The sequence below is a fragment of the Nannospalax galili genome, unplaced genomic scaffold (genome assembly GCF_000622305.1).
Source record: "Nannospalax galili isolate Female #2095 unplaced genomic scaffold, S.galili_v1.0 scaffold228, whole genome shotgun sequence".
Lineage (NCBI taxonomy): Eukaryota > Metazoa > Chordata > Mammalia > Rodentia > Spalacidae > Nannospalax > Nannospalax galili.
The window spans coordinates 433,893-504,781 of record NW_008357924.1 but is presented as its reverse complement, the minus strand read 5'-3'; the positions used below and the strand labels follow the sequence as shown (position 1 = coordinate 504,781).

Genomic DNA, 70,889 nt, shown 5'->3' with positions numbered 1-70,889 from the left:
TGCCCCCAGTTGGGCCAGGCCTGCCTTCCCACTGCACCCCACCTGCCCTCTTCTCACTTGTGAGCCACCCCTCCCTGCAGATAGCCAGCACCTTCCCTCTCTTTGCTTTTGAAGAGGAGCCAGAATTCACTCATTCCCCAACCCCTCTACTGACCTTTTGTTTTTACCTGCTCCTGGCTACTCTTTCCTTTGGTTTCCAGGCCACAGAGAAGTCCAAGGGATGCTGGGATCTGACCCACCACTCCCCAACCCCCACACTTTGGCTGCCTCCTCTGACCTGAGCCACCATGGGGTCCTGAGGAATCTGCCACTAGCCAGATCTTTCTTCTCCCATCCTCCCCCCAGTTGCTAAGACCTCTTACCCCTGCCAGTCCTGGGATGGGTCCTCCCACTTGCCTTTGCTCCTGGTTTCCTCATACCCGCCCTCTGAGGGTTCTCTTACTCACAGTATCTCAGTATCCCTAGAATGGTCCACACTCTGCCCTGACTGCTGTCTCCCTCCCAGGGCCCAGGGTTCATTCATACATTGGCTTCCTGCTCACTATTTAATTACTTAAATGACATGTGACAGCATCATCTTTGTATAAAAAGTAAAGTCCTCCCAGGAGTTCTGAGTCATTCTTCATGTCCTTGGTCCCCCTCAGTTTCTGGTTTCTCCCTGTTCCTTCTAGATGTGGTCATCATTCTTTCTGTCCCAGTGTAGTGTTGGTGGTAATGGTGGTGGTGGTGATTGTGTATATGTGCATGTGTGTGTTAGTTAGGGTCCCAACAGGAAAACAAGGGGACACTCGAACCTAGGAACGTTTGCAAATAATTAATTTACAAAGGTCTAAGTTGCGAGATGTGGGAGCAGAAGAACTGTGAAAGACCATGCAGAACTGTGAGCTAACAGCAGTGAGACTGGGACCACCTCTGCTTGCTGAGGGATGAGGACAGTGATGACCAAGACCTGCAAGAAAACAGAGAGGCTGGCTGGCCTGACACCTACGGTGAGCATGTCTCCAGCAGTCCCATCTCGTTCTTCTGCTCTCCCACTCCTTCCAGGGTACCACTGGCCAGACTCAAGCAGAGCCCATTGATGGCTGTCTATATGATCAGCCTGTTGGAGTGAAGAGAAAGGTGGAGACCAGTAAGTGGAAGTATCCAGAACTTTCTCGGAGCCTTTTGTCAGGTTTTCATCCTTCCATCCATTCACTCACCCACTCACCCACACAGACAGCAGAAACACAGTATGCCCATGCTCCTGGTGCGCCAAGCAGTGTGAGGCACCTGTTAGAGCCTAGCTGGGACTCTGCTGCATCTGTCTGCTTGTGCAACTTACTCCCCTTCTTAACTTTCTTATTGACATATAGCCCCCCTTCTCTTCCTGATCTGACTTCATCTTGCTCATTGCTTTTCTATCCCTCTCTCCAGAGGAGAGTTATTGAATTTTGCTCTGAGGCTGTGCGTCATTCCTGGAGAGAGAGAGAGAGAGAGAGAGAGAGAGAGAGAGAACGGATTACCTGTATGAGAGAGAGAGAGAGAGAGAGAGAGAGAGAGAGAGAGAGAGAGAACTGACTTTGCCTGAATCTCTCTTGGAGCTTGTGAAGTTTTGCTCTGAAGCTCTGAAATTCTTTTTGAGTTCATTCATTCTGGCTCCCGCTCCCTTTCCCGAACAGAAGTCTTGGTTTTACCTCAATGAGCTGCATAAGCTGCCACACTGGAGTCTGGCCTGGAATGTAGCCTGAGATGGCCTCAAACTTGTGGCAATCCCCCTGCACGAGTCTCCTGAGTGTTGAGGCTACAGATGTGTGCAACTACATCTAGCTCTGGTTTCTTTGCACAGTTGTATTTTTACCCCTGATTTACTCTGTTCTTCCATCTACCCTTCTAGCCCTCCTTCCCTCTCTCCATCATCCAACTGTCATCTAGCCACAGAAACATGACAGCTGTGCATCAGGATTCAAGTCCTTTTTGGCTACAGTCTCACTAGGAGCATGCATGACGTTTCTTCTTTCTCTCTGATGTGTGATGCCTGGGGTGCCACCCAACACACTCATTGCCTGTTCATCTTCATGACCTTCTGTAGACCCATAAACTGGTACATTAGCTCAATGCCAGGGACTCCATCCTGCATCTCCTTCCCCAGCTCTTCTTTCTTCTTTCTTAAATTTTACAGCTCTTGAACCTGCTCCAGGTCCTCTGCTTCCTTGCTATGCTTCCCTTGGAAGGGATCTCCCAGGGTCCTCTGTGCTGATATCAACCCAGCCCAGCCCGTCCTGGCGCCTAGACCCCCAGCTCTTTCCTTCAAGCACCTGGTTTGTCTACCCATCACATTATTTCTGTGTCAGTCAGATGTATCTCCACTCTCATTGACACTGGGTGTTGCTGCCACCCAGGGCTCAACAGTCAGGTGCCTGGAATCATTTCTGACTGCCCTTATCCCATATTTCCTCTCAATGCTAAATAGATCCATCATCCATCCATCTATCCATTCACCTATCATCCACTCACCCACACATTGTCTATCCATCCTTTCATTGATCTGCTTATCCATCTATCTGTTCATCCACCCATCACCCATTCATCTGCTCAGCAATCTATCATCCATCTATCCACCCATTTCATCGTCTGTTCTTTCATTCATTCATCTTCTCATGCATTTGTCCACTATTCATCCATCCATTGTTCATATATCCACCTACTGTCCACCTATCCATTCATCTGCTCCTGCATCCAACCATCTATCATCAATCATCTATCCCTTCATCCACCCATCATCTACTCATCTGTTGACCTATCATCCATTTATCCATCTTTTACCCATCTGTCCATCCATTGATCTATCATCCATCCATCCATCCATTCATTCACTCATTCACTCGTTATCTATCCATCCATTTATTCATCTGATCATGCATCCATCCAGCCAGCATACAATGAACACCCACCTATTGGCTGTTTCCCTGAGGACATAGATCCCACAGGCCAGGACACAGCCTGGACTGGAATCCCTGGGGAAGCAGATCCTTTACCTACAGTAAGAATCTAAGGTGATAAGTACAGCCTGTGTTTTTAAGCATTGTTTTCAGCATCACACTGTGTGTGAGAGCAAGTGATACCCCACATCTCTGAGTCCACTGCAGACTTGACTACTGAGGCCCCAGGCATTTGCTCACCACCAGCAGCACAGACTCACTAAGTCCCTGGGAACTCTTTATTTCTCCCATATCTCCAGATCCAGGATGGGAAGCAGCTAAGCGCCTTCTTCTCCACCTGCCTTGACTTCTAACCCATGGTTGATTCTGCTTCTGTGGGAAACTTCATCACCTCATGCTCCCTGACCGTGCTGTTGCCCTGGAAACAGCTGTCTCCTCCTCCCTTCCTCTCTAAGGCTTTCTCAGCAGGTGGACAGTCTCACCTCTCTCCCACCTGAGGAGACCTTGACCTTTTGTTCCCTGTCCTTTCTCCATTCAGAGCAGCTGGAAACAGAACACACCAGCTGGTTCTGTGCTCCCCACCCCTTCAGCTATCATCCCTGTGGCCCACCACAGCGGGTGCTCTGTGCCCTACTGGGAGGTTGGACAAAGCTTCCATACCATCATCTTTCCCCTTCATCACTGACCTTTGATGCTGGAGGTCTATCCCAGCCTTTCTTTGTTGCCTGCCTCTAGGCTATCTCTGTTTCCCTTCCATCCACCCCTGTGTCTGCACTCCTAGGGCCCCAACCTCCCTCTTCACGATGTCTGCTGCCCTAAGCTGGTCCACTAGAGCTGGTATCCACCGTCATGCTGACTGTGCTGCCTATGAAGGACAGCTTCCTCCTTTGTTCTTGCAGGTCCGCTGAGCAAGATTCCTGGGTGTCACGGGGGAGCCCTCTGTCCTCCTTAAACAAAACTTTGCCATGCAGGCACCTAGTAATGTGCGTTTGGGACACACTCTCCATTCTCTGGAGGCTGTGAGCTGTTCCAGTGTAGGGTCATCATCCATGGAGGGTTGAGAACCACTTGTGACGACAGCACAGGGACAGAGTCCAAGGGTCTGAAGGGCTCCCCTTCTCTGCAGTCTCACGCTCCCCCTTTGTCTCTATTTTTCAGTCTGATTTTAAAATTTTAGGTTTTGGGGGCTGGAGAGATGGCTCAGTGGTTAAGAACACTGGCTGTTCTTGCAGAAGGCCCAGGTTCGAATCCCAGAACCCACATGGCAGCTAACAACTGTCCGTAACTCCAGCCCCAGGGGATCTGACAGCCTCTTCTGACCTCCGTGGGCATTGCACGACATGGGTGCACTTACCTACATGCAGGCAATGCACACATACACATAAAATAAATAAAAAAATTTTTAAAGTTTAAAAATTTTAGGTTTTATTTTTTGTTTTTTTTTGAGACAAGGTGTTTCTCCAAAGCTCTGGCTGGCCTCTAACTTGAGATCCTCCTGTTTAGTTTTCTGAGTGCTAAAAAATTAGTTTTTAATCATCTATGAGATTTAAAAATTTATCATTGTAAGACATTTAAACATGATATCCAGGACTGAAGTTTTTTTTACCACCATAAAGGAAGCCACAGTGACCAGTTAGTGAAACACTCACCCTGTAGTATCTTTTCATTATGTGAACCAGGGCTGCTGTTAAGTGAAACAAGGGGAGTCTGTGTGCAGGGTTAGCCAGTGGGGGTGTGTGTGTGTGAGCGCCTGTGTGTGGTCTATAAGCACGTGTGTGTGTGTGTGTGTGTGCATGTGTGCACACCTGTGCTTGTAAAGGACAGAGGAGGACACTGGGTGTCCTGCCCTATAACGCTTTACTTTATTCCCCAGAGACAGGGTCTCTCACTAAACCTGGAGCTAGGCTGGCAACCAGCAAGCCCCAGTGATCCTTCTGTTTGGCCCTGCTACCCATAATGGTTGCCGGCACATGTGCAACCTTTTCTGTGGGTGTTGAGGATTCAAACTCAGGTCCTTCTAGCGCAGCAAGCACTATTATATTATCTGATGGACTATCTCCCCATCCCCACATCTGGTGATATCTTGGAATCTGACCCTGGAGCACAGTGCTGCCTAGCAGCCAGAACACAGGGGCCAACCTTGCACATCTCCCAACTTACTCAGCACTGGTGCATTTGATGGTTTGAACTGACCATGGTGGTGGCAATTACAGCACAGAAATGGGCATAACCTACAAATCAGGGACCCCCGCCCCAACACCAGAGCAGTTTGCAAATACACTGCAGGACACAGAGTGCCTGTCTACACACCTACTGGAGCCCTTCCAAAGGAGAGAGGGCTTGCTTTGCTCTTCTGAAGATGGGCATTGAGTGCTCTTCTCTTTTCTGCAGGGCCCAAGAGGTTGCTCCCATTCTGTGTGTTCATTCTTCTGGGTCTGGGGTGCTGTCCAGAACTTGTCCACCATGTGTGATTTCTTTTCTGTCTGTGGGTCTGTCTGAGAATGCACACATCACCTCCCTCCCATCATTTTGTCTTCTCCCTCACGTTCCTCTCTGCACTTGACCTTGGAGGTCGTACCTGGTGTCTGTTTTGGGTGGATGTATGTATGGGCACACCTTGACCTCCCTTTTTAGGCCTTTTCTTAGTCTACCTCCCCATCCTCTGTGTGTGTGCGCACACGTGTGTCTGCTTCTTAGCGTCTGTCTGCCTCTCGCCTCCCTGAGGGTCCCACTTCCCCTCTTCAATTTCTTTTGTAACTTTATTATTGATGTTCCACCCTGCACACCCCTGCGGCTTCTGCCTTCATCTCGCTCAGCCTCGCTCCCTCCACTCTCCAGAGAGTGTTATTGGATTTGGCTTGGAGTTCGTGCGTCATTCCTGCTTGGTTTGTATGTGTGGATGTGTGTGCAAATGTGTGTCTGCCACTTTCCCCTTTGGCTCCCTTCCTTCCTTTCTTTCCTTCCTTCTCTTTCTTTCTTTCTTTCTTTCTTTCTTTCTTTCTTTCTTTCTTTCTTTCTCTTTCTTTCTTCTCCCCTTCCTTCTCCTCTTCCTTCTCCCCTTCCTTCCTTCCTTCCTTCCTTCCTTCCTTCCTTCCTTCCTTTCTTTTTCTTTCTGGAGTTTGTAGAGCTTTGCCTTTCTCTGCATTTCCCAGCATGCTCCTGTTCACACGAGTGTGTGCCCCTGAATGTGAGACACCTCTCTCAGAGGCATGCTTAGGACTGGGTCCCACCAGAGTGGCTCATGAGCACTAGACCAAGGTCTGTCTATCCTTTGCCCCATTGTCCTTCCCTGGCCCCCTCCTCTCACACTGTACTTGCTCCCTACACAAGCTCACCTGCTGCTGTCTGTGAAGACACCCTCAATCTCTTCCTGTACCTTAAAACCACTTTACCCCTGTTCTCTGATGCACACTACAGATTTGGGGCCTCAGACTCATCTCATCGTCTCTAAACCCCAACAGCTCCTTTCCTGTTATCATGAATGCAGGGCGTGCCTCAGCCAGGAACCCTAAATGGCCTGTGACCACCCCTGCCTAGCCACCCACACTCTGCCTGTGCTCCTTATGCCAGCTCTCCCTCTGAACGCTGCAGGAGTCTCAGCCCCTGCTGCAGCTTCATGTAGCAGGTGAACTGGCCTCTGCTGTCATTCAACCAGCTGTCCACCCATGTCTACTAGGTCCCTGGGAATTCTAAGGACGGGATCTCCAAAGCCTTGGGCCATGTCCTGCAGAGTTCAGGGACAAGAAAGACCAGTTATCATCATGAGAAAATGAGTGACAGGGGCTCCTGGAGTCTCTAAGCCACTCTCAGGTCTATTGTGTGTGCATGCATGTGCATAAGTCACATATCTGCACAAGAGTGTGTCTGTGAGTGAGTGTGTGTGTGTGTGTGTGTGTGTGTGTGTGTGTATGGTGTGTTGCGTGTGCTTTGCCTGGGTCTATCTTGGCCACTCATTCAGCCCTTCCCTTAAACATCTGTTCCCCCATCAGTGCTCTGCAGGGCTGAGTCCTCACTTTTCTCTCTGCCCCCCTTTCATGTGCTTCTGGCCATATTGCCCTGACCAGGAACTCAGTCCACACATGTGCCCCCTCATGCCTGTGCTCATATGCCCTGGGTCCTTCAGTACAGGCCCCAGACCCATAGAGCCATTGTCTCCCTCCTTAGCCCCATCCAGTCCCCCACCCCCATCCTCTCTTCTCTTCCTCTAAGGCTCCCAGTCCTCCTCAGTCATGCACCTCCCTGCCACCTTCCCTCAGGTTGGTGTGGGCCCTCCCTCCAAAACTCTAGTCCGATCCTTCGTTCCTCTCCTCTTGTGGCCAGCACAGCTGCCTGGCCACCACCCACCTTTGCCTTCCTCCCCTGCCCACATCTCTCCAACATGGGAGAGCTGTCCTCTGGAGAACTGTCTTCTGGTGAGCCATTGCTGGTCTTTTGCTGCATTCTCTCTGACCCACAGAAGAGACTGGGAAGGAGCCCTGAGACCTCACTTCTTTTTTTCTCAATCCAAACCCATGCCATCCTTGATAACTGAGCCCAGGGCATCCCCTGACCCAGAGTCCACCCAGGATCTTGAACAAATCCCTGAGACTGGTGGCCAAATCTCATTGGCCTTTCTCATCCTCACCTCCTCTGACCCATCAAGCACTGATGGACTGTGGAAACGCACCTTTGCCCTGTCTCCTCCCAGACACTGAGTGCTCCTGCCTTTTCTCCTGTCCTTTGGGTGTCCCTGATGCCTCCTAAGGGAAGGCGACCTCCCTCCAAGACATCAGTTGCTGTCTCTTGTCCTTTGTGGGTGCCAGACTCTATCTTGCGCCATCAATATCCTTAGCACACCGGGGACAAGGGCACACCTGAGGGTTTTCCCTCTCACCCTTCTCACCTGCCCAACCACCCACTCCAGAGAAAAGACCACAGATACCACCTTGTTTCCTCTAGTCACACCCAGTCCTACCACCACTGCCAGGCCATGTCCTCAATATCCAGGGGTACTGACTTGTCCCTAGCAGACACCACCACACCGTCTGGGTGCTGCCTCTGTCTACACCCACACTTAGGGAAGGTCCACACCAGTTTTCTAACTCTCCCACCTGGGAGCTCACCCTTTGCTGGCCCAACCTTTGCTCAGCTCCCACTGCACCCCTGGGAAAGTTCAAGCTAACTGTTTCTGCTTCATGGATTTCCAGATCAGTCTGAGTTCTTGCATGCTTTGGGACTTCTGCCTTGTCCCCCGCCACCAGGAGCCTCCTGCAGGGGGCAGGGAGGTGCAGGCTATGTACCGCCTTCTGGCTTTTGTCCACAATGGCCTTTGCACTTGGTCCCAGTTCAAGGCCTCACTTGGCTCATCAGTTTACCCTCCAAGATGAAGGCCAGACCACAGGAGCAACATCTCTGACAGCCAGCCCCAGGTGTGCATTTGAGCATCTTTTCTTCCCACCAGACCATGAGCATCTTGAAGGCAGGGTCTGTCCGAGTTGTCCCTCGGTCTTGGCACAGAGGAGAGATGAGCACCTTCAAGGAGGGTGGCAGCATCTGTCTGTGACCAGCTTCTTCCCCTACTGTGTCTTCTCCACCTTTTGCTTCCTCTTTGATTCCTTTCCTTTGAAGAATTAATTGTTATCTCAGTGGTGGTGTGAACATGTTTGCCTTGAAAACAACTTTAAAAACATTATAGAAATACTAAAGTCTGCTTTGAGCTGTGCCCCAAGTATAGGGTTGGAACTGATCGTCCTGTAGGAGTCACAGTTATTAGACTGGTGTGAATTGTCCTGGTACATAAATAGGTGGGTAGATAATGATTGATATGTAGATCTGAAGATAGATACAGAGATGATAGATATATAGCTATAAAGACATATATAGCTTGATAGATAATATATGGATAGAGTTAGAGATAAATAGAAATAGGTACATAGTAATAAATATAGAAATTGATAGATGATAGATATAGATGGATGGAAGGAAGGAAAGGAAGAAGGAAGGAAGGGAGGGGAGGGAGGGCAGGCTAGCAGCACGGCTGTCTTCCTGTTGGTCTGCCCTTGTCATTTCAGTCTAAACATCAATTTGGCAATTGACTTCATTCAGCAGTGCATCATGGGCCTCCTCCTGGTCAGAACTTTGACCCATCTCATTCTTTATCACCTTTCAGCAGCTGCCTCCTGATTAAGCTGACATCCTCCTGGGGACCATTGGGGGCCCTGCCCCACTGATGAGATGACTGCAGCTTTTGTGCACAGTCTCTTTTTGTACTGTGCTTGTCTTGGGTCCCCAGTGTTTGCTGTTGGGTGACATGTTCTCTGCGGTCTACCTGTCTGACTGCCTGTGCACATGTCCGCTTCTCTTCACATGTCTCTCTGCCTTTCCTCACTCTCCCACTGTCGGCCTACCTTGTAGATCTGATCTTTATGCCGGGTCATAGTAGAGCCTATGTTCCCCACCCTGTGCCCCAATTATGAATCTCTCTGCATGGAGTTGTTTTTGTTTTCCTCTCTCATTTCAGTCGTCGTTTGCTGGGGACTTGAAAGCCCTATTCTCCAACTCACCCTGCCATTCATTGGTCTGCCTACCTTGAACCCTGAACATCTTCCAGAACCTGGCATCTGGGACAGCCCACATATGTGGTTCTCTGTGCCAAGGTTTGGATCAGAAGTGGCCCTCAAAAAGCCACTCTCAAAAGGCCACTCTCTCCAGGTGGCAGGTTCAATCAACTGAGCGGTGATTGGAGCATGGGGCTCTGACTTCATCAGTGGCTGATCCACAGACAGGTTCAAAACTCAGTGGTATTATTGGGAGGTGATGGGATCTAGGAGGTGGAATCTATTTGGAGGAAGTAGGTCACTAGGGGTGAACCTTTGAAGGGTACCTTGTTCCTAGTCCCTTACTGTTCTCTCTCTCTGCTTCCTGGCCACCATGGGGTGAGCAGCTTTTCTGTCCACATGCTCTTGCTGCCACAATGCTCAGCATCACTGTAGACCTACATAGCAGAGTAGCTGGCTGTGCACTAAAAACCTCTGAAACCAGGAGCCACGGTAAAACTTAAGCTGCTTCTCTTACTTTTTTCTTACCCCTTCCCTGTGTTACACACCAGGGTGTGCCTGTGATCTGTCTCTTCTTCCCTTCCCTGCCTCATTCAGCCACATACCCCACTGAACCCACTGCTCTCTCCCCAGGAGCCATATTGAACTCTCCTGCTGTGTGTACATGTGTGTCCATGCAAGCTGTATTGTATGCATGTGTGTAATGCAGGGTGTGTGCATGTGTATGTGAATGTGAGGTTTGTTGTATGTGTATGTGCATGTAAGGTATGCTGTGTGTAATGCAGACTGTGCTGTATATATATGTACTGTACTGTGTATGTATATACACTGTGGATACAGGATGTATGTATAAGCAAGGGTATGTGAGCCTATGTGTATAGTTACCATATGTATATATACATGCATAATTCTATGTGCACAGGTATACAAACATGCATATGCAGCTGTGCATGTGTGTGTGCAGGGCATGCAGTGTATGTGCATGACACAGTACATATGTAGGGCACATGCATGGGCACGTGTGTGTATACAGGGTATATGTGCATGTGTGTTCACGGCATTCATATTTGTACATGCATTTGTGCATGCAGGCTCATCTCTCTCTGCCTCATAGTTTGGGTGGCTCTCACCCTCCACCATTCTTATGGGCTTCACCTGGTGGTCTGTCCCTCCAGCTGCCCACAGTGAGTCTGGTTTGCTCTGGGGGAGAGTCTGTTAGTGTGTCCTCTCTTGCCTTTCATGCTCCTGGGATGAGCTCATCCTCCCCTCCCCTCAGGGCTTATACCCCCAACTGTTTCTACAGTCAGCACCCCCATTCTCCTTCTAGGTTGAATCCCTCCACAGGTGCCTCAGACCCACTGGGTCATCTTCACACTCTGAAATGCAATTCTCATTAACACTGCTGCTACCCACCTAAGCCCACAGCAGGCACCCAAGTCATCTTTGACTCTTCCTGCTCCTGCCTCCCAGGGCCCATATGTCCTGACTTTCTATCATGTCTCCCTGCAAGAGGCTACTCCAAGATCCTTCAGCTCCTGCTCCTGGTCAGGTCCCAGCATCTTGTGTCTGGAGAAGGGAAAAGGCTTCCTCCTTGATTTCCCCAACACCTGCTCCTACCCTGTCTTCATTCTCTATTAATGTCCTTTGATCCAGCTCTCCCAGGGCTTCCACATGGCCTCAGGCCTTACACAGTAGTGTCCCTGTTCCCTCCCCTCCCTTCTCCTCCTGGCTGGAGCTGCTCTAGCCACATAGGCCTCCTTGGGGCAGTCAGATCTCAGGGCTGACACCTGGCTGCTCTGGGTATACGCATCTAACAGTGTCTAATGGAAGATGTTCCTGGAGCCAAATTCCAGCCCTGTCTGAGGTTACCCCTGTCTGGAATACAGATTTTCTTTAAGCACACAGAGGTAAAAGTACTTTGACATTCTTGCCTCTTTCCTCTGACCTCTCTGTTTTAATAATCTTTTTCTATTTACTAATTTTTCTCCTAGTTCTGGGCCACATTTATTTTGCTGTTGTTTGTTTCTTGGCCTGTCTAGAAATCTGTGATGGACACTGGACATTAGTGATAGAGTTTTGTTGTCTTCCATTAAAGAGTGGCATGCAAGAAAATGACTTGCTAATTGCTTTGTTTATTTTAACAGTTTTGGGTAAACTGTTTTAGGATAGGTCCCCAGCAGTCTTCATTCATGAGTTAGTTTATCCTGCACTAGGACCTGGCTAAGGGCCCTGGGTGACCATCAAGGACTAGACTAAGGGGGAGTCAAACCTGAGTCTTCCTGCCTGTGAGTTCTGAGAAATGCTCAGGCCAAAATATCCCAGTCCATGTTCTTTAATCCCCAGAACTGTCAGTTAGTAAATTCTTCTAAAGAAATAAATGGGGTTGGGGGGGTGGGGGGCTGGAGATATGGTGCAGCAGTTAAGAGCTGACTGCTCTTCCAGAGGACCCGGGTTTGATTCCTAACACCCACATGGTAGCTATGAACCATCCTTAACTCCAGTTCCAGGGGAATCTGACGCTCTCTTCTGACCTCTGTGGCATTGCACGACACGGGTGAGAGGACCCATGCTCAGTTCCCAGCACCCACATGGCTGCTGACAACCATCTGTAACTTCAGTTCCAGAGTATCTTATACCCTCTTCTGACCTCCAAGGGCACTGCACAACATGAGTACACGTATAATACACTCATACACATAAAATAAAAATAAATAAAATATTTTTTAAAAAAGAAATAACAGGGACTAGAGAGATGACTCAGTAGTTAAGAGCACATATTACTCTTGCAGAGGACCTAAGCTTGGTTCCTAGTACCCACATCAGGCATCTCGTAACTGTCTATAACTCTAGCTCCAGAAAATCCAATGCCCTCTTCTGGCCTCCATAGGCACCACACTTATAAGGACTTATACCTACACATAGACAAGCATGCATACATATAATTTAAAAAATAAAATAAATAAATCTGTCAAAAATATAAAGTACCCAGTCTCAGGGATTTTTTTTATAGTAACACAGACTGGACTGAGATTCTCTGGATTTCATCTTTGCTCAAACACCTTTATTTGCTTGTTTCTTTTCTTTTTCAGTACCGGGCATAAAACCCACCTTCTTGTACAAATTAGTCAAGTGCTCTAACAATGAGCTACACCCCATTTAAATGCTGATTGTTATTTATTTATTTATTTATTATTATTTTTTTTTTTTAGTTTTTGGAGACAGGGTCTCACTATGTAGCCCTGGTTGGCCTGGAAGTTACTGTGTAGACCAAGCTGGTCTCAGACTCACAGAGATCCATGTCTCTGCCTTCTGAGTGCTGTGATTAAAGGCATGCACCACCATGCCTGGCTCAGAAGCTAATTCTTTTTTAAAAAAGAGTATTTTATTTATTGTTTTTGTTCTTATGTATTAGTCTCTTTTCTGTTGCTGTGATAGAAACACCATGATCAAGGCAACTTATAAAAGGAAGGGTTTATTTAGCTTATGGTTCCAAAGGGGCAAGAGTTCGTCATGGTTAAGAGGCATGAAGGCAGAGGTGGCTGAAGGCGGAGCAGCAGATACTGAGTGCTCACATCTTCAAGCAGGCACAGGAAGCAAAGAGTGATTCAATATCTGACAAGGCTTAAGGAACTCTCTAAGCCCACCCCCAGTGAGGTGCTTCCTCCAGCATGGCCACACCTTCCAAGACCTCCCAGAACAGTGGCACCAACTGGGGATGAAATGTCTGAATACTTGGAGCCTATGTGGGCATTCTCATTCAAACCACCACACCGTGTATGAGTGCATGTATGTAAGCGCACTTGTGTCATGCAATGCCCTTGGAGATCAGAAGAGAGCATAGGATTTCCCTGGTTAACCACTGAGTCATCTCTCCAGCCCCAGAAGCTGATTCTTAACCTTAGTGCTTCACCTTCCTTGGAGAGGCTTGGACTCTCAGCCCATCCAGGCCTGGCTTCTCCAGGTTGACAGTTATTTGTTTAGTTCATCTCTTTCATCTCCCATTTTACTATAAACATAAAAAATAAACCAGATGGATCTTCAACACTCTGCCTGGAAACCTCCGTAACTAGATCACCTGGTTCATTAGGCCCATTTCCTGCTGTTCACATTCCTGTGAGCAGTGATGATACAAGACTCCACCATTGCCTGAAAGGATCCTGTCTCCTCTGTTTCCAGTGAGATTTCCCCTTTTGCTTTTAAGCCCCCACCACCAACTCCTCAAAGTAAATATCCTTTGACAGTTTTCTTTAGGACTCTTCAAACGATCCTTTTCCTAAAAATGGTTCCAGTTTCTCTGTGCTGTGGCCCCAAGGCCATTCCCATACTTCAGGTTTACATTATGGTAGCTATCCATCTCCAGATCCAAAATGTGTCATTTGTCTACTGCTGTGCAGCAAATTTCCCTGAAAGCTACCACCTTAGAGGAACAAACAGTGCCTACACGGTGCTGGGAACAGGCCTGGGTGGTTCTGGCTCTGAAGCTGTTGGCTAGGGCCAAAATGACTGACCTCTTGACCAGCACTTGGGGCGCTCCAGTCAGGATGGCTCCCTCATGTGACTGCTCCTTGTCCTGCACTTTTCTTCAAGGGCTCCCTCAGTGTGTCCAGGGCATGAATGTTGGCTGCCCCTAGCGGAAATCCCGACTCCAAATACCATCTTGTCATTTCTGCTTTCCCTAAGTCCTGGTCACAAGAGGCCTCAGAAGGGAGGACTGTCAAATAATTTGTAGATGTATTTTTAAATGACCACACTTGCTGTTCAAAGCCCTGAGTAACCTGGACCACTCACACATCATCACTGAGAGATCTTGGGGAGCAAGCTCTGTCCAGCTGAGCCAAGCCTAGTTCTGGGCTCCCAGGGAGTGGCCTCTGTGTGTGTTTGGGCTAGGGAGCCAGGGACAGCTGTAATACCTTTGCAGCGTGTGCCTCCACAAGGCCCCAGGGCCATAGGGCTTCCCCAAGTATGCAGGAACACTCAGTCACGTGGCTTCCTCTGCCAGGCAGAATAAACAAGATGGCGGCTACGTTGCTGCAGAGGAGCGTCTGTTTTCAACCAATCACATTAGATTGACACCAACACAGATTAATTCCCTTCAGTCTCAGCTGGGTCTTCTGTGCAGTTCAGCTCTGGTTCCCCAGTTCCTTCCCTTTCCATCCCCATAGCTGTTGTCCTGAAACTCCTATGCCCCTGAGTGGGAAGACAAAGGCCTTTGTGTCCAGATCCTGCCTATCAAGCCTCTGCAGTCACTCACCGGACAGAACCTTCCTGTGCCCCAGGCCAGCTGTTTGTCTGTCTCCTCCTGGGTCTTTTCCTGCAGTTTCCCCGCTTCCTTTCCAGCCATAGCCATGCTTAGTTGCTCCCATCATGGCCTTCACCTCTCTGGGCAAGCTTCTCTAGAAAATTTCTGTACCTGAGATGTTCTGAGATGCCACCAGGCTCCCAGGCCTCTCTTGCCCACCCGCCTTCTTGGGAACTTTCAACATGGGCCACAGTGAAGTGGGACAACTGCTGGGGACCCCAGACAGGATTTAGCTGACTTTTCTGGGACCCCTCCATAAAGTTCTCCCAGGACACGGGGATGAAGTTACTCACTGAGGGTCTAATTAATTTACCGCGCAGCTCAACCCAACACCAAGGTACTGTTTCAGTCTAATTCCCACACTCAGCCTGGGCCTTGTTACTGTCACTGTGTGGTCTCCAGCCAGCTTCAGATGCCCCACCCCCTGCCTAGGCTTGCTTGGCCGAGGCCTGGCTTTACAGGCAAGGCAGACCCTTCTAAATCACTCTGGGCTCTCAGGAATGTGAAACCTCCCTGGCCAATGTCATTAGGTGTTTTTGTGTCTGAGTCCCCTAAGCACCTCTTCCCTCCAATACGTGTGTGACCCCTGTATTTTCCCAGCACCCTCATCTTGTCTATCTCTAGCTACCGTGTCCATCACCTTCTCTGGGTCCTCTTCCCTGGGGCTTCATCTTTGCTATCATCTCTTCTTTCTATTACTTCTTCAAGGCCTTCTCCTCACTGGGAGCCTTGGCCCACCTCTACCCTCATCGTCTCCCAAGTGCCAGACCCTGAGTTAAAGTGCCTATTGCACATTTTGCCTCTGTGTCATCAGGCCCCATCAAACTCCCAAGCCAGTTGTTCCTCCTGAGTGTCCCAGCTCATGGTTCCTTCATGCGCTTACTGGGCATCTATTAAGTGCCAGTCATTATTCTAGGAATGGTTCCACACTGTGCAGTGGATGCTGCAGATGCTGTCTTCATCCCCTAGACCTGTTTAGTCTGTGTTTTTCATTCCCAATCTGACTATGCATTTAGCTTTCTGTCATAGCACCTGCAGCTGCCTGGGACCACCTTGGATGCCAGGAGCATTTTTCCCCTTAGGTACCAATCTGAATAACACCTCCAGGGTCCCCAGTCTCTTGCCCGGTGCCTCCTGGTGTGGAAGCCCAGCCTCCTTGCTCCCAGGGGGAGCATCTCAGAGGTGACAGGTCTTCCAGAGCCTCCTGAAGGACCAGGCTGATGCTGAACTCCTTTGGGGAGCTTCCCAGGGCCAACGTCCTTTCCTGCTTCATTCTCTGGGCCACATGTCCACTTCCTGGATAAATCTCTGGTGCTTACTTTCCTATTCCAGAGTGTTCTTCTGAGAACCGTGTAACTGAGGAGTCACCAGCTCCAATATGCTCTGAATTCTATTCAGATTCCATTATCCACCATTGTGTTCTTAGGCCATGGCCTTGGTGAGTGCACTAAGCTCCTCTCAGACCCCAGGGTGCTGCAGTCCAACTTCCCCTCCAGCCTGGACCACACATCTGCTAGCACAACATTCCTTTGCTCACACAGTACTGGTTGACCCAACATAGTCACAGAACATCTGAGCATCCACGTTCTCATCAGCTGAAGCGTGCAAAATCCCCAACCCCAAACTGACACCATGAAGTGCTATAAGTGTGGGGAGCAAGGAGAGCACTCATGTTTCCCCACTGGAGTTGCTGACACTGCGTGTGGTGGCCCAAGCTTATTATTTTGCTGCTCTGGAGTCCAAGGAAGGAAGATTGAAAATTCAGAGCCTTCTCAGGAAACTTAGTAAGACCTTGCTAAAAATAAAAATGAAAAAATAAATTAGGATTTGGGGTATAGCTTAGTGGTCTAGGACTTGCCTAACATATGCAAAGCCCTATTCCTCAGTAGTGCAAAATAAGCAAATAGATAAAAGAACAACAAAAACTCAATTTTGGGGGCTGACAAGATGGCTCAGTTGTTAAGAGCACTGGCTGCTCTTACAGAGGACCCAGACTGGAGTCCCAGCACCCACATGGTATCTCACAGCTGTCCATAGCTCCAGTTCCAGGGAATCCTATGCCCTCTCTGGTCTCTACAGGCATTGCACACACACATGGCACACTTACATGCATGCAGGCAAAACACTCATATGCATGAAAATACAGATAAATTTAAAAATTTAAAAACTCAATCCCTGCCTTGCCCCCACTTTTGGCTTTTTGAGATTTGCTAGTAGGCTAAGCAAGGCCTGGAACTCTGACCTCCTGCTTCTGTCTCTGGAGTGTTGGGATTACAGGGTTACTACCATGCCTGCTTTTTAAAAAAATAATAATAAATTTGGGATTGGACCAGTTAGACCCTGCTAGTCATATTGAACTCCTATGTAATCTTATTTTATTTTTTTGTAGTGTTGGAGGAGCCCAGGGTCAGTAATATGCTACACACATGCATGACCTAACCTTTGTTACAAGGTACCTTCTTGACCATAGCTATGCCATGTTAAAGTTTAGGCTGACTCTAGTCTCTGAAATTATCAGGAAGTTGGCCCAGGGTATGGACCCCGGTTGTCTTGGGAACAGGTCAGCATGTCCTGGGGTGCACCTGCTAATTGCAGATTTATGGCTTCTGTAGGTTATGCTTGGCTTGCTTCTGCAGAATAGTAATTGTTGCTTAATAGAATAGAAATTAAGGGAGCTTTGCACCTGTAAGTTTGGGAGCTTAAACTATTCACCCCTGGTTATAGTTTCTCTGTACAAAAGTTTACCCTAGAGATGACTCAGGGCTACACACTTGGGTTCCGACACCCTTGTGTAGTAGCTGCTGGCCAGCGACGACTTTCATTCAGTAAAACTTTGAGTGATCTTCTCTGGTGAAGCACCCACAGCACCTTCAGTTCTGTGTTCACATCTTCATTGTGTGGAGCTGTGCGATTATATGTATTGTTAAAACTGTGCAGGAAAAGAGTAAAGGTCACTGTATATAAACTATATCCCAACAAAACCAACTTAAGAAAGTTCCTCTCTGTAGAGTGCAAACTGGTACAACAGCTTTGCCAATATCCACAGAAGCAGTGTATATATACCCTCTGAGTCAGTCGCTCTGACCCTAGCACAGCTGAGTGCACAGGGTCATCCAGTGATGGATGCATTCAGAGTGCCCACAGCAGCTTCACCTGCCACAGCAGAGCCCTAGAAAAACCACCCACTCAGTGACAGGAGGTGGGTAAGTAGGTCCATTAGTGCATTTAAAGGAAAGAACCTTATATGGAATGAGAGAGAACAGGGCCTGAGGAGATAGCTCAGCCAGGAAAGTGCTTGCTGTAAGCATGAAGACCTGAGTTCAATCCCCGCACTGGGGAGGTAGAGACAAGCAGATCCCTGGGACACATTGGACAGCCAGCCTGTCTTCATCAGTGAGCCCTAGGTCCCAATGAGAGATTGGGTCTCAAAATAACAAGGAGGATGGCTCTCTCAGAATGACACCTGAGGCTGACCTCTAGTCTTCCTGTACACACACACACACACACACACACACACACACACACACACACACACATGAGAAAGAACAAATTACATCTGGGTAAATCTCACAGATGTACATTTCATGAAAGAAGTCACTGGTTCCATGACATTCAAGAACAAACAAAGCTATCTGGTGACAGAAATCATGATAGTAATTCCTTTTGGGTGGCAGGTACTGAGTAGAAAGGGGTACAATGGAACCTTCTAGAGGGATGAAATGTCCTATATCTTGATCTAGAGGCCATATGCATACATCATTAAAGATTCAGTGAGCCACACTGGCCAGATGTGTGCGTGACACATTGGTTCTCCAGGTGTTTACCCAACCCAGTACATCCAGCCACCAATGCAGGTGGTTGGAAGCGGGAGAAGACGGAGAATACATGGCCCCAGTAGGAGGGTGCCTACTGTGCCACCCTCCTCCACAGAAGAATGCTAAGTCCCTGGGAGGACAGCAGGATCAGGTTCCCTGTGAAAGGGAGCCGGTTTAATTAAGTCTGGCTCAACCTAACCCCTGTGATTATCTGACGATAATCCCTGTGCTTGTACCCTCAGCTCCATCTGCTCACTGACTGTCACATCCTTAATTGCTCTGTGTCCTGGGCTTCTGTTTCTCAGAACATGCTCACGCACACCTCTCACGTTCAACAAGGACTTGTGTCCTTTGGGTTCTGCCTCCCTTTTCTCTCCCTTTTTGTTCTTCTTGAGCAGTTTTCTGACCAGTTGCACCTATCCCACTCCTGCCTGTGGCTCTCACACATTCCCTTAAGCCTTCTAGAGGCTGTACCCAGGGGCATCATTCCTTACTGACCCTCCACCTGATGTGGCAGCTCACAGTCCTCAGAGACAATGTCCATCTTCTGGAAACACCACCATAGTCTATTACCTAGAACTCCCCCTTCCATTCTCACAGGACCCCCTGTGGACCAGCTCTGGCTCCATGGTAGGCTCCTTTTTGGAAGACCCAGGACTCAGCCTTTATCCATTAGCCCCCTGGAGCTTGTCTTCAGGAATGCCCTACACCCTCACATGTGCCTTGCTCTGGTTCCATGACTGGTATGTCCAGGACAGTGGCTCTAGTTGGGAACCAGGGCATCACAATAGATAGAAAAGGTGACCATGCCTGCCCTGTGCCAGTTTTTTCCCAAGTTCCTACCCATGATCCAGAGTAGGGAAGCTACCTGCCTGTAGTCACAGCTGGAGGCAAGAGGAAGCATGGGGGACAGAGCCTTCTTGTCTGATGTGCCGTCCCTTAACCCTTAGGCCTTCACCCCAGTCCAACACCTGCTTCCACAGGGTGGGATACCACTGTGACCAAGGGGCAGACTCCTATATGTCATAAGAGGGCCCCCCCAGAGGTCCTGAGGACAGTGTCATCCTGTGCGCAGCCTGGGACCCAAGGACCCTCTTCAGCACAGCCCCACTCTCGCTCAACCTTAGAGGCTCTGGTCAACATCCCGACACTCCAATTGTTTTCAATAATTAAAGAAAGAAGATTGAACTGCATTTCCGACATCTTACTTCATGTCAGAATGTGTTTATTCGACATCCACCTGACTTTATCAAGCTTGCCAGGTGCTCGGGGGTTTCCAAAGGTGAAGACAGGGGCTCCAGCTGTGGAGAAGGGCAAAACACTGAGGATGCCAGGCACTGTTGAGCCCCAGAAGATGTCTAGCTCACGTTCCTTGGCAGAAGGAAAATGATTCAATTTTGTGCCATTCAATGAAACACATGTTCCTGTCCAAAACTAATTTCCCACTGCCACACTTAACCCCACTCCCAGCAGCCTGCTGGTCTCTGTTCCATCACTCACTCTAACATCATACTTCCTTGAAGAGTGTCAGTATGGTGAAATTTATTTTCTATTCCCAGATACCAGAATTCCACAGTATGAGTTTCATTTTCTGCACTTGCTGCCTTTATGAAGGAGACCCATGGGTAAGAAGGGCAGGAGGCCAGTTTTTCATTGAGCATTGATTTAGAATTTTGAACCAGGTAAATATTTTATTTCAAAGTATTTAAAAAAATTTAAAAAGAGTTTCTATTCAAAAATAATAACTATATGGCCAGGCATGGTGATACATGCCTGTAATCCCAGCACTTGGGAGGCAGAGGCAGGCTAATTCTCTGTGAATTTGAGGTCAGCCTGGCCTACATACTGAGTTCTAGACCAACCAGGACTACATAGTGAAACCCTGTCTCGAAAAAAAAAAAAAAAAAAGTGAACCAAATAACAGCAACAACAACAAACTTATCTGAAGTCTAGTGTCTTGCAATCCTAGCCCTCAGGAGATGGAGGGGAAAGGAGGTGAGTTCAAGGCCAGACTGGGATACACAGCAGGACCCTGCTTCCCTGGTCCCTCCTGCTTGTCCAGCCAGGGTCTTGAGTGCCTTCTTTGGTCAGCATTCCTTAGTCTCTCCTGTGGCAGCTCTGGCGAAGGTCCCCAAAGCCACTTTGTGAGCAAGCCAGTTCCCAGACCTCCATGGGCACGGGCCACTGCCCCTTAGCCTTCTGGGAGTTCTGCTCCCCAAGTTGGCAGGACCCTCTGCCCACATCTGTCTTCTGACCCTGTCTTGTCCCTCTCTCCTAGCCTCTGGAATCTTGCTGTTACCATGTCTAGCACTCTAGTTCCCCTGTGCACCTGGGGACCTCCAGTGTACGTGCCACATCAGTGTCCTTCCTGCTTGGGGTCTGTGCTTATGACTGAGCCTCAGAGTAAAAATCCAGCTATATCAAGAATATACCACCTTTTAAACCCCAGGAACCGAATGGAACCCCAGGAATTCACGTCTCTGGACTACCCAGCTCAAGTCTGTCCTCCTTGCTGTGGGATGGTTTCTCCACTTTTGTGCTCTTACCGGGATAGAAGAGGAACTCTCCTGAGTAGTTATAAAATGGATGAGGGCTGGGGCTGTAGTTGAGTTGGTAGAATGCTTGCCTAGCATGTATGAGACTCTGGGTCTGATCCCCAGCATTACATAACCTGGGCATGGTGGCATAAGTCTGGAATCCCAGCACTGGGGAGGTGGAGTCAGGAGGATCAGGAGTTCAAGGTCGTCTTTGGCTACATAAAAGTTTGAAGTCAGCCTGGGATTTAAAAAAATTGTTGTTGTTGTTATTGTTATAAGTCAAACTCTCACAACAGAGTCCAGTGTGAAGTATATTTACACATACAATGCATTTGTAAGATTCCAATGTCCTGTGAGCGCCTGGCCTTCCTTTTACCTGTGGACATTCTCACAGCATCACCCACTACTGTCTCGTCAACTCTCAATGCCAGAAACTCAAGAGTCTTGCCTGACACTGCTGCCTTCCCGTGTACACCCCATCACTAACTCTCCCCACCTCCAGCCCTCCCCTGCCCATGGTCCCCTAAACTTGCCCTTGTTAAGCTCATCAATGTTCTACTAATTGCCAGATCAAAAGAAAAATTTCAGCTTTCATCAGTTTGGATTTTCTGCTACATTTGGTCCTGCTGATCCCATTCTCCTAGAAGCATCTCACTAGCTCGGTTTCCATAGCAACTTGCTCTCCAGAGCTGTTCACGTGGCCAAGTGGTACTGACATTTCTTTCTTTCTGCTGCTCTTGTAAGTGCCTTCATCTCCTCCAGGCCCTGAAATGGTGGGGTGGTGGTCCAGAGATGCTGGCCGGGGCTATGGCCAGTCATACTATGAACACCCCAACTCTGTCTCCAGTTGAGATGCTCTGAGATTCAAGCTGCTAGACCTGAGTCAGTTCTCCCAGATATCCACAGGCCTCTCAAAGTCAACTCTGGGCTATGGTCATGGTCTCTTCCCAGCCTGTTTCCTTCTTCAGGACCCAGGGAGGACTCCATAAACCCAGGGGGCTAGGGATGTGGCTCAGTGGGTAGAGCGCTTGCATAGCATGCACAAAGCCCTGGGTTTGAGCCCCAGCACTGCATAAACTGGCTATGGTGGTACTTGCCTGTAATCTCAGCATTTGTGAGGTGAAGACAGGGCATTCAAGGCCATTCTCAGCTACACAAGTGAATATGAAGCCAGCCTGGGTACATGAGACCTTGAACAAAACAAAGCAAAACAAAGCAAAGCCACTCATAATAATCCATGACCCTTGCCTGTGCTTCCCACTGCCTATGAGGTTACATTCAAGTTCATTAACTTTCAGGAGATGCTCTCTCCAGATGTTTTCATTTCTGTTCCCACCTTCCCTAGCTCATCCCAAACACCAGGACCATCTAGCAGCCTATGAGCACCCCCTCTCAATTCCTGCTTTCAGTGTCTTTGTTTGTACTGTTTCCTCTGCCTGAGAGCCCTTCCGGTCTTTCTCCCCGAGCCCCAACTTCTTGAAACACCCATCTAGCAGCACCTTCTCCAGGAAGTCTTTTCCCAATAGCCTACCTCTGATTCTGAGTGCCCAGAAATGAGGCGCCACTTCCCACCTGTGTTCCCCTCATTCTCTGAGTAACAGAACCTTTTTCCCCCCGGAACAGTTTTGATTGAAGGCAACAGACACCAAGATCGGAACAGCTTTTAGGCAAAAGAGGAATTTATTGGTTCAGGAAGAGCAGAGTTTTCTGGGTTTCTGGGAAACAACTCAGAGGTGAGTTTAGGGGGAGAATCCCTGTACTCAGCCACTCTAAAAACCTATCTTATTGTTTTGTATGTATGCATGTGTATAATAGTTTTATTGAGGTATAATTTATATGCAAATTAACAAACACATATTTAAAGTGCACAATCTGATGCATTTTGACACCTGGATACACTTCTCACAGGTCAAGACCACCATACCACCAACTCCAAAGAGTTCTTGTGTTTGTGATCCCTCCATATTATTTTCATCCTACCTACCCGCCTCTTCCATTCCCTGGGCAACATGAATTTACTTCCTGCAACTACATAGTAACTGTAATTTCTAGAATTTTATGTAAATGGCCCACAGAGCAGGTAATCTTGCTTTATCTGGCTCTTTTCTTCAACATAATTATTTGAGGCTCATCCACATTGTTGTGTTAATGGTTTATTCTTATTTATCGATGACTGGCATCCCATTATGTGACTATACCACAGATTGCTTATCTGTTGTGGTGAGTTTCCAGTCTGGGGCTGTTAGACATAGAACCTCTTTCAGCAGTCATGTCCCAGTTTGCATATGGGTGCATGTTTTCATGGCTCTGGTTAATTTCTAGAAGAATGGCTGGACCACAACCATAAACATGATCTAAAACTGCCAACCAGTTTTCCAAAGTGGTTCTACCATTTTACATTCCTACCCTCCAACCTCTGGGAACACCAGGGGCCCTACATCCTCACTCACACTCGGCATGACCAGTGTTTCAAAGTTTAGACATTCTAGTAGGTACCCCATTGTGTGTTTATCTTTGTGTATATATACATGTATGTGCAAATGGGTGCTTGTGGAGGCCAGAGTACGACACCATGTGTCCTGCTCTATGAGTCTTCCCCTTATTCCTTTGAGACAGGGTCTCTCACTGAAACTGGAATTATGCTGGTGGCTGATAAACCCCAATCATCCTCCTGTCTCTGCCCCCGCCGCCAATGCTGGGGTTATAAGAGTGTACCACCAAGTTTTTTACATGGGCTCTGGGGACCCAAACTCAGGTCCTCATGTTTGGGCAGCAGGTGAACAAGTGCTCTTACCTACTAGATCATCTCTCTCATCCCCTACCCTCCCATTGTGGATTAAATTTGCATTTCTCTACTGATTAATGATATTGAGTATCCAGTCAGGGGCTGTTAGACATAGAGCTTCTTTCAGCAGTCATGTCCCAGTTGGGGACAGTTTGGGGTGTTTGTCATTTGTTGATCTTCAGTGAAAGTCTGTTCAAATCTTTTGCTTGTTTCACATTATTTTTTAAAATTTTTATTTATTATTTTTATGTGTATACCTGCATGTAGGTAAGTACACTCATGTTGTGCAATGCCACAGAGGCCAGAAGAGGCTGTCAGATCCCCTGGGACTGGAGTTACTGACAGTCGTTAGCTGCCATGTGGGTTCTGGGATTCGAACCAGGGTCTTCTGTAAGAATAACCAGTGTTCTTAACTGCTGAGCCATCTCTCCAGCTCCAATATATTGAGTATTTTTTAAATTTCAGTCTTGAGACTCTTTATATAGTCTATATACAAGTTTTTTTTTTACTACATTAATGATTTGCAAATATTTTCTTCCAGTCCGTGGTTGGTCTTTTTATCCTCTCAGTAGTTCTTTCAAAGAGCATAAGCTTTTATTTTTTATTTTCCTGCAGTGCTGAGTGAGCATCAAACCCAGGGCCTTAGGCATGGTAGGCAAGTGCTCTACCACTGAACTATACCCATAGCATAAGTTTCTAATTTTTATGAAGTCTGATTTATCGATTTGTTCTTTAAATTTATTACATTTATTTTTGTATTTGTTCAATTCGTGTGTGTGTGTGTGTGTGTGTGTGTGTGCATGTGCATGCAAACCAGTGTGCCCATGTGGAGGTCAGAAGACAACTGGCAGGATTTTGTTCTGTCCTTCCACAATGTGGGTTCCAAGGATCGAATTCAGGTTGTCAGGCTTGTCGGCAGGCAGGTGCCTTTACCTGCTGAGCCATCTCACTGGCCCTATCAATTTGTTCTTTTATGGCTCATGTTTTTGTCATGTTCTTCTCTTTATGATGTTGTGTTTAAGAAATCTTTGCCTAACTCTGGGTCCTAAAGATTTTCTCGAATGTTCTATTCTAGCAGTTTTCCAGTTTCAGGTTTTCTCCTTTTTATGCTTTGCTTTTATTTTTATGCCTGAGCTGGTGGGGCTTTGGTACTGTCAAGAAGAGAGACGCCTCTAACTCTGTACTCCAAACCACAACGCTTCCAACTTTCCCTGGCCCTTCCTTGCTCTTAGGATAAAATTCCAGACTCCCTCCAAAGGGAGTGTCCTGCTACAGAGGGCCTGCATGAATGTTCTGGCCAGACTGGCCACCTTTCTCCTCTCTGGCACCTCCTCAAGCCCTGTACTCTGGATACACTGATCAAATAGCTCGCCTTTGAGTTCAGTCCCCCAGCAACCCTTCTTCTAAGGTTTGGGGCAGGCTGAACCAGCTAGCAGGCTGAAACAAGGCTAGGGCACCCTCTCCTCCAGTGATAAAGGCTTGGACTTTGAGACTCTGGTCAGGACCTGCTCAGCACTGCTGCTTTGCTCCGTCATCTGTCACACCATCGTGTCCCTAGTGTCACCCCTGCACTTAGGGACCCCAGCACAATTCCTCCCCGTCTTTTCCTGAATGTATAGTTGCTGATCTATCTATCCCTCTCTGCCCCCATATTATAAGAATTTTCCAGAGCTTTTTGTAAAATCTGCAATTAGTCGATGAAGAATCGTCTGTGTGAGTGGATATAAAGCAATTTGCTTAACATTTTCCCGATAGTTGGTTATTTTGGTTGTTTCATTTTTTACTATAAACAAGGCCACACTTCTCTTTGTACATAAATCTTTTGTCAATTTGAGATTATTTCCTTCTGACAGACTGTCGTGAGTGTAATTACTGGGTCAAAGGCGGTCTTAATTTACATTCCCATTGGCGGTATTGCATGTTTCCTCACACCCTAGCCAGCGTGGGGTATTCTCATTAAAATTTTCCTCTTCACTCAGCAATGGGCAGTGTTATCTCGCTGTTGTTTTAATTTACTTTTTAAAAAATAATTAGATATTGGAAAATAGGTTCAACCTATGAGCCATAAAAAATTAATCTTCTGTTAATTGAGTGTTCCTACCCTTTCACATTTACCCAGCAGTGACTTGAATTTTTAAAACTCAGTTTGTATGGGTTCTTAAACACCAAGGATATTAACCCTCTGTGTGGATCCTCAATTTAATTTTCAATTTCCCTGCAGTTAAATCTAGAAATTTTAAATCAATCTCTCTGTCTCTGTCTCCATGACTGCTTCCTTTTAAGCTTAGAAGTCTCAGCTGGAGTTTTGAACGAATATTCCTTTCGACTTTATTCAAGTGTGATTTTTTTAATTGCACTCTTTAATCCATCTGAATTCGATGCTAATGTACAACGTGAGCTACGAAGTGGATTTGCTTTTCCGAACAATGTAGGGATCTTTCCTGCACTTTCTATGGACTAACCCTTTCTTCCCTCACTGCTGGTGTGTGCAGTGAGGGAGGTCCTTCTCAACTGTGTTGAGTGCAGGGACATTTTTCTCCTCTGTGCACTCTGGTTTTCACCTCTGTCTGCTTCCTCACTCTCCACCCTCTGTCAGGGTTTCGTGGGTACGCTGTTCTGTGGGGCAGGTCTTCCCCTGTTTGGGCTTGAGTCTCCTGGGTGGGCTTTTGTGAGCTCCGGGCACAGATGGCAGTTGTTCAGGGTATTGTCTACACCATGGCCAGGGACATGAAGGCCAAAGCTTTTCAGGGCTGGAGCTGGGGCTTGAGAAAGCAAAGGTTCTGAGATCCCCAAAGCTTAGAGATTGGAGTCAAAGCTAAAAGAAATGTCAGTGTTTATGGAAAGAATCACCGTACCAGAACTTAAGCCCCTCAAAGGGGCAAGATGGGGGCAAAACGGAAACATACAAAGATTCTACTAGAACTCTGGTACTGCCTGGACCCCAACCATACCCACCCCAGAAAAGGCCCGTCCCTTGTCTCTAAGTAGGACAAGGATAGAATTCCAGCCACAACTGGGGGATCCCAGAAACAGAAGCCTCAAGACTAACCAAGGGCTTACAGCAAAGGCAGATGGGACCGCAATGCAGTCTGTGGGGGAGCAGTGGGCATCTGAGGGTATCTGCAGCACCAGTAGGGGATGGGCAGAGAGCCAGTGAGCTGGGGGCCAGGGTAGCCAGGAAAAGCTGGGCAGATACATGTTTGTGCATTCCATGGATTGCAAACTTTTGGGCTAAAATTTTTTGACCTTCGATTTCAGGCATTTTATTTCAAATCCAGAAATATTTATTTGGCAGCTGCCCATCAGCTGTCCCAGGCTGGGGATAATTCCAACATGAACGAGAGAGTCCTGGCTGTGGGAAAGATTTGATTCATGCCAAAGCGAGACATAGTTAAGTCACAAAGAGTCAGATATATATTCTCTGGGAGAAAGTGGGGTGCAGGTTGCTCTGTAAAAGGCTACACATGAAGCTCTATCCCAGGAGGCAAATGCCTCCCTGCGGGGCCTCCCTTCCTCCGAGACCTCATTTATCTAATGGCCCTGCTCTGCAACCACGCAGGTCTCACAGGTGTCTTCCTCTGGGAAAATTTGTGTGCAAATACTGCTCTCTTATTAAAAACCTAAACCAAACAAAACTATTCTGATCCTTTCTCTGCCCTCTTACCTGCACAGGTAGACCCCAGGTTACCCTCATTCCTGACCACCCCCCAACTCCCTGGGTCCTCTGTAAACCTGAAAACTGGCCTCAAAGGCCACGTCCAGAGCCGCTAGTCAGGCTTGGCCTCCTCTACCTCCCCACTTGCACCCTTTGCCCTTCTAGAAGCATTCTCCTGCTCTCTTCTTTCTGCTCCTTCCTCATGTCTCTCCCTCCCAAATCTGGCCTCTTCCAGTCTGTGCCGGCCTGGGCTCGGTCTCCGTCCTCCACAGTTGCTTTGTATGTGTGTGTATGTGTACATGAAGGTCAGAGGTTGACAATGGGATCACCCTTTACATTTTTAGACTGGGATCTCTTACTGAACCCAGAGCTCACCCATTTGCCTAGGCTGCCTAATCAGTGAGCTCCAGGGTTGTTCCTGTCGCTGCCTCTGCTGCCCTGGGTTTAGAGACGAGTGCAGTCCATCTACCTTGCTTTTTGTATGGGTACTGGGGATCCAAACTCAAGTCCTCATGCTTACATGGTAAGTATTTTGCCAACTGTGCCATCTCCCCAGCCCTGCACTTTATTATTTAATGTCACCCTGGCTGCCTCACTCCCTGCCCTGAAGCCCTGTTTCTGAGTCCCCAAGGCCTCTCATACTGAGCAAACTCCACAGACAACGCTTTTTCCCCAACCTGATCTCTCCCCCCCCCCCCCCCCCCCTCTCCACCCCGCCCCCCCCCCCCCCCCCCCCCGAGTTCTCCATCTGGCCCCTGGCCTTTTCCACTCCATCCCCTCTGAAACCTTGACCTCCCACAGGCACCCTATCCTTCGGCTCTTTTCTGTTCCTGTACTTGTCCAGATCAGCTGCCACCACTCCAGGTCTGGGTGACAGATGGGAGGGAGTTGCCCTCTTACAGACCTGACTGAGCCGCCCCCCCCCACCCCACCGCATGCCCACCATACTTCCTTCACTCAAAGCTAGAAAGATCATCTCAACAGGTGAATCTGTACCAGTCACCAAAGCATTCTGGGCCAGCTGACTCCCTACTGCTGTGCTCTGATTCCTCTCAGCCTGATGGACAAGCCCCACCCCGATCTTTCATCTCAAGGGGACAGGGTTTCCTCAGTAGATCCCTTGCCGTGTTTGTAAATGTTATTTATTGTGGTGAGACTCAAATCTGTTTCCTCATGAATAGAAGCTTCATGAGGGCAGACACCTTGTTGCCATGATCTCCCATCAGTTAGCTACACTGTAGATGCCCCAAGAGCATGCAGGAAACCAAGTGGCAAACTTCCTCTTGACTTTGCACATGTTGTTCTCTAGCTTCCAGACAATCCAGTCCTAAACTTTTCTAATTATCTGAACTTAATTATCTAAACTTCTGCACCAGGGCTGTCCTCATTGGCTGACTATCTATCATCCTCAGGCAATGCAGTCGGGGTTCTGCTCTATCACACCACTGAAACCACTCTTGCTGCGGGCTCCGATAACCCCCTAATTACCACCTCGAGTGGGTGTTTTTCTCTCCTTGTCTTATTGGAATTCTCTGCAGGGTTTGATATTGTTGATCACTCTCGCCTTCTTGAAATGCTTGGCTCTCTTGGTTTCCATGACAACCCCCTCTTCTTGTTTTTAACCCATCTCTATGACGACTTTTCCTCCCCAGTCTCATTAATCAGAGTTTCTGACTCAACCACCCTTGAAATGTTAGGGTCCTGAAGATTTGATATTGTGAAGTTGTCAACTCACCCCAAATTAATGAACAAACCCAATGCCTTCCTAATCAAAATCCCAGTAGGGTTTTTTAATGGAACTTAATACACTGATTCTAAAAGCCATATGGTAGAGGAAATGGGCAAAACCAGCCAAGATGATGTGGAGAAAGAAAAACAAGGCTGGGAACACAGTAGGAGGAAAAGGTCTGGATTCACCCTACTAGGCAGCAGATGACAACGTGACTGTGATTAAAGACTGCGGCAACGGCACACAGAGAGATAAGACCTTAGAGTCCCCACAGGCCCAGGAGAACTTGCAGAGACTAGGAAGGGCCTTTCAGACAGTGGACACCGGCTGTCAGGAGCTCAAAAATGCTCATTCCAAGTTTTTTAAGGAGAGTCGGCCCTGCCTACCTCCCTCAGACCGGACCACTTCCTTTCCTACCCATCTCTCTTGCCCCTTGCCTGTATGGATACCGTTCTCTTAACATTACCTTTTATTGTCTCCTTCTGACTTTTCCTATTGTTTGGGTTCTCTCTCTCCATTTTGTTTTTTGAAGACAGGGTCTCACTACGTAGCCCTGTGGCTAGCCTGAAGTCACTATGTAGACCAGGCTGGCCTTGAACTCACAGAGATCTGCCTGCCTCTGCCTGGGATTAAAGGTGTGAGCCGGCCTTTCTCTATTTTTTATTTTTTTGTTTGTGTTTTTGAGACAGTTTCAAGAGAACAGTTTCATTCGACCCTTCCTAGGGCTGGAATGACAGGCATGCACCACCATACCCAGCCTGAATTTTCCTATTATAAAAGTAATACATGATCTCAGATGGTAAGTGTCTTTTGTATTGTGTTCATTACATTGTTCTTGTCTGTGTTTTTGAAATAAGTTGCCATAAAACAGTGATACTTGAACACAGCAGAAAAATCAGAGACTAACTAAAGCCTGAAGCTTGGAAAACTCAATGGCAATCCCAGCATCCACTGCTGGAGTCTGTGAAGTATATTCAAAAAGCATATTTCCTTTTACATATTTGTTTGTGCTGAATGTTTTTATTATACATAATCCCGTATCATCTTTTTACACTGATTATATGCTAAACATTTCCCTGTGTTAGTCAACAGTCTTCGTAATTATTACATTCAATGGCTGCTTAATAATCCATCTAATAAATGGAACATAATTTGGTTAACCGTTCCCCTGAAGCTAGAGATTTTGACAGCTTCTTTTCCTTTATCTCTCTTTTTCTTTTTCTTTTTGGCTTTTCTCACTAAAGTCACAAGGTACATGGCACATTTTTCTGCATATATCTTGGGGCAATGGCTTTCAATCATTTTCTTGGGATGAATTTCCTGTAAATGGAATTACTGAGTCAAACAGTCTGAATCTTTTCAAGACTCTTCACACAGCTCGAGCAAATCGCCTCCTAGAAAGGTTTTACCACTTCAGTCCTGCCAGCTGTGCTAGGGAGGCCCCACGCCATGCCACCGCCACCACAGGGCTGAGCGAGCTGTGAGTTTGCTTTGTAAGGTGCTCCTCAGACGGGCCTCAGTGCGATCTCGGCATTCTCATTTACATTCATTTTATTATAAGTAAGCTCAACGTTTGCAACTGAATTTGCCTGTTGAACTTCGTCTCTCAAAAACGGACTCTTAACACTTTTTATTGCCCCAACATTTCGTTATGAAAATCCTTCCTGTCTCTGTGAATGTTTTATTTATGAGAATTTTCGACACACATTCCCTATAGTCAATTATATTTGTATTTTCCACTGCAGCTCTCTCTATGGCTGTGAAGTTTACAATGGCCTCCTCCACCACAGCTAGGATAATGAATCATCTCCACTTTGTGTAGTTATTAACGTGCACTTTTTTTGCACTTAACGCACCTGACATTGATTTAGGTAGTTGGTATAAAGGGAGATAAAAAATTGTGAGGTTTTTTTGTTTCTCAAAGAGAGAAAATAATTGCACAGCTTCGTTTGGTGACAAATCTTTCCATTCCCCATTAATTTGTGGAACTTCTGCTCTCATAAATCACAATGTTAGACACTCCGGGATTGGCTCCAGGCTTCTAGTCCATTCCGTGGAATACTTTTCTTTTCCTCTCTATTTTTTTTAAGAAAAAGGTTTCTGTGCTTTACGTTACACCACACTATCTGTGTGAATTGGAACTCTGAAGTCTCCATTTCCTGTCAGTTCAGCTGTTGGTGTGTCCAGTTCCTACATCTAATTTCCAACTTGGTGTCTCACCTTAGGTTTCCCACAGTGTTGTTTTTTCACACATAGACACATTTTTCTAGCTCCTTCTCCCTGGAAGACAGACTGTGTCACTGTGTTCCACAGAGACAGACCAGTGATGGGTCCAGCAATGAATTCGCAGACAGGATCAGGAGATGTGGAGTTGGGTCCTGCCCTGCTAGTTGGGCATCATGTTAGGTCTCCGCACAGCACTGGCTGTCTGGACTCTTGGCTTCCTTGGCTGTAAAATGTGGTTGTGAGGTCCCTGGCAGGTAGGATGTTAGTTGTGAGGTCCCTGGCAGGTAGGATGTTAGTTGTGAGGTCCCCGGCAGGTAGGATGTTAGTTGTGAGGTCCCTGGCAGGTAGGATGTTAGTTGTGAGGTCCCTGGCAGGTAGGATGTTAGCACAGCTTCATCCTTCACTCAACCCACATGTGCTGGTGCAGGAGAGATGAGAGGAGGGTGGTTGGGAAGTTCATGTTCTGGGGCATTGTTTAACTGGGGCATGCAGGAGCTGGAGGACTTCACTGTGGCAGAGGACTGGACACTGGAGTTTCTAGCAGGGGCAGACAGGCAGTCTAGGTGAACCCTGATAGTTGGGGTGTGTGTAGAGGCGATGGGACTTTGTCCTATGGGCAGAGGGAAGTAACTGAAGGCTAGACCCATCCAATTTGAACACTTAGGCATGTGCTTTTCCTTCTGAATAATATCAAAGTGTCAGGAGGATAGGAAGGCTTGAGGCTACTGCAGTCAGGATGGTAGGCAGTGGAAAGGGCCAGCCCAGGAACTGCCAGGGTTGGATGGAGCCCTGTGTGAGGAACAGTCAGGGTCACTCTGAGGGCTCTGGCTTGTGGAACTAGATTGATGGTTCTGCCATGTGCAGAAAAGGCTAGGATATAGCAACCTGGAAGCCAAGAGAGACATTTTCAGGAAGGATGGTCTTGTGTCAGATGCAGCCAGAAGGTGCGTGAGTTCAAGAAAGCCATGGGGTTGTTGAAAAACAGAGTGGTAAAAGAGTGGGACAAAGCCTGGCCTGATGACCAAATCAGCTGGGAAGAACTTAGCTGTGTTGGAATGAGCTTTCCTCATCTTCCCTCCCTCACTAACCTCTCTCTCAGAGCCTAGCCATGAGCTGTGCCCATCCCCCCTTCCAGTTCCACCATCACAATGCCTCTCTTTCCTGTCACCTCAGAGTTAAATGTTTTTGACAAAAAGAAAACACCTGAAGCTCCATTTCAGACATCTGAGTTGAGGCAGAAAATAATTATTTAGCCCCATCCTCGCTGACTGCCTGTTGCTAGGTACCTAGAGTACAAAGAATGCGTAAGACGCGACCGGCCACCAGGCAAGATGAAGTCAACAGCTAATTAGCTGCAGTCAGGACCCACAGGGTGGAAGCAAGCTCCCCAAAAACACGCAGATCAGATTCCCCGGAAAAAGGAACATGATTGAATTTTGTTCCTTCCATCAACACAACTAATCCCTTCACCTCAACACTTAATCCCACTGTTCTGGGGCCCCTCGCTGCCTGCTGTCCCCACTCTTCAAGCCCAGCTGCCCAGCCTCCCCTGTCCCAGTGTGGTCCTCCAGCATGGGAGCCTTCCTGGCCCTGAGGCTCCTGGAGCCCCCTCCTCCCTCCTCCTGCTCTCTTAGCCAGATTAGAGGCTTACTGTTGCCCACCTGGGGCTTCTGTCCTGTCCTCAGAGTTGTAGCAGCAAAGGTCCAAAGTCATGTCCTGGCCTCCCCTGACCTCTGTGCATATGGGCCAGTTGTGGCCACTCATCCTTCTAGACTCTTCCCTGGATTCTGGGAATCTCTCTCCCCACCCTCTCCTTCCATGTCCTGTATTATCTGCCATTGCCTCTCAGGCTCCACCCTTCTGTTTTGCTGGGGACCATTTCCTTTAACGTTATCTGTCACTAAAGCTTTGTTCACTTTCTGGAGGTGACTTCCCCAAAACAGTGTTGAGTCCTGGACCCATAACTCCATGTTTCTCTGTCACAGTAACCTGTCCATGTTCAGTCTACTCTCCTCTGAACAGCAGAATTTTATAACAATTCCCTCAGGCATTTCAATACCACCACCAAGGCATCCCAACATCACCCACACATCTAACCAAACACTACTCAGGCACTCCAATACCACCCAGACATCTCAACACCACCCAGACATCCCAATATCATTCACACTCCAATACCACTCAGGTACCCCAAACACCACCCAGGTGCCCCCAAACCACCCAGACACTCCAATACCACCTAGACATCCCAACACCCCAATACTACCCTGACACCTCAATGTCACTCATCATAGCACCACCCAGCTAGCTACCCCAACACCACCCAGACACCCCAATACCACCCAGATAACCCAACACCACCCAGACACCCCAATACCACACAGATACCCCAATAACACCCAGACATTCTAACACCCACCATAAATCCCAATACTACCCCAAAACCCCAATATCACCCAGACATGTTAATATCACCCAGACATCCCAACATCACACAGACACCGACACCACCTAGATCCCTCAACATCACCCAGATACCCTAACATCATTCAGATACCCCCAAATCACCTAGACATCCCAACACCAACCAGAAACCCCAATACCCAGACACTCCAACACTACCCAGACACCCTATCACCCAGATACCCCAACACCACCCCTACATACACACTTCTGACATCCTAACACCACTAGCATCATCCCCCAAACTAAACACCTTGCTGTTTTTTCCAGCTGATGACTCTTCATTCAGGTTTCTAACCTTTCTTCCCCCAGTTTGGTGTTACTTGGTGTTCCCATTTGGAGGACGGTACCAGCACCATGGTGATACTCCAGTCTCCTCCTCATTCACCTGTCGCATGGCCTTGTGAGGTAGGCTGGTCCTACTGCCTATCTGACCCCTTCTCCATCACCAATCCCTCAGTCTGAGCAGTCACCAGGCTCTAGGCTCACCTTCTTTTTCTCTAACCCAACCCCACAGAGCAGCCAGTGTTCTGTCTGCAATGCACACCTTTGTACTCCACCTCTTCCTTCAAACCTTCGGCAGCTTTCATAGGAAGACTGAGCTGACTTCTCCAGCCTGGTCAAACATCATGCTAGCATGACTCCTACCCAAGTCTCTCCTCCTTGGTTCTGGAAAACAGAAGCCATGTTCCAGATTCTTCAAGAAGACCAGTGGGCCTTGTCCCTTTCAGGTGGTAAATTATGACTGACAAATGCCAGTCATGGTGGGCAGGTCCACTTCTTTCTCTAGTGATTGGTTTACGAGTAACACCTGATACAAATATGATCAATGAAAAGTGACTGTGTGTGTGTGTGTGTGTGTGTGTGTATTAGTCTTTTGGCTGATGGTGTGGTGACTACAAGACCTGGGGCGACTGCAGCCATGCTGTGACCATGGAGTTAGGGATCCATATACTGAAGCTGAGTGAAGTAGAAGGTAGACAGTACATGGCTCCACTTGGTGACACCAAGCTGCCTCCCTGGGGTTCCTCATTGTGTGAAAAGAACTCTCATTGTTTTAACATTTCTGAGTTGGGTTTTCTATATCATGTCTCCTTACTGTGAGTGCCTTAGCATGATAGCTTTCTTTTGGTTTCTGGAGTTTGCTTCCTACCTCAGATTTTCTCTGGCTACTGCCTTATGTGGTCTTCTTATGCCCGGTTAACTTTCACTCCCCTGACCAGATGTCGCTCTCTGCTCTGAGAGGTTTTCCTCGTGGCACCTGTCAGAGTATAAAATGATGAATTTCTTTATTTGCTCCATCAACACCTGCCTTCCCACCTGCCTGGCAATTCTGCACAGGCAACAAACAGGCAATTTTACTCGCAACTGTGTACCCTGCCACTGCACTTGTCACAGAGTTTAGACCACAGGTTCCCTGACTCAGTCCCCTGCTGTCCTATAGGAGAGACAGTCGCTGTACTCCAAAAGATTTACCTGAAACTCTAATGAAAGGACTAGTCCCAGAGCATGTTGGGGCCAAGGGTTCCAGAGATAAGAGCACATCCACTGAGTGACAGATGGAAGTTATCACACTTCTAAGCCTGGAGAGGGGAAGGTGTGGGCTTTCAGAATCTGGACAGAAAGGCACTGCACTGTGGCCATAAGCCAGCAAGCCACCCCACAACAGGAAGGCAGCCAGGGATCCCATCCTCCACCCTTTCTGCAGTCTCCTACTGGGTCCTCCACTGGTCACAAGCAACTGGAAGCCAGAGGGTGAGAAGCCTGGTGGTGTTAAGGTTGGCCATATGGAACAAGGCCGAGGAAGGGTGGAGAGCAGCTTCAGAGGGCCAGTGCACACCTAAGCAGCTTTTTAAGTTAATCTGAACCACAGGGCAATCCGAGTGTAGACAACCTCATACCCCCTTTTGGGGGCAGAAACAGTGCCACGAGGACTCTCCCATGCTCAGGGGACGGACCCCAGCTGACTTTCAGATCTTTCCTGTCATCTTCTCTCTCTCTGCTGGTGCCTCTTTCAATTCTACGGGGCTCTGTTTTCAGAAACCCTTGATCACCCATATTTTTCTTGCTACCACCTGACTCCTCCACCATCCACTCCATCACCTCTGATAAGCTAGCTTTTAGTCCTTCTCCCCTCATAACAGATCTTGCCACAATAGCCCCTTGATTGCTAAATTCAAAGGACTTTGTTTGCTTCTTATTTTTCTGAGATTCGGGGCATATAGCTGTGTTGATTACTTTCTCCTTGAAATCCTTCACTACCTTGGTTGCCATGGCAACCCTCTCGCCTAGTCGTTTGTCACATCTCTCAGGCCCTTCCTCTCTTTCTCCTTTGTCTCCAGCCCACACCTCCATCGTCCCTGAAGTATCTCCAACTACAATTCAGCCTTGGGTTCTCTCCCACCCTCTCCCTGGCAAGCACACTGATTCCTGGGATTCACTCCCATTAATTAACCCCTGGCCCTGGGTCGGTTCCCTCCAGGAACCCAGGAGGGGACACCACTGCCTGCTGGCTTCCACCTAGTTATGCCCCTGCCTTCTGTTCTGCCTGTGACTGAGCCTACGAGTGCCTTCCTACAACTGGCTCCTGATCTGTGCTCCAGCACCAGTACCCCTACTACTCACCAAGGGACCCCCTGAGACACAGAGAGATCCTATTGGTCCTGCCCTCTCACCTCAACATCCAACAGAAGATGCACATTGCTAACTTTACTCTGAATTGGTCTCCCTACCTAGAGACAGCCACCTCCAAGTGGAGCTTTCACATCTGCTACTACAGTGATCTTCCTAAATCACAATTCTGTCACTACGGTCCACTGACTGCAGGACAGTGTCTGAGGCCTTGACATGGTGCCATCCAAGACTCTGAGGGCCTGGGCTCTGCCCACTTAGTCTCATGAGTCTTACTCTCACCTACTTTCCAGCACCACCATCACTCTCAAGCTCTCCTGCTTCTTCTCAATTCCAGGGCATTGTGGGTACTCTTTGCTCAGCCTACAATGTCCTTCTTGTCTCTTTTACCTTACTTATACCTGCTCATTTTTAAGAAGTCAGACCAATGATCACCTCTTCTGGAAAGTTCTGTGCCATACAAATGTTCTATTGGCACACTTAGCGTGCTGTAGTCTAACAGTCCACTCAGGTGTTACATACACACACATTTATATCATTTGATGGTCACCCTGCTCCTTGTCAATTTTTGTTTTGGTGCGAAACAAGCTACCCAAAACTTCAGTGGCATAGAAACTAAAGTGGCCTGAACTAATGCAGCTGTGGTTACATGACAGCAGGGCTATAGTCCTCAAAATGTTGACAGGGCTAGGTGTCCAAAAGGCTCAACAGGACCAGGCAGGTTGGCTGGAAACTCTAGCCACAAGCCACCTATGTGTGAATGCACCACCATTAGACTTCTCACAGCACACAGCTGGGCTGCATAAGGTAAGCTCCAAAACCAGGCTGCAAAACTTGTGACCTGGTCTCACCAACCCCAGAACATTCCTTCAGTTACACCTTAGACTCCCAGGGGGAGGTGCTCCTCTCCTCTGGATGTGAGGAGTAAGCACATACAGGGAGGGAGACTGGCTGTAGGGTCCTTGCGCTCCCAGTTTGACTGGAGCCTTGGGGGTTCTGGGCTGTTACAGCATGGGTGCAGTAGTTCTAGTCTCCCGAGACTAGCAGCAGGAAGGTGTTAACAGTGTGGCTGGGCTGTTGGAAGGAGGAAAGAACTCAAGAAATTAAAACTGATGCCATGAACAGCAAAAAGGGAAGAGCACAGGGAGAGGGCTGTCACCAAAGTGCTTGTCATACAAACATGAGGACCTGAGTTGGACCCCAGCATCCACTTATAAGTTGGGTGTGGTAGCCCTGGTTTGTAATCCTAAGGCTGGGAGGCAGAGATAGGACTCCTGGAGTTCACTGGCCAAGCTGCCTAGTTTAACTGGTGAGCTCCAGGTCCCAGTGAGAGATCTGTCTCAAAAAAACGGATAAACAAGGGGGAAGGCTTGTAGCATGCGTGTGCAAACACACACACACACACACACACACACACACACACACACACAATTTAAAAAGGGAACAACAGACACTCCCTGCCTAAATAGAAGTAAAATCCTAGACAATTAGTGGGAGAAACCTACGGAGATGTGGATACTAGGTCTCCCCCAAGTTTGCGGTGTCCAGGGCAGTATTATCACTGGATAACCAAAAGCTCCCAGGATAGGCTGGTGAGGTTGAGGGGCCCTGGTGGAGGAAGGGGCCCAGTGAAGGGCTTGTGTGTCCTCCCAGCACAGAGCAGGCCACAGCCATCATGTTGTGTCCACCCTCCCAGGAAATCACTCTGTATTCCAACTTGTTTGGAATGGAATTCATCTATAACATAACTGTTTTTACTGACCACTGGTGATTGGTCAGGGGTGGCTGCTGACTTGGCCTATGCCATGAGGGCACTGCCCAGAATCCTGGAGCTGGTACCATACACTATAGTGCACTTGCTTGGTGCTAGCCCTGGGCTAAGCATTCTTCAGACATTATCTCCTTGGACCCCAGGACATGCTAAGGTGGCTACTGCCACCTTTTTCACAGAGGACACACGAGAGGTTCCCCACACTGACTTGACTCCTGCACTTTTGTGTCTTTTTGTTTTGTTGAGATAGGGTCTTACTATGGTCTTCCAATTCACCGTCCTCCTGCTTTAGCCTCTCAAGACACCCTTGGTATCTTTAAGGCCATGACTTTGAATTAGGTGAAACACCAGTAGCCACCAATGCCACTGGAGGGAGAAGCAGTAGGTCTGAGGGGGAGGTTGGCTGACAGGGATGTGTGAGATGTGGAGCTGGAAGAGGAAGGGCCTCTAAATTCTCAGTCAGCGAGTGTGACTCCACTCCTTATGGCTGTCATCAGCCCAGCTCTAAGATTCCTTGTACTAGGAAGGGTGTGTTCATGAGAACAGAACAGTACCTAGGAGTAGCTCAAAAGAACATTTATTCATTTCAGTATGAAAAGTCCAGAAGTCAGTGGTCCCAGCAGAGAGCTCCACGTCTCCTTCCCCGCCTGACCACAATATGGCTGTCAGGGGTCCAAACGTCACACGTGTTCGCCCAGCAGCACCTAGGCAGAAAGGAAAGGGGGACAGCCAAGAAACTAACAATAGAGGACAGTGATGCCCTGAAGCTGCCCCTCCTAATCCCAGCTGAAGCTGGCTCCTGGGAGTCCTCAAAGCTGCATACACAATACCCTTTTCTAGTTCCCAAGAGCCACTATGTCCCATGTGACAGCTGGTTTTGAGTCCTTCAGAAATGACTCCCTTCCATCCTCATGTCCACACATGGTTTGAAGGTACTGTCTTTGGAATTGTAATGAATCTACTTGGCCCTTGGTCCAATCCACCATGTGTCCACAGCTGCTCTGTCCCCCCACTGTTGTCCCTGGCAGTACCACCCCTGCCCCCTTCCCTCACTACCACATTACGATGTGTGGCAATAGTGGCATTCCATTTTGCAGCTGTAATAGCATTCACTCAGCATAAAAACTGAGTATTGATGACAAAATTCTGTATTTCCTGTGGGTGACTAGCTATATATTTACAAGCTTTTAGGAAGGTCTAGAAAAGTACACACTGAGCCCATCGCAGTGCCACCTCTGGGGAGGAGGAAGGGAATGGGATGGCAGCAGGTGGCCAGAAGGGACTCAGCTTCTGCCGTGTTCTGTTTTTTAAAAAGGAGAATGTATTCCTGTTTCGCTGTGTCATTAAACTTTAATCTGAAAAAAATTCCCATTTATTTTCAGCCAATTATCCCGGCTCTGTGTGTTTGGCCGTGCCCACATGTTTGTGCCCAGGGAGGAAGAACATTTACTTTATATGTGTCTGTGAATGAAGTACAGTGATTAGAAAGTAGATTAAAAAGAAATGTAGCAAACAAAAGCCAAACAAAATGGGGGCGGGGTAGAGAAACTCATTCTCAACAGTAACAGAAACTATGGAAATAAACCCACGAGGAAACAGGCAAGTTTCCTACGGGAAAACTGTGTGAGGATGTAGATTGGAACAAATTTGGAGTTCTACCACATCCTAGAGTGAATGGCACAGTATTGTGTTGATGTCAGTTTCTCCCAAATTAATCTCTGAATTCACAGTATTTGACAAACAGCTTTTACAATCTGTGTGGAGGAGTGAGCTGAGACAGCTGTGAAGAAAGTACAATGAGATGCGCCATCTCAACAGATATCAGAAGGCAAGAAGCAAAAGCAAATAAAATAGTCTGGTACCGACAGGAATAAATAATTGGTTAAAAAAAAACCCAGGGGCCTCAGAGCCACCTAGCTATGGGGCCTCTCTACGAGGGAGCGGCACTTCAGAGCAGCAGAGAAAGATGGACTAGTTGATCCATTGTGTTCCAATAATTGGCTGTCCGCTTTGAGAAAGGTTAGAGGCTGTCTCAGTTCAGTCATAGAAATATATTCCAGATGCGTGAAAGAGCCAAGAACAAAAACTGTGAAATCATTAGAAAAGAATAAAGGTTCTATTTAAATGTTAGGCGTAGGGAAGGACCAAACATGATATATATTCAAGAAAGAACAAAGGGATTGAGGAATTGGATTATAACAAAATTAGAAACTTCTAACCTAAGATTCTACAGAGAGCTGAGGGCAACAGACAGGTTAGAAAAAAAAACATTTGTCGAGAAGCCCAAAAGATTACTACCCAGATTTCATGAGGAAATTCTACAAGTCAATGAGCTAAAACACCTTAATGTTGAAAGTAAGCAAAAATAAACAGACGGTTCAGAGAAAATACAAATGCCCAACATACATATGAAAACCTCATGGGCAAACGGGAAATACAAATTTAAAAAAGGATTTAACTTTTCACCCATCTGCTTGGCAAATATTAAGAACTGCTTATGGTGTGGGGACAAGAGTCCTCTTAGTCTCTTGCTGGGGGTTTACATGGTACAGAAAGCCTGGAGGGCACCAGTGAAGTTTGCCAAAACTGAAGACACACACTGGGAGACCCAGCACCCCACTTCTCCATCATTACTCATAACAGCAGAGAGAAAGGGAAGTGATTAAACATCTATAGAGCCTGGAGGCGGGAAATGTGGGGCACTGACAGGAATGAATACTCTGCTGTGTTAAAGGGTAAGAGCTTTAGGGGACAGCATGGCTGTGTTGTAAAGTCAGAAGAGGGAGTGAAGATGTAGCTACAGTAAACTCTTTCAGTGTCAGAGCACCTGCATGGATCCTATGCATTCCCAGGGAGGCAACACGCAAAGCTGTGGAGCGGATGGGATGCAGGACTTTGGCAGGGGCGAAGGCAGCTGGATTTGGGTCACTCTGCCTCTAAAAGCGAGAATGTATTCAGGGTTTGCTTGTTTAATGAAAATATAATTTGAAAAGATTCTAATTTGTTTTTAGCTAATTATGCAGGCTCTGTGTGTTTGGCTGCGCTCATGTTTGTGCCCAGGGAGGAAATACATTTACTTTGTGTGTCCGTAGAGCAAGCTCGGCAATTAGTAAACAGGTTGATGGAATATGGAGAACAGGGGCCACGCAGAGAAGAGCTGAGGACTGAGAGCAAAGCCTAAGAATAAATCTGTCAAGATACAGGCAAAACTGTCATGGGTAGAAAAACACCAAGCTGTCCCTGAAAGGCAGGAAGAGGATCTGAACTGGGTAGACATGACATGCAGGCACACTGGGGGGAAGACTGTAGGATAAAGACGCTGACTGTCCTCAGACTCACCCATGAATTTGGTGCAATCCCAAATAAAATCCTAGCAATTCTTTTAAAACTTGACCAGCTGGCTCTAAAATCTAAACTGTGGGACAAATACACAAGACTGACCAAGACAAGGCTGCAGAACTAATAGTGCCTTTGCAGTTATTAAAGCAACACCCTCAAGCAGACGGATGGGTGGACAGAAAGAGCCCTGACCCAGAGCTGTGACAAAGGCAGGAAGCTTAAATTACTGGGGAAATGACAGATTAGCCAGTAAATTCAATTAGAAAGCTTAGTTATCTATTTTAAAATGTATCCAAATTAAATACCAATAACACACTTTAAATAACCTTCACATGCAGTAATTTGCTAGATATGAAAACCGGAAAATAATTTTAAAACAAATCCAAGAAAGCAAGCAGAAAGTTTTAGAAAGAAAATGTAGAAAAAAATGGTTGAGGGGCTGGAGAGATGGCTCAGCGGTTAAGAGCACTGACTGCTCTTGCAGAGGACCCAGGCTTGATTCCCAGCACCCACATGGTGGCTACAAATTGTCCTTAACTCTAGTTCCATGGGAATCTGAAGCTCTCTTCTGACTTCCTCAGCATTGCATGACACGGGTGCACTCACATACATGCAGGCAGTATACTCATACACATAAAATAATAAAAATATTTTAAAAAATGGTTGTGAAGATGGTATTAGGAGAGGCCTTCATAAGGCAAGATAGGATTCTAGATTTGGCTGGGCATGGTGGTCTATAATTCTAACACTTGGGAGGTGGAGGCAGGTGGATCAGGAGTCCAAGGTTGGGCTGGAGAGATGACTCAGAGGTTAAGAGCACATACTCCTCTTCCAGGGGACCTCAGTTCGACTTCCATCAACCACAACAGGTGGTTCAGCTGTAACTCCTGCTCCTGGGAGATCTGACACCTTTGGTTTCCACAGGCACCTGCACTCACATGCACATACCCATCTACCTCCCACATATACACATAATTAAAAAAAAAAATAAATTTTTTTTTTTTTTTTTTTAAAAAAAAAGAGTTCAAGGTTATCCTAAGCTACACAGTAAATTTGAGGCTAGCCGGGCATACATGAGACCCAGTTTCAAAAACTCAAAACCACACAAACCAAAAACTCAAACTGTGGACAGCTTAGGAACAAGGCTCCCAATACTATTCTGAGAACTTCTTTTTAAAAGATATTTTATTTTTATTTTATGTGTATGTGTATTGCCTCCATGTATTTAAGTGGATCCGTGTTGTGTAGTGCCCACGGAGGTCAGAAGAGGACGTTGGATCCCTTGAACTGGAGTTATGGATGGTTGTTAGCTGCCATGTGGGTGCTGGGAATCGAACCCAGGTCTTCTAAGGAGTGTTTCTGAAACATGTGACTTGGTGTTCTCTGATGACTTTTTCCAACAAAGAGGAAAAAACTTACTGCAGGCTTGTGGGTGTTTCAAAGGGAAAACACGCAACACAGGAGTGTGACCTAGGCGGACGGCAAGATACTGTACATCAACCATGGGGGGAACATTTTCTCCAAATACCTGCATCGATGCTATGTTGCGTGTGACTCTGGAAAGAGATCCAGAAACTCTTAACTAAGGCTTCCTGGAGGAGAAAACCCCGGGCTCTTGGGCAGCTGAGGAGAAGACAGGTGGATTTGGTCATTCTACCTCTAAATGGAAGAATGTATTCATGCTTTGCTTCTTTAATTAAAACATAATTTGAAAAGATTCTAATTTGTTTTCAGCTAATTATGTCAGCTCTGTGTGTTTGGCCGAGCTCATGTGTTTGTGCCCAGGGAGGAAGAACATTTACTTTGTGTGTCTGCAGAGCAAGCCTGGTGATTAGTAAACAGATTGAGATGGAATATGGAGAACAGGGGCCACGTAGAGAAGAGCCGAGGGGCCCCGTTCACAGTTGCTGGCAGCCCTGCAAAGGCCTGAGGAATAAATCTATCAAGAAACAGACAAGAGTTTACCCAGTGCAAACCAGCCATGCACTCGATGATCTGAACTGGGAGGGTACAATATGTACTGGCCAGGGGACTGCATGACAAAGATGTCGATTTTCCTCAGATTTATCTGTAAATTCAGTGTAACCCTGACAAAATTTCCTAGCAAAATTTTTCTTGAAACTTGACAGGCTAATTAAAAAATCAACGTGGAAGGGCTACCATGCAAGAACGACCGAAATGATTCTATAAAAGCAACAAAGCAGATCAATCTGTCCTGACTGGTATCAAAGCTCATCATCAGGCCTGAGAACAGACGGGCACATCGGAGGGCCAGAGACAGCCTGACACATACCACATGGGGGTGGTGGCAGATGAAGGTAGTAAGTTTAAATCAGTGAAGTCGTCTACCATCCATAGACAGTGCTGAGACAATTAGTGTTGAGGAGGGGTGATGGTAAGGTTCATGCATGTAGAATTTGTTCTTTATATATGACACATATGATTGGATCAAATTTTAAATTTCTCTAAAAGCAATTCAATTAAATGGCAAAAAAGCACGATGTGGAAAACTTTGGCATTAACTACAACAAAGCGCTAGAATATGAGATACGTGAAATACATAAAGAGGAACCAAGAAAAGAAAAAATAGCTTTAAAAGGGAGGGAGGAAAGAAGGAAGGGAGCAAGCAGGATATGGCGGCCCATCTGCAATCCTAGTACTTGGGAGACTGACGCAGGAGGATCTCAAGTTTGAGGCCAGCACAGACTACATAGAGAGACTTTCGTTTTCTCAGAAAAATGAAAGAAAAGAAAGCACGGGACACAGAATACAGACAAGCAAGTCATCGAAGAAAGTATGAATGAAAGTCAACAGAAACTTCCGCCTTACTAGTGATGCAGAAAAATACACACTAACGAGATTTATTTTCATTACCCTGTTGGTGGAAACATTAACCTTGGAGCAGTTCTGGCAGCAGAGTGAATTGGAAAGACTCTTTGAAGGACATTTTATCTGTTTCTGTCTGAATTTAGGAGGTGTCTTCCCTGTGGCCCCACAGTTCTAAGGCTCTGTCTCAGAAAAATACTCTCATATGAGCAGAAGGGGCAATGCCAGGCTATTCCTGGAGGGGCATCTTAATGAAGAGCACTGGAAGCATTTCAATAGTCAGTCAATAGAAAACAACTCAATAAAAGGCGGTAAAATTGGTTCCAACCAGTTGAGGAGCACTGGAGCGAACGCAGATGTGGGCGGCCACTCGAAGCCAGTCCTGTAGGGTGCAGGGCTCAGAAGCACCTCTGGCGTGGACACCACCTGCCAACATGATAGACAGAAACAATAGGACAGACATGTTGGACAAACAGTGAGTACTAAGAGCAGTTCCCGCCTACTGGAGGGGCAAGGCCCAAGGTGGAAGTCAGGGGCCAGGAGGGACTTGCTCATCTGTATTTAAAAGAAAATGCATTCAGGCTTTACTTGTATAATTGAAACTTAATTCAAACATTCAAATTCATTTCCAGCCAATTAGCTCTGATTTACATGTGTGTTGTGTTCTCATTTATGTGTCCAGGGGCAAAGCACGTTCATTCCGTGTGTCTGTGAATGGAACACAGTGATTAGCAAATTGATTGAAATCTGGAAAGCAAAATGAAAAACTGGGCAAGTTTTCCAGTCACAAAAGCAACAAAACTAATAAGCTACTCAGGAGTCAACCCATTAAGAAATGTGAAGAACCTCTGTGACCAGCACGGCCAGCTTTTATTAGAAGGCATTAAAAACAAAACAAAACAAAACAAAACAAAACAAACAAGCAAGGCTGAGTATGGGAGACAGGCGCCATGCTCACAGATGGGAAAAGCTGATGGCGCCGTAATGATGCTATTTTTCCCTCCAATGCAGTCTCACTTAATAAGATCCTATCCCTGCCCCCACCATGGAACTTTGACAAGCTAATCATAAGATATATAAAAGTAAACTGGCAATATAACAAGGTAATTTTTTAAAAAGAATAAAGGGCAGGGCAAAGGTACTTACCATATCTGATATTAAGACACTATACAAAGCTCTGCTCATTAAAATATGGCATTGGCTCAGCGGTGACAGACCAACAGCATGAAGAGACTAGACACAGGGAACTGGGAGAAAAGACAGTGAGGGACCAGTGAGTAGTGTTTGGCAAGCTGAATCAGAGCTACCTCTGTCACATCACACACAAAAGTATATTTCAGATGGAGTGAAGACCGAAGCACAGGAAACCATAATACAGGACTCACACACAAACACAGAACATCTGTCGTGGGGAGAGTCCCACCTGACACCAATGCAGTAAGGTGGGACACTCTGACAGGACATTTTTAGATCTATAGGACTCCAGGCAGACCTGCTTCCTCCAGGACCTCCTAGCCTGCTTCTTTCTTTCATCCTATCACACTGGGTAGATGGAGGTCTACAGACATCTCCTGTCACTTGTGTGGTGTTGGCATGCCTCTCTTCCATTCCTTCCTGGAGGGTTGCAGAAACTCTTCTAGGGGATGATGAATGTAAACCCAGGGCTCATAAGAGTGAACAAGGCAGATTTTTTTCTTCTACTTTTTCTCCATTCACTTGCCAAATGCCCACCATTGAAGACTTAAATACCCCAATTCTTCTTTCTAGCACCATAACAAGTTGTCTGACTTTTTCAGAAGTCTGAATGTTGACTTTGGTACTCCATTCTAAGCCAGAAAATGTTGATTTGGCACCCCAAAGCTCACTGTGGGCTGCACAAAAAAGTATTAAGACCCAACCCCAGTCATGAGACAGGATCAAACCAATGCTAATCAGACATGTAGGCAGGACACAGCTCAGATAAAAGCTCCCAAAAGAAAATGGAGATCAGGTTGCTCTCTAAAAGGTAAATAATTGAATTTTGCCCCATTTGGTCATATACACATTATTACCCCAAACTGATTTATATTCCTCTGCATTCAATCCCAGTCCCCTTGGGACCTTATTCCAACTGATGCCTCCATCCCTAACCTCAACTACTCAGGTTTCTCAGTTGGGATATCCATGTGCCAGCACTACTCTTTCTTTCAGACTGAGATTAAGAAGGCCTGGATCCTGTTGGTTCTTTCTCCTCAGCTCAGTCCCCCGACTGCCTCTTTGCAGTCCATTTCTGTCCTTTCTCGGCAAGTCTTTGGCATAGGATGTCCCCTTGACCCCAAATGCTATTTTTTTTTTCCCAGGAAACTCTCTCTCTCTTCCATTTTAGTCTGCAGCATCAAGTTCTTGGTGAGGTCTCTCAGAGTGAGACCAGGGCAGAGCTCTTGGTCCTCCATCCTCCAGTCCTCTGCATATTCCCATTACTGTGGGACATTGCACGGTGATGAGTGTCTCTCCTACCACCATACAAACCCCACTAGCTAGGGATTTTGTCTGACTTTTTCCCCCAAAGGATCCACAGTGGTAGGAATAGTGCCTGGCACACAGTAGGTGCTACATTGGAATATGTGAACGTGCAGACTGCTCACTGAGCATTTTTCACGTTTGGGAGCTGATGTCTGCCTATGAACTTGCTCATTCCCCCTGCCCCCTACTCCCCCTTTTCACATCTCTAAGTTTTCCTTCCAAACTCCATGAAGGACTCTTAGTTGGCAGCCTTATGTCCTTGCACATCGACAGTATTTTAATTTACGTCCCTATGACCCTCCAAATGCTCTTTTTAAGGCGACAACAAGTGAAATCCTGAAATCCAAGAGAAAATTTGTTTCAATCTGATTGGAATTCACTGCCACATTTGACAGTATTGATTACTTTCTCCTTGAAACCCTTCACTATCTTGGTTGCCGTGGCAACCCCTCTCCTAGTTTGTTGCATCTCTCAGACCTTTCCCTCTCTGCTACCCTGATCAGTTCCTTAAATGTTTCTAACTTACTTTCCTGCCCTGGGCCCTCTGCTGTTTTCTCTCTACCTCCCCAGCAAGTTCCCTTTCTGAGTCCCCACTGCTGAGTGGTAATGGTCCCATACCAGTACGACTAATTGCATCTTTCTTCAGTCTTACAACCTTGGATTCAGGTACCTGATGTTTGGATCCCCAACACCCTGACTACATGTGAGCCACTCACCAGTGCCTTTAACTGACTCTTAAAGCTGTATGTCCCAACCCAGGGGCTTCTCTACCATCCACCCAGGGCTGCACCCAAGGCACACCCCTGGCCTGACTTTTAACAGCTAAGGATTCTAAGTATTCGATATTTCCATCTACCACAATGTTCTGATCTGTTTATCTCCAACCCCACTGGTCTAGTTGAGAGCTCTCTCTATCCTGTACTCTCCAGCCTCTGGACAGACAGAATGCTTGGTGAAAGAAGTCAGAAGTCTGTGGCTTTCTAGTATCCTTCTCCTTTATACAGGCGTGTATGACCTTTAAGGGGATTTCCTGGTCCCCATTTCATGTGGCTGAAGTGGGACCCAGGCTGCTCTATCATGCAGAAGCTACACTTCCCTCCTTAGGTACACTTCTTACTACTGAGTCTTGTCAAAGGGTAGCATGAGGCCCTTTCTCAGTCAGTTAAACCAAGGCTCACTTGGATTTCTGTTCAATATGGAAGAAATAGTTAAATTCATTATCCACTATCTAAGAGAGACCAGAGCATTCAAGACTGTGACCCAGTGCCCACATTCTCCACAGCTTATCATTCTCTCCCTCTGCTCTGCTTCTTGGGGTCTCAGTTTCCTTCCCTGTGAAATGTAACTAGTGCTGTCTGCTTCACGACATACAAGTCAGTCAGGCTGTGATGATCAGACAGGACAATGGCTCTGACAGTGTACAAACTATGAGGAACTACACCCAGAGGCCAGGGAGCATTCCGAGACCCAGACAGTGCAACCATGACTCTACAACTTTGTCGATTCCCTGAATGATGCCAACGGAAGCCTTTTAACAGAAAGAAAACACCTGAAGCTCCATTTCAGACATCCGAGTTGAGGCAGAAAATAATTATTCAGCCCCTACCTCGCTGACTGCCTGTTGCTAGGTACCTAGAGTACAAAGAATGTGTAAGACGCGACCCCGGCCATCAGGCAAGATGAAGTCAACGGCTAATTAGCTGCAGTCAGGACCCACAGGGTGGAAGCAAGCTCCCCAAAAACACGCAGATCAGATTCCCCGGAAAAAGGAACATGATTGAATTTTGTTCCTTCCATCAACACAACTAATCCCTTCACCTCAACACTTAATCCCACTGTTCTGGGGCCCCTCGCTGCCTGCTGTCCCCACTCTTCAAGCCCAGCTGCCCAGCCTCCCCTGTCCCAGTGTGGTCCTCCAGCATGGGAGCCTTCCTGGCCCTGAGGCTCCTGGAGCCCCCTCCTCCCTCCTCCTGCTCTCTTAGCCAGATTAGAGGCTTACTGTTGGCCACCTGGGGCTTCTGTCCTGTCCTCAGAGTTGTGGCAGCAAAGGTCCAAAGTCATGTCCTGGCCTCCCCTGACCTCTGTGCATATGGCCCAGTTGTGGCCACTCATCTTTCTAGACTTTTCCTTGGATTCTGGGATCTCTGTGCTTTGTGGTCTTCTCCAATGGTCCCTTCTTTTCAGTCTTCTCAGCAGAGTCCCTAGAATTCCAGTCCCAGTTTCAGGACTGGTTCCTGTGAGTTCTAATTGTACCTTTGTGGGTGTACACCTGTATATGTGGGTGTACCTGGTTTTGTGTGTGTTCATGTGTGTATGTGTGTGTGGAGGCCAGAAGTAGATGTTAGGTGCCTTCCTCCATCTCTGTCCACCTTACTTTTAAAAAAATATTTATTATTTTTATTTTCTATGTATACATGTATTGCCTGCATGTAGGTAAGTGCACCCGTGTCATGCAATGCCTGTGGAGGACAGAAGAAGCTAGTGGATCCCCTGGAACTGGAGTTATGGACAGTTGTTAGCTGCCATGTGGGTGCTGGGATTCAAACCCCGGTCTTCTGCAAGCACAGCCAGTGTTCTTAACTGCTGAGCTATCTCTCTAGGCCCAGTCCACCTTATTTTTTTGAGACAGGGTCTTTCACCGAACCTAGAGTTCACAATTTGGCTAGACTGACTGGCCAGGAAGCCCCCGGGATCCTCCTGTACTCTAACTCAGCACTGGGATTACAGGTGTGTGTGGCTATGCCTGGCTTTTACTAAGGTGCTGGAGATTGAAGGCGGGTTCAATTAAACTATGTAAGCACTATCAAAAAAAGCCATCTCCTCACTCCCTTAAAACTATTTTTGATGTAGGATATGTGCTCTGAGGTGACTCTGGAATAAGTTTTCTTTCTAGTGAACAATGGATCAACAATCTGAACCTGAGTTTTAAACAAGCCTTCTCGTTTTGCTCCAGTTCTTAGTTAAGCTATTCCTTGCTGATTATGGTGTCCATAGCCACAACCTTCTCAGAGAACATGCCCCCTGAACAGAGAACCAGAAAGTGTGATTAGAAACAAAGACAATGAACACAAGGTGGCATTTCAGGGTGGGAGAAGAAAGCCTTGCAGCTCTGCCAGTAGAGTGTGTGGAAAGACAGGTCACCTACTTTGCCAATGAGAATGGACCCATCTAACTGACATCCACTAGTCTGGAGATGTCCAATCTTGTAAGGATACATTACTAAGGAGTCACAAGAGGGACAGCCCCACCCTATCCCTTACCTGTACCGAAATACCTGCATGGCTCTGCCAAGGCATTTCATCATCTGCGACAGTATCATCTGAACCAACTCCTGCCAAGGCCACCTTTGTGGAGCTGCAGCCGTCTTCATGATCCTTCCATGCTCTGAAACGCAAACTTGATGCAGTCTGGGGTCTCCATGCCCGAATCAACACTGTCCGAGGGATCCAGGCTTCTGAGGATGTGATGCTAGAGCTGGAAAGGAACTCAGGGATAATCTAGTTCAACTGCTTCCTTTTATAGATGAGGAAACAGGCATGGTGAGTGCAGGTAACTCACAGCAAGTCACTGGGAAACATCCAATGGGGATTTTGTCTATCTAATCTTGATTGAAAATAATGGAAACATGGATTGCAAAAAGACTTAGGACAGCAAATTTGTATTTATCTAGGGGAGTGGCAAAATGTGTGAAAGGGATGCTCGAGTCAGGGAAGACAGGCTGTTTCTGCCAGTTCTTACTGGAGGTGTCCTACATAAAATGGGGACAATTGAGAATCTGAGGTGATGGAAGCAAACTCATTCAAGACTGGGTGAGTTTACCTGGGGTGGGGGTCCTCAGATCTCAAGACCCATGAATGTGTAACACTTCCAAACACTATGCACAACTCTGCTTAAAGGAGGGGTTGGTCTTTCTAGTCCTGACCACTAGTGGATATCAATTCTGAATAACTCAGTCAGCCCCACCCAGCTAGCCAAAAGACAGGATTCTTAGTTCCCTTCCATCAGTAGCAGCTTAAACACTGACAGATTGATTGATTTATATTTGAGGTACAGTTTCATGTAGGTCACACTGGCCTCTAACTGACCTTGAACTCCTGATCTTCCTGTCTCTACCTCCCAAATCCTGGGATTACAGGCATACACCTCCGTGCCTGGTTCAATTTGATCTAACTTCTCATTTCAGATGTTTACTTCATACTGGCAAATATTTACGTGGCACCTCCCAGCAATGGTGTGAGGACAAGTCATTGGCCTGGTGCTAAGCCTCTTGGGTTTGGGTGAGCAGGTTGCTGTATGCTTGGTTAACTCTGACTAGCCCAAATAGTCCAGTCTACTCCAGGCATCTTGGGACATGGACTACCACTTGCCCTTGTGCATTGTTGGCAGTTGCCTTCCTGATGGCATTTCATTGCTTTTTGGCTTGGGGGGAGGGTGTCCTCAGATACTTTTACAGTATCTAATTCCTTCCTGCACCCCTAGTTTTTAATAGGTTAATATTTCTATTGTTTAATGTTTATAAAGTCAGCAGCTCTTGTTGAGTTCTTTCTCTCTGAACAGTTGTGTCTCAGTCCTCAAGCCCTAATAATCGCCATATATGCTCACACCCCAGCCCCAGCTCTTCATCCCAGCAGCTCTCCACCTGCTTCCTCCACTCTTGACATCTGATGGAAGAGGACTGTGGTTCAGGTAATGCTCTGCAGGGCAATGGGATGGGGGGGGGTGGGATGACGACATCCCAGCTCTGCCCCTCCTCCTGGCTAAATGGAAGCCCTTCTGTCAGCAGGCATGATTGTGCCAACCTTAGGAAGCTCTGTACGATTCCAGGAGATATTGCTGATAAACTGCTCATCATAGCTGATCTAGAAAAGCACTTGCCAGATATTAGCTAAACGGAAAAAAAAAAAAAGCCATCCAAAAGGGGTCCCTTCCGCTTCTCTAGCTCTTACCTTTCAAAGCCAGGAGTGGCTATCTGCCTCCCACTGTCACTTGTTCCTCTCACACAGCAATGCCTTATCGGCCTCTATCACTCTGCTAATCCAAAGAGAGATGAGAAGACCCCTCAACCAACCCAGGAATTCCTTCTTGATCCTCATGCTGGTGGTAGTTGTCACTCCCATTCCTGACACCTTTGTAGGCCATCTCCTTTGAGAGATCAGGTGGTTGCCTCTGATTGGTACTTAAGAGTAGAGTAGATACATGGGGAGGTGACAGCCAGCCCATGAACAGTAGTAGCTCCATTAATAATAATAGAACTCCACCCCTGAGTAATATAGAAAGACAAAGGGTGAGCCATGAGCCACAGAGTATGACCTAGGCTGGTAAGAAAACCAATGGCAATCATATGGATCATGGATTGAAAGGGCTTGGGTTAGAAGCTGAGACATCAGTGCAACTAAGCAACCAGAGATGACTAGATTCAAATGAAGAGGAGGAGATAGGACTGGGAAAGACTGAGGGGTCAGAGAGACAGGTCTAGAGGTACAGAGGTGTTGGCAACTAAGGAGGGCTAAGGAGGCCCAATCCAGTCTCACTAGTTCAAATATCAGTCACAATCGCACACCAATCTGTCAGGCAGGCACAGCTGTGAGGGTCATTACTTGCAGTAGCTGGGTGTCTGCTAAGCACCCTGTAGGCCTTAGTTCCTGTCAGTGCAAAATGGAACCACATGGCACCCATAAAAACAGCTGCATATGGAAATAACTGTTCATATTTGACAAGTGAAAACAAATTCAAAAGTCATCCACTGAAAAGCAGCGCCCCCCTCAAGAGCCCTGTCCATCTGTGAGCAGCAGACCAACCCCCACAGTACACAGCTGAAGCCTGGGGGCTGCAGAGGCTGGGTCTCTCCTTTGAGTTGGCAAAGGGTGTGGGCCCAGAGGGCAGTGTAGGTCCATCTGGGCAGAGTGATCCCAGGGACAAGTGTGTGTGTGGCAGTGGTGTGAGGCTGAAGGGAAGGCAGTTCTGAGACCATCATGATGGTGAAGATGTTCATGATCTTTGAAGACAGATGACGGAAATGAGCCATGACAACAAGCAGCTCAGTCTGTGGTGTCAGAGCTCAGGAGTCAGGGGCCAATGGCCCTGTCAATCTGTGGGCCAGCTGACAGCACCTCTCCAGAGCTGGGCTTGGTTGTGGAACAGGAGTCTGTACTCTGCCCTGCTGCCAGCTCACCCACCTGCCCAGAGACAGGGAGGGGCCCATAATAGTATCAAGCTTCCAAAACTCTCCATGTGGGGTTGAGGGCATGGGGCAGGTAGAGAGAAGTTACCCTAACCATAACCAGGAATCCACTGACATCCAGTTCTGCTGGGTACCTACCATGTGTGCTTTACCATGTGTGCACTACTGCCAGAGAAGATGCCAGGGTGTGGTGCTTTTGTGAGGTTCTCACATATCTGTTTAAAATACTAGTCTGGAAAGTAATTACCATCACTTTAGAGTTGTCAAGAAGAGTCTTGGGATGCAATCCCCTTCCTTTCAGGAAAGGCCCGTTGTCAGCTCCTTTAGGAGTCTAGCACTAATCGACAGAGACCTACCTAGTCACCCACGGCGCCACCGACCAACACAACAGAAGCTGTGCCAAGCCTGGGGCTCTGCATCTGGTCAAGTGACAGGGCCCCTATGCTTAAGGGTCATGCAGGACTTCAGTGCCCTCCTTGGGACCACAGATACTAGGGAACCACTGATGCTTTGACTGTTTTCCTCTCTTACGAGCCCTTCTACATCTGCCCTGGCTATACATGAATATTCTTGGCACTTCTGCACCCACGAGTAAAACTGGAAGTTTATTCCTTAATGCAAAATCCTTTGATTAAATACTGCATTGTCTTAACACACTTTCTTTCAGCCAACATTTCCAAGACTAAAGTAACAAGAATAAAGGTCACCAGTGTCTCAAAGGAGATGGCTTTAGAAATGTTAAAGACTTCTTCTCCTTAACTAATAAATGGAGAAACAGCCCTCAAGGAGTATGAGTGGCAGAGAACAAGGTCACATGCCAAGCAGTGGGGAATCGAGCCCAGGGCCCTATTATCTCTTGTCTCCCTGTCTCATCTTTAGAAGGTTACCACCAGTGTGGAGCAGGGAATGGTAGAAGAGAGAGCTGTCCAAGTGCAAGCTATCCACAGCTCCCCAGGAAAAGGGGTGAGAGGCCAGAAGCACCCAGAGGATTTGTTTTTGGAGAAGGGTCTTGTTCAACAGGATAGGATGAGACACTCTCACACATATCCCCGTCTGGACTGCTCCCAGAGGAGGCAGGGATTGCTCTCTGAGAGCCTAGTAAGGGTCACATGGGGGGCTACAGAACAGAGGGAGTGGCATGGCAGAGACTGCCTTGAGGCAGATGATAATGACCTCCATTTTAAGGTGAGGAAACTGAGGCTGGGGGAAGAGCACAGTCAGTCACAAAGGCAGGGCATAGGACCTGGGGCTCCTTGAAGCCTTGCAGCAGTCTACTCCTGACCCCCGTGTTTGAGTCCGTTTCCCAGGTTCCAAAGGGAGACAAGGTCTTCTATATGGATGCTTGTCCAGCCTCTCCCCTTCCCCTAGAAAAGGATGCATAATCCAAGTTTTATTCAATGGACTCCATCTCCCCCAATATCTGGCCTGCAAAGCCCTGACTTCCCTGCCTCATCTGCTGCCACTTCTGAGATCTTTTCTCCTCACTCCCAGTGATCAAGACAGAGGTGGCCTTTGCTGCAGCCCCATGCCTCCACTGCTTAAACGTACTGTTCCCTCGGAAAGAATCTGACTTCACATGCTGCTTACTGTGAATGTGCCCTGTAGGCTGGAAACTGGAGCTCTTAGGGCTGTTTTGGGGCCTGCCAACAGCAATTCTGCTTTAAATCTCCCCTTTAGTGTCCCTTAGTGGTTAGTGTGCAAGCTTTAAATAGACTGACCTCTTTTTCCCCAAAAGTCTTCTGGACTCTGATTCTAAGGCAGCCAGATATTGGTGGTCCTCCCTTTACTTTCCAGCCCCGTGTCTATCTGTGAGCACAGAGATGCTTGATTGGATCGTAAGTAGTAGCATCTCATCTATTATGTCATTGCTCAAATGTTTACTCTTCATCTTCAGGTCTCAGCCTGAAAGTCAGTCCTCCGTGGCCTGCACCTGCTCCTTCCTGAGACTCTCACAGCACTTGCCACAGTCCTTGTGGTGCTTTGGAATGATCTGCTCAATGCTATCCCCTTTCCAGTTAGCCTGGAGGACACTGTGATAGCAGAAACTGTCCACTGTGGTCCCAGGGTCTCACCACGCATGAGATTCTGACAAATACTAGAGAGGTGAATAGGAGGCAGGCCTCCTGAGCAGGTGGAGCACTGGTGGACTGTGCCCTTCTCTGTTGCTAAGAGAAACTCTGGCATGCACCTCAGCAGCGTCTGTGAAGGCTGAATGAAGGGCTCTAGACTAGCCAGCACCCAAGAAAAGCAAGAAATGCAGAAAGCTTCCTGACATAGGTAGTGTACACTGAAAGCAGAGAGCACATGCATGCAGTCTCCAAAGTACCCTGCCACCAACTCACTTAGCCACCTTCCTCAAGTGGGCTCAAGGACCCTAAGATCCTAGGAGAAAGAGCTCCCAGAACACCAGGGCTAGGAAAACTATCTTTGCTCAAGTTCACATTTTACCTATAAGGAAACTGAGGGCTGGAGCAGGGCATCCTCCCAAAGAAGCCTGGCCCTTAGTCTCACGGGGCTTGTGGTTGGTTCATACCAGGAGCCACAGTGGGCAATGGGGTATAGTACATGTTTCCTCTGAGGCTTTGTGGCCTTACTTTTTCAGGAGACATCTTTTTGTTTTCCTGAAAAGCATTTCAGGAAGAGGGGTGGGATGCTGGGTGGGTGGGAAGCTCTGCTGGGCAGACAGAATGCTGATGTGGCAGGTACCTTTCAAGGGGTGGGCTCCTGGCTCCCTGCAGAAAGAGCCACATATCTTTTGGAGGGAGGCCCGTGACTCTCAAGCTGTATGACCTACAACAGAAAGCTGCTTTCTGAGGGAGAGCAAAATAAGCAATGATCTTGGCTTCATTTATGATCCAGGTGCCTCCACAGGAGAAGAGGAACACAAAAGCTTTTATTTGTTTGGTTTGTTTTTGGAATTTGCAGTTGTCTATTTTGTTAAGTCTCCCCACTAAGCTAGAATCATGAGGTCCTGGAGTGTCAGGCCTGGGTTTTGTCCTGAAATCTCCAGCAAGCCTGGTACAGGGTCTGTTGAACAAAAACCAGCCTTTCCCTATGTCCAGCTCTTGAGCTTTCCAAGCTTTGCAGAACCCTGAACAGCCACACACAGCAAAGAATGAAGACAAAAAGCACCACAGAAGTAGGTATGACCACTAAGGTTTTCAAAGAAAACACCTCTAAAACAGGCACGTCATTAATTTTTGTTTGTTTTGGACAGGGTCTCACTTTGTAGCCCAGGCTGGCCCAGAACTTACAGCAATTCTCCTGTCTCCATTTCCTGAGTGTTACGATTACAGGTGTTAAGTCACTATACCTGGCTCTTCAGTAAGTTGTAAACAAGATGAGAGTATAGATCAGCAATGCTAGTAATTAAAAAGGGAGGACGCGGTGGTGGGGAGATGCCAAAGAGCAGGAGGAAACTGCACACAATAAAGTGAAAGTTGAGGCAGGACAGGTGAATTTCCTGGAATTTACCAAACCTTTCACAGTATCACCTCGCAGCCCCCCACAACAGTTCTGCTTTCTGAGGGACAGAGAGAGGTGGAAGAGGATGCTCAGCATAGGACCTTGACAAATTGCCCCGCTTTGTCTCCTGGGTCCTGGCCACACCTACAGCATGGGACTGTCACACTCTTGTGTGTCTAGCCATTGCCTTGGGTCCACTAGGTGGATGGCTAACCTTATTTACTTCTCCACTTGAAATGCCATAAGGGGCTTCACTTTTATTTTTACTTCAAAAGCAGCATCATAAAAACCCTTGCTGATTGGAGCCCCAGCTGTCTTGTTTGTCAAGAGACTGGTTACTCAAGTCTCCTATGGAGGAAACAGTTTCAGGCAGGAAGCCATGGGAGCTGAGAAGCCCACGTCTCATCTCTGAAAACTTTCAGACTCCCTCCTGTTCACCGCCTGGTCTGCCCTCTGCTTCCCCTCCCCCAGCCCCACCATCTGCTCTCCAGAGAACAGATCAAATTTTCGGGCTAAGGTACTTTGGCGCCAAGGACTCAGCCCCTGTGTGCTTCTCCCTGCCCCCCCATCAACTCAGAAATCCAATACCACGACCCAAATGGACTACAGCCACATAAAACCATAAAGTTTATAAAGCTTTATTAAACATTTCAAACAGCTGTGCAACGAACATACCAGAAATAAAAGCTCTAGAACAGCAGTCCAAGTGTTTCACAAGTGTGGCCTCAAAGTCCCATTCTCTAGATGTCTGCTTCCAGTTCTGTCCTGTGCCCAGCCCACCACCTTCCCTTCTCAGGCAAGAAAGAGGGGCGTTTCCGACTAGAAGGACAATCATGCTGATCCCCAGTGGGCAGGAGTCAGGACCAAGTCTCATTGCCAACACTTGTTGTGGGAACGGGGAAAAAAATAAAGAGCAAGTAGCAAGTCACCAAGTCTTCCCATGTATTCTTCAGAGTGTACAGTCTATGTGCACAGGAATGAAGAAGCTCCTGGCGGGAGGACAATGGCCACTGCTCCCCTGGGTCTTGTCTGAATCACCTTGGAGTCCACTGTGCTAGTCACTGCAATCCCCATGCTAAATAAAAATTGCAGCAAGACCTACTACAGCTAGCTACTACTACTAAATCTCAAAATCAGAACACATTCGGTAAAGCTTCTCCAAAAGGAATATACACATGTATTGGTGTACACACACACACACACACACACACACACACACACACACACACGGCACATCAAAAAATACCCGAACACCTATCAAGGGGATCATGGCTGCTATGAAACACACAGTACTTTCCCATTCACTCAGCTAGGGACCTCTGGGTCTACATGAACACACCACATCTCCCTCCTGCAGAGCATGCATAGGAGACATGAAGATATCTCCTCAGGATGGCTGAGAGAGGCAGGAGGAAAGAAGGGCAAAGGGAGAGAGGCTGGGCTAGAATGCATGAGCCCAGACACCCAGGTCAAAGAGCAACATCTCTCTGTTGCTTCTTTTTTAAAAATGAGGCAGAGGAAATACTGGAGGTTTGTGGGAGACAGTTGAGACGTGATTCCATCTCACCTGCTGAACAGGGAAGGAAGGATGAAAAGCGAGGCTCTCGGGCATCAGCAATCTCTTCAAATTGGAGATAAGTGCAAAAACAAGCCCTGTCTTGGACAGGTACTCCCCCCAGAAGGAAAGGGATGGGGGAGAATTACAGGGAACTCAGGAGAGGGGCTGATGAGGGAAGGAGGGAGATCCTGACGAGGAGGGGTCATGGAGGTGACAACGAGACTGGCATTTTATCTGCCCAGGTCACACGAGGCAGTTGACCAGGATGAATGTAGACTCTCTGCAGTGATGAGGCAAGGGGGTGGGCCAACCTGTCAGCCGGGACCCAGATGTTGACAGAACACACAACCACAAGACCACCCACGACTACAGGACTCTACAATAAAAGCACCGGTCAGTGCCATCATTCACATTATAAGGATGAAACATCACAGGCCAAAAAGGCGCCGTCAGGAATGTGGCACCCGCAGGCCGCGGGATTTGAAACTCCAATGCTTTATGACCTATGTCAATGTCTCCCTCCCGTCTTCTGCTTCCTTGGAAAGCTAACTCAGCAGCCATTAGGTGCCCACAACACCAGGGTCATGGGCTGATTCTGGAAGTGGGGAATCGGAGCAGTGGTACAGGAAACAGTTTCCCCAGCAGCTATAGCAGATGAGGAAGAGGGCTGCCAGGAAAACCAAGGCACATATTGTGCAAGGCTTCCGTTCCAGGAGGAAGCTGAGCAGGTAGAAGCCCATGAACATGGAGTGGCTGAACCACAGGGCGGGGTTGAGGGGCTTGGGGATGAGGAGGACGGGCAGCAGCCACTGGAGGCAATACATGATCTCTGCCGGGCAGGGCCTTCACCAAGGCTGCCACGCACCGCTGCAGGAACCGACCTAATGGGAGCCAGCAGGCACAGGTGGCTGCCCTCTGCTTTCTTCGACCCTCTCTCCAGGAGCTGAGCCGCTGTGCTCTCTGGCTGTCAGCCCGGGATCACCAAGGCAGCAGGGATCCTGAAGAGAAAAGTCAACACAACAGACAAAGAACAGACAGACAGACAGACAAAACAAACAAACAAAAAAACAGGAACAAAATGTATACTTATTTGGGAAAATGGATCATGATTTACATCAACAGCAAACGTGAATGCCCTTTCCTCCCTACCCACCCATGAAGGCCTACTCTTATCCAAGAAATCAGCTCAGACAGCCTCTTGGGGTATCCCCCTCTGGGCTTCTACTGGGGGCTCCCAGGAGGGAACGGTCCGCAGTGGACTGGCTTTGCCTGGGTCCTGCCCAGCAGAGATCATGTATCGCCTCCTGGGGCTGTAGCCCGTCCTCAAAGGGCCCAGACCTCACAATACCGCCCTGTGGTTGCCACAGGACACCATGGGCTTGGTGCTGTGCCCCCATGTGGTAAGGAAGGACTCTTAACTAGGCTTTCAGATATGCAGCTGCTGTGCGCCACAAGAGTGTGTCAAGTGAAAGCAGTTACCTGTGCACTGCTAACCTGGAGATGGGAGGCAACAGATCCTCAGATGCTGGCAAGCTCTGAGAAAGCACAATTAAAGTGCCATCAGATATTTTATTTTGTTTTATGAAGGCAGCCTGGGCCAAGCTTGCTTTTTTCAAATAGCCTGTAATTTTGCTCAAGCTAGCCAACTTCTTCCAAAGTCAATTGGGGGGGGGGGGTTGCTACTTTCTCCAAACAGAACTCCTTGAATCACTGTACCTCTATACCTCCTTCTGCTACTGGCAATGTATAGAACCTTGACCTCTACGAGCTTTTAATTAGAATATCCTGTCCACAGAGGGACAAATACCAGTTGGTCTCTGTGCCGGGTAGTTTGCTGTAAAGAGGTGCTTTCCAGGGCCACTGGGATGGTGGGACTGGGCCCTACTTGCAGACCACGATTTAGTCTTCCTGCCTGCAAAGCCCATACTCCACAAAGGACCCCCCCCCCCGCCCCGCCACCATTGCTCTGAGACCCACAAAACTCGCGCTCTACTAGGGATCTGCAAGATCACGTTCTGGGAGGGACTAGCTTCACTATGAAACTGGGCAATGGTAGCCGTAACCTTGGAAGTTGTAGTAAAATCCTACTCTACGCTCCAGCCGCCAGGCGCAACGGGTACAAAGAACCACGCCGGCTCGGGCAGACCTACCAGGGCTTGGGGGAGGGGAGCACAAGACCAAGATTTCTATCATCTGTCCCGTAGAAAACGATCCCCAAAACACATTCCGAACACTGCTTGGTAGAGCGTAAGCCTTTCATGCACACAAAGGGCGCCAATCCGTCCTGCATCCCTCCGTCCTGCATCCCTCCCGGAGTGCTTTGGCGCACGGGTCCAGCTCCAAATCGCAGCCACTAGCGCCCGCGCGCGCGCGCGGCAGCTCCCAATTTCCTAACTACGATAAGAAGCAGGACGCGAAAAATCAGGGAAGAGGAACGCGATCAGGGACCCTCACAAAGCAGATGGCATGGGCGTAAAACTCACTGGTTATTAGCAGTGCTGAGCAGGGACCCGTGGCAAGGCTCCTGAAAGGAGTACTTTTTGCTCTGCGGGTTAGATAGACCTCCCTAACTTCGGGTTTCCATCCTGGTGTAGGTCCGTTTTGGCGTGGCACCGACGCGGGGCTCCAATTTGCAGACCAAGGTGTGCCTCACCAAGAGGCTTACACCCCTACCCTCACTCTAAACTCTAAGAGTTGTGATTCCCCTTCATTTTACACCAAATTTCAATTGTGGGCATGGCGGAATCTTCTGGAAGGGGGCTACAATGGGACTCAGGAGGTGGGGGTCGGTGCGGAAAGAGCAGATGGATTTTTTTCTTTCCTGGCGAATGAGAAGCGCCCCCCGCCACCCCCCTCATTAACACCCCCCAAGCACGCATGCGCACTCAGGTGGCCTGAGGGTACTTAAGGCACAGCCACCCCGGTTGCGGCAGTGCGCCCAACAGCGGACTCAGAGACCAGTGGACCTCAGCGAACCCTCGCTCTCAACCACTCACTCTCGGAACCATGGCGGCAGTGGCAGCAGCCTCGGCGGAACTGCTCATCATCGGCTGGTACATCTTTCGCGTGCTGCTGCAGGTGAGCACACTGGGGCTTTGGGTGGGAGAGGGTCCCCGAAGTGCGCCCCGGGAACCCTTAACCCGCGTCCCAATTGCCGCCTCCCCGACCCATCCTATCCCGATTGCCGCGATCCCTGCCTACCCAAGTGCCGCAGTGGTACCATTCGTCCCCGCCCGTTCCCCGTGCCCACATCCTCGCGCAGACCCTGTCCCCAAGGCGCCCGCGCCAGGCCGGGAACAAAGACTCAGGGGTGCGGCGGTCGCCCGCTGCGGACGATCCCGACCAACGCGGTAAGACGAACCCGCTATACCCAGACTCGAGCCCAGGAGGGAGGCGGGGCGCCTGGTTGTGAGTTTTAAGCTCGCCCACCAAAAGAATTTTTACCTTAAAAATTGCGCATTGCGGGAATTTTTATTTAAAAACACACATATATACACACACAACACTTGTGGAATGGGATAAAAAAGAAGTTAGAAAAAGGCACTTATCAGAAAAAAAAAACTTTATAAAAAGAACCTTACAACAAATTAGAGACAAAGTAATTAAAGGGGAGAAAATAGAGAAAACGCGCATTGCAGGAAAATAAACCAGACAAAAGCACTTGGTAAAAAAAAAATTGCATTAAAGCGCACTGCAAAAAATTAGACAAAGGAACAACAACAATAAAAAAAAAACTGAATTGGACAAAAACACTTTGAATAAAACAATGAGAGGAAAAAGCCCTTCACAAGAAAAATGGAAGGGGAAAGGCGCTTCCAAAAAAGGAGAAATCACTTTATGGGGAAAAAAGGCGGCAAAAGTGCTTTTCCTAAAGATAAATCGGAAGAAGGCGCTTTGTCCACAAAACCATCTTTCCCAAGAGCTCCCTTTGCAGGAAGCGTTCCCTGCTAAAGGGTTCCTTTGCCAAAGGAATCGCATATTTCCTTCAAGGTGTTCCTGGAATGCTGCATTTACTGGGTAGGATTCGCTTTTCGAAATCCTCCAGGGACACAGCCCATTGCGAGAAGTGAGGTATACCTAAGTTGTGGGTCCAATCAGCTTGCCGCCATGCAGCTCTCAGCACAGTTGGACAAGCTCCAGCTGCCCTGACTCGTGGACAAGCTGTGCCCGGCCCGCCTCTCCCGCTATGCTGGACCGGCGGGCGGGGCCAGGGGCGGGGCGGGGGAGGGCAAGGAAGCACGGCAGGCGACCTAGTCACCGCACCCTGCTAAGGGTGGGTCCTGGGTCTCTCATCGCAGGTGTTCAGGTACTCCCTGCAGAAGCTGGCGTACACGGTGTCCCAGACCGGGCGGCAGGTGCTGGGGGAGCGCAGGCAGCGAGCCCCCAACTGAGGGCCGAGCTCCCAGCCCTGGGCGGCCGTGTCATCAGATGCTCCTGTGCATCTCGGCCAGCACAGGAGCCAGTGCCGCGCAGGAATGGGGGGTCCCCTGTGCTCCCTCGTCAGAGGAGCACTTGCCAAGGTCAGTGAGGGGCCAGTAGGCCCCCGGAGAAGCAGCACCGACAATGATGAAGACACAGATCCCTTCCCAACCCCCTCTGCACCGGTCCCACTGCCGGCGGGTGGGAGAGGAGGGGGAAGAGGGGAGCAAATCCTCGAGATCTGGGTGTAGGCACCGCATTCTGATCTAGTCCAAGTTGAACAGCACCACCGCAGCCTGCAAGTCACAGCCAAGCCAGGAGGCCACACCAGAGATGGAAACATCCCACCGGTCAGCAGAATGGACATTCTGACACCACCAGCTGAAGCCCTTAATCTCGGAGCAGCAGAGAAGAGTCAACTGCGTGCTGCGGCAGGACAGGAGGGCAGGACAGGAGGGCGTGAGGGAGGAAGAGGGTTAAGAAGTTCAGCAGGGCCCTCTCGCACTGTCCCTTGCCCACTGCACGCGCATTTCTGCCTTGCTCCCTCATTCCCCCTTTCCCCTGCCTTCCAAGCCCCTTTCCCCAAAATGTGTCATTTGATTTGGACCTTCTCAAACAGTAAAGGAACCCCACATTTACCAAAAACGCCTTCTCCGACCCCTGGGGCCCTCATTGATCTTGCTCTCCCTGATCTCATGCAGCAGCAGTTGTGCTCAATATTGTGGTAATTGCTAACTGTACTGATTGTTTGTGTGCATTAGTTGTGTTCCCCCAGCTAGATTGTAAGCTCCTGGAGATCAGGGACTCCCTCCTCAAAAAATAAAAAAGGTACCTCCTCTGTCTCTCAGTGTCCTAGGGCTCTGCAGGGCAGTGGAGGCGCACCAAAGAGTTGTCTCTTGTGGCTTCTTTTGTGACAACCCAAGTGTCTAAGGTGGGGCTTATGAACCCATTGTGGAGTGGCACATTACTTGGGGGGGGGCAACAAAACAGGAATGAACTGGAACCCTCATATCCGGCCTCATTTCAACACTGTCCTGAGATAAAGGACTATTTCCCCTCCCCAACGAGGAACGTGGCATTCACCTGTGGGGGAATAAAGGACAATTGGCCCTCTCCAGGTTGATGGGTACCTTTACTTGGTGGTCTTGGGATAAGGGGGCATTAATTTGGGAAGTTATTAATTTGGGAAAGATGGGAGGGATTGGTCTTCAAAATGGGGTACTGAGGACCATGGGAGTTGACTTGAGAGCATAAAGCTATGCTACAGGTCTCCATCCAGAATCCCTAAGGAACTGACTGCAGGGGCGGGGGGGGGGGACGGGGACACGGACGGGACATGACACTACACAGACGACTACAGGGCTTGGAGAATGAGCATGAGACAGAAAGTATGGCAAGGTGCCTCCTCCACCCAGCTCAATGCTCCAGGCCCCAGGATCACTCCAAGGCCATCCTGTCTGGCCTTGGTGGCCCTCCACATCCCATACCACTTTTTTTCTCAGGATGGCCTCCCCATCTTAAACGTCCTTACCACATTCCTGGCCTGTACTTTCCCCTCCCATTACATCAGGCAGGATGGGCTGACTGCTCTGCTTCCCTCCTCAGTGAGCCAGGGTTCTTCTTACATGGGTCAGCTGACTGCCTCACCAAATGGTCCTGCCACCTGTTTAGTCTCCTCTCTGGCTTTATCTAACCCTGTCACTGCACACCTGTTTAAGTTAGTGAATTGCAAGGCCATCAGTCTCTCCTGACACTTCCTTAAATCCCTTAGTCACAGTTGTCACACACTCAGGCAAAGAACTTCACCCTCTTGAACTCTGATGTGTCTCTAGCCCATAAGTAAGTCTGTTTCTCAGTACCTCTGAAAACATTTAGACCTTTGTTCAGCCCAGAGAATCATGGGGGACAAGAGTACAGAACAGTCTGGTTTGGAATTTGCCATCCATCAAATGAGCCTAGGCTACTGAGTCAGCTTACTTCCTTGCCTTCACTTTTAGTTTCCTACTAAGGTTTCAGTGACCCTCATACACATCAGTGAGTCAGGACTCCTCAGGATTTGGATGGGATGTGTACTCAGGACTCCAGCTTCCTCAGGAAGGCAGCTACAGCTGCTACTAAAACATGAGTGTGGGGAGGGTCCTTTGGTTCACAGGCAGACAGCACCCATACATCCTCCCTGATTGGGAATTTCTGTTGTTTGCCACACTAAAACCACTGAGCCATGGGTACATTTCAAAATGAGTTCTCAATGAAGGCTGACTCTCCCACCCTTGGAAACGTGGAAAGGTGGGCCCACTGTTACCCCACTGCTCATACACTCTAACCTCAGCCCATGTCAGATGCCAAGTGAGGCAGGTCAAACAGCATGGAAGGGTCTGGCTACTCTGGACACTGCACAGTCTGTCCCCCAACTCCAGGGCAAGAGGCTGATGAGAAACCCTGGGCTTTCTAGATGACCATGGTAAAGTCTTTTCCCTCCACCTATCCACCAGGAGTGCTGAGTGTGGTTGAGGTGAAGACTTCCAGGGAAAGGCTGCCCTGGTGACTGTGAAATTTCACCCTCTAACCCCAAGCCCTGCTGTTCTGGTAGCAATTTAAATCCACTACAGAAGGCAGAAATAATGTGTACATATCCCACCCCTGTGTAATACCTGCAAGCCTCATCTAAACACACCTTATTTATAATACGTTTCCACAAACTATATACTCTGAAAGCATTTTATTCTCAGATAGCAATGGTAGGTCTTCTTTTATTGCGGAGCCCTTAATATACAAAGTTAAATGCCCCCTTTTCCTGAAAAGGTTGCTACCTCCACCCCACAAGGACAGTGGGGTAGGGGGGGCACCAAGAACCACAGCTTTTCAAGGTTGGGTACTAGGTGACACAGTTATCTTTATCCACAGAGTATCTGAACTGTGACTGAAGGAAGAGATGTCTGAGGGCAGGACAAGGAACAAGTTTTTTTTGAGCTTTGGCTGTGGAGCCAGTCAGTGTAGCTACACATGGGCTTTAAGAAGAGCAGGCTTTCTGTTAGCCACTTAATACCTATTTTCAAACATGGATCTCAGGAGCTAACACCCCAAAGGGAGAGTCTGAACTTACAGTTAATTTCCTCCAGGAGATTTAACAATGTGTATCCATGCACATAAACACAATACTAGTCTGTCAACAGTCTCTTTTTCTGGGTTACCACTGACTTTCTGTATGCGCCCCCCCCAGGCATGTTTGTCACCATCTTTTCTGGAAATCACCCTGCCCCCCGCAGCAGGATCCAGATTCCTGAGCATTCCCAAAGCAGAGCTGGAAGTCAAGGAGGAAGGCAACACATGGCTCTAGGTAGAGCACACTAGTGACAGGCTTGCAATGGAATGCATGTGCTTCAAAGATAGACAACAAAACGAGGATGGCCTAACCCAGATTCCTCTTTAAAACAACATGATACAGATAAGAGGTTAAATTGGTTTTGGCAGCGACGCTAAGATAACAAATTTCAGATATAAAATTGATCTGGTCCCTGGAACACAACCAAAGTTCCAGAAACAGAACCTTTTAACAGGAATGCTTGACATTAGTGAATTTCTGATTTAATCAAGTAAGCAAGCTCTAACACTTTGTATGAGCACATAAGCTGGAATTTTTTTGGTCCCGGCTTTGGTGTAGCGTCCACAGAAGGCTGACAGGCTGGTTGGACCATGTCAGGCAGGGCAGGGAAGCCGTCCCCAACACATCAGTTCCCTGAAAGGGACAAAAGACGATCCAAACCTATAAACAGAAAGGCCATTTCTTTTCTGGAACAGACCCCAGTTTCCCAGCTGAAAAGGGAGAGGAGACCTCGAAGAAAACTAAAGGAGGTTTGGAAGGAGGAAGGAAAAAAGCGACTGTCCCCATCCCCCATTCTTCCTTTCCAGGCTACAACGGGATGACAGACATTCCGTTCTTCCAGCTGCCCTTGAGGATCACTTCCCACACACCGGAGGAGAGGGAACGGGTGTCCGGTCTGGATGTAAAGTTTGAGGCAGTGAGAAGTGCCCGGGACCCGAAGCAGAGCGTCCCAGGCACCCCAGACAGCAAAAACAGGGGCTAGGGAGCCCGTTCTGCCTTCCCCACGCCCCTTCGGATGGAAAGACAGACTGAAGTGGCGGGGGCGGGGGGCAGGCCCTCAGAAGCCCAGCCCCTCGCGGGGGAACCCGGGTGGAAGAGGTGGTGGTCGCACCCCCCGCCCCAACCCGGAGCGCGCTGACCTTGGAGACCAGAGTGTCACTGGGGAGCCAGGGGACCCACCTTGGGGCCGGGAAATGACCCTCGAGGCCCAGCCCGGAGGGAAGCGGAGTCACTAGACGCCGGGCCCGGGTGCCCCTGCCCCCCGCGGAAAGGAAACCCCAGCGAAGGACCGAGCGGCGCCTAAGGTGACCCCGGAAGGCCAACATGGCGGCGCGCTCGCGCCGAGGGCCTCTCACCCCGCCCAGGCGGGCGACGCCACGGTACCTGCGAGCCCCGCCATGGCGCCGCCGCCACTGTCGCCGTCGCCGTCACTGCTGCAAGCTGGCCTCCGCCTCAGCTCGCCACCGACGCCGCAGGAGCTGGGGAGACGCCCCCTCGGTCTTCTAGGCGAGCGGCCCGAGGACCCCGATCGGGCTATCTATGGCAGACGCCTGATCAGAGTGTCCCAAGTGGGTGGCTCTTTGCCGCTCTGCCCTGAGCATCCGCCTTGGACAGTCCTTTAGATACTTCCTACGTACTTAAATAAAATTATGGGGAGCCAAGGCCTTCAAGCCCAAAGAATTTTTAGTCAGGCACAGCGTGGGCAGCCCCGAACCTCGGGCCCATGGCCCCCTCATGCATATGCAGCAGATTGTGATCCTTGCTCTGAGTGCTCTGCGGGGTAGTTGCCTAGTGGCTCTGATGAGGTCGATTCCCCTGTTGTTTGCTCACCGTGGGGTCCGTGGACTCCAGGAAAACTTTATAGTGGCTCAAAGTTTGTCCCTTTCAATCAAGGACAAAGACCGAGGCTCAGAACGTGGTTCCTTGTGGTTGATGAAATGCCTACCTCAAGGTTGTTAAGGGGTGGATGATTCAGTGTGTTCCCTATTAGCAAATTAGGCACATTCCTGAGCACTTACCGTGCGCAAGCGCAATGCTAGCGGGTAAGGAGGTAGACAGGCTCCTGACGCCAGTTTGCTCTCAGTCTAGAGGATAAGTATTGAAGGGCAGAGAAGAGACTGTCACTCAGTAATTACTACAAAATGATACAGTGGAAAGTGGGGTCATCTTTTAGGATTCTTAGACGCATTAATAAAAGAATTTAAGCATGGACTCAGACGGAAGTTTAAGGACAATTTTATTAGAGTTTAAAAGAAAAACTCTCTGGGCAGGCAAGCTGTAAATCTCAGCGTGTGCCCAGAGGAAGAGAATGGAGGATGATGAGGAGAGAAAAAACAAAACAAAAACCAACCGTGCCCCAAGCGGGTTTAAGCCGGCACGGGGGTCAGACATATGGCAGCCACAAGGCAGGGAGGGAAGTTTTAGAGAAAGAGTAAAGAAACTCAAAATGTTGGGGTGGCCCAGAGTGTTAAGGAAAGCATGCTTAGAAGGGTGATAGAAAGTAGAAAAGGAGAGAAGTTACACTTTTCAAAAGCAGGTGAACTTACGAAGACACGAGCGGTCCATAAGCTTCTGCCTTAGGGCGTAGGGATTCCAGGCAGGAAAAGTTCACTGCCTCATTAAAGCATTAATTATTCCTCCTATCTCTTTAGCACATCTTAAGGTGAACACGCCTCCGAGGGGTGGTCCCTGGGTCAGGTGATTGACCTGGCTCAGATTTTATTCTTTTGACCAGGACTTTTCTCTAACAGGCCTTTCTTGTTACTGTAACATAAATACTTTAAATCAGATCCGTACATAATTAGGCATGTGGTTATGGGAAATTAATGGGATCCTGGTGTCTGAACAGGAGTGGTGGAGGAGTCCCCTTGGCAGATTGAGTTGTGAATGAGGGGCATGTGTGCCTTTTATGAAGGTGACAGCCCTAGGGAGAGTGGGAGGTAAGCTAGGAATAGGACAATCCTTGGTTATGGATTTGAATCGTATCTTAAAAGGCATGGGGAACCCTTTGGGGGTAATGAAGAGGACTTTGGGTGTCTGCAAAGCCACTGGCTGCCTGGCTTAGAAGGCATGAAAATGAGGATGGGGGTAGGAGATCCACTAAGAGACCCTTGCAGCTTTCCATGAATAAAGTAATGATGACTCACACAGGTGGTGGCTTAGAGAACTAACAGAGCATCAGACTGGACTTGTCAGCCAGCCACTGAGGCACAGGCAGTGACACCTAAGGCTTTGGCCTTGGGTATGAAAGGGTGAAAGTCTGAGGAAAGAACAGGTTGTAGGCAGCAATCTGAAGTATGGCTTTCAGAAGTATTGGCTGAAATGCCTGGGCATCATGTAGTGGGCAGAGCTGAGAGGCAGTTTCCTGAGACTGGCACTCAGAAGGGTTGCTGGGACACTGGCAGCACACAGGTGACTCTTCATGGTGCTGGTGAGAAACAAGGGGATGGAAAGTAGATAGGAAAGTGGGCAGTGGTCATCCAGGATGGAAGCAGGAAAGGAAGCAGAGAAGCAGTAGAAGGACCCAGCTAGAGATCTTTTTGTTCCCACTCCCAAAGTTTGGTCCAGGGTTTCATACAGGAGGGAATGCTCTGTGGGGCTGGCTGTTGCTGACTCCTGTGGGAGACAAGCAACACCTTGGATTTGGAAATGAGATGGGTTTGTGGACTGTGTTCATGTTGCAAGGGTCTTTTTACGGGGGGGGGGTGTCTTTTGGAGACAGGGTCTCCCTGTGGCCCCAGCTGGCCTGGATTAGCTAGGCGTGGGGCTGAGCACTGGCAAGGTCAGGGTAATTAAGATTCTTGTACACTACTGATAGCAGAGAGAGCTGACATAACCATTTCAGAAAACTCTCAGCATCTCCTTATCCTCAACACACTCCTATGCCATGCCCCAGATTTTCTACTCTTATGGGGTTCCATGAAGACTTGTACAAGACTGTTCATAGCAGAGGAATCCCCAGCTCAGTTGGTCTAGAAACAGCCCAGTGTCCATCAACAGGAGAATATAGCTACAGCATGAGAGGTTTGAAAATGTTCTTCAAACATTTGGGAGGAAAAAAAAATGCATCTATACCAAACATGTATAAAACTTGTTCATGCCTTTATTCCCTAGAAAATATAATCTAATAACTGTACCCATAGCACATATATGGTATTAGGTCAACCAACTAGAGCTGGTGTAAAATGCATAGGTTGACGTGTAGGTTATGTGCAAATACTGCATCATTTTATATGAGAGACTTAAGCATCCTCAAATTTCAGGGTTCTGGGACCAATACCCTCCAAATTTTGAGGGACAAATGTGTTTTATGCATAAAAGAACAAATTACTGATACATGAAACACCACAGATTAATCTGATATACAGGATATGAGTTAAAAGGAGTTGAACCCGAACCAGTGTAAACCACATGATTCCATCATTTATAGTTCACAGTGATAGTAATTGAAACAATGGTCGTGGAGGTCAAGAGAGGAAGGGAGGGAGCCTAGATTTTGTTAAGGTGGGCTGTTGCATGGAGAAACACTCATCTGTCTATTCCTAAGACCAAGGAACTTTATATAGGTTATTCCTCAAGAAAAAAAAATTTTTTTAAAGCTATATGGTGCCAAACCAAGGTCAGAAAGTCTGTTTTGGAAGATCCCACCTTCTAGTACCTTCATGGCAGGTCTGAGCCATCTATTGGTAATATGCGGATCAAGGGAATTAGATATAAAGTCCAGCTACATTGGAATTGGCTCCTTCATGCCTTGACGGCTATGCTGAGTTGTAGCATCCCGAAAATTAAAAAATACCAAATGCATGACACCACAGTTATGTTGGGCATTGGCTGATTAGACATTAATCCATCGAGATGTCTTATTTAAGAGGAACGTATGGGCGATAAAGCATTCAATGGCCCTGATGTAAGAACCGGATGTCTGATAAAGTGCATTGTTAGCTACCCCCAAGTTTAATGGGCCTGGAGCGAGAAGAGAGGTACACTGGGCAAAGCTCCAGTGGTCAACTTTCTTCTCCTCCAAAAAGTTGGAGGAGAGGCAGGGCCTCTAACCCCTTGCTCGGTCAGTCCCTTTTCACCCTCAGGCTTACTCCACTTGGGGTTCCAGGGCCTCAAATGACCCAGAAGGCCT

The 70,889-nt window shown here is 48.1% G+C and overlaps 2 protein-coding genes across 13 annotated transcripts; one reads left to right on the top strand and one right to left on the bottom strand.

Moving 5' to 3' along the window:
• Positions 1-38,934: 38,934 nt before the first annotated feature.
• Positions 38,935-67,718, bottom strand: Blcap (BLCAP apoptosis inducing factor). 11 transcript variants are annotated; one of them, XR_001872101.2, is made up of 5 exons: positions 67,142-67,718; positions 50,293-50,506; positions 45,677-45,777; positions 44,859-44,956; positions 38,935-39,069 (listed from the first exon to the last, which is right to left on the bottom strand). XR_001872101.2 is itself a non-coding variant. In XM_029557496.1 (4 exons), the coding sequence occupies exons 1-4, from the start codon at positions 67,155-67,157 to the stop codon at positions 38,973-38,975; spliced, it is 321 nt and encodes a 106-aa protein (XP_029413356.1). In that variant the 5' UTR covers positions 67,158-67,718; the 3' UTR covers positions 38,935-38,972. The 11 variants fall into 11 exon arrangements, 3 of the variants coding, with proteins under 3 accessions (XP_029413356.1, XP_008853892.1, XP_008853893.1); XR_003847413.1 differs by lacking the exon at positions 44,859-44,956; XM_029557496.1 differs by lacking the exon at positions 45,677-45,777 and having other exon boundaries at positions 50,307-50,416.
• Nnat (neuronatin) lies at positions 59,394-63,543 on the top strand. Of its 2 annotated transcripts, none has more exons than XM_008855668.3 (3): positions 59,394-61,314; positions 61,499-61,586; positions 62,535-63,543. In XM_008855668.3, the coding sequence occupies exons 1-3, from the start codon at positions 61,243-61,245 to the stop codon at positions 62,762-62,764; spliced, it is 390 nt and encodes a 129-aa protein (XP_008853890.1). In that variant the 5' UTR covers positions 59,394-61,242; the 3' UTR covers positions 62,765-63,543. The 2 variants fall into 2 exon arrangements, with proteins under 2 accessions (XP_008853890.1, XP_008853889.1); XM_008855667.3 differs by lacking the exon at positions 61,499-61,586 and adding an exon at positions 62,227-62,307 and having other exon boundaries at positions 59,409-61,314; positions 62,535-62,735.
• Positions 67,719-70,889: the final 3,171 nt, after the last annotated feature.

Coding starts and splice junctions, on each gene's coding strand:
- Blcap (XM_029557496.1), bottom strand. Junction 44,957..50,306: donor GCCTTGGCAGAGCCATGCAG/GTATTTCGGTAC, acceptor TCATGTTGGCAG/GTGGTGTCCACGCCAGAGGT. Junction 39,070..44,858: donor GCTCCAGTGCTCCTCAACTG/GTTGGAACCAAT, acceptor CTTTCTGCCTAG/GTGCTGCTGGGCGAACACGT.
- Nnat (XM_008855668.3), top strand. CDS start 61,243: ATGGCGGCAGTGGCAGCAGCCTCGGCGGAACTGCTCATCATCGGCTGG. Junction 61,315..61,498: donor TCTTTCGCGTGCTGCTGCAG/GTGAGCACACTG, acceptor ATCCTCGCGCAG/ACCCTGTCCCCAAGGCGCCC. Junction 61,587..62,534: donor GGACGATCCCGACCAACGCG/GTAAGACGAACC, acceptor CTCTCATCGCAG/GTGTTCAGGTACTCCCTGCA.